Source organism: Dendrobates tinctorius, unplaced genomic scaffold (assembly GCF_039654945.1).
Source record: "Dendrobates tinctorius isolate UK_male_01 unplaced genomic scaffold, ASM3965494v1 ptg000233l, whole genome shotgun sequence".
NCBI classification, from domain to species: Eukaryota; Metazoa; Chordata; class Amphibia; order Anura; family Dendrobatidae; genus Dendrobates; species Dendrobates tinctorius.
In genome coordinates this window covers 5269544-5341632 of record NW_027361900.1, presented here as the reverse complement: position 1 = coordinate 5341632, position 72089 = coordinate 5269544, and the positions used below count along the sequence as shown (strand labels likewise).

General features: G+C 45.0%; 1 protein-coding gene across 1 annotated transcript; it reads left to right on the top strand.

Annotated features, from left to right (window-relative positions):
• Window positions 1-22621: 22621 nt before the first annotated feature.
• On the top strand, window positions 22622-56972 carry LOC141060289 (zinc finger protein 184-like). The gene is made up of 5 exons (XM_073556505.1): window positions 22622-22651; window positions 35902-36025; window positions 36109-36206; window positions 41792-41882; window positions 56069-56972. The coding sequence occupies exons 1-5, from the start codon at window positions 22622-22624 to the stop codon at window positions 56833-56835; spliced, it is 1110 nt and encodes a 369-aa protein (XP_073412606.1). The 3' UTR covers window positions 56836-56972.
• The last annotated feature ends 15117 nt before the right edge of the window (window positions 56973-72089 follow it).

Below are 72089 nucleotides of genomic sequence, written 5' to 3'. Positions count from 1 at the left end.
CAAATTTAAAACACATGATGTGAAAAGAAAAAAAAGGAAACAAAATAACTATAGTACACAAATAATTATATATACATAAAAAACGGAAGGAATTATGAAATCCATATAAAAAGAAAAGGCAGGCATTTATATAAAAAAAGAGAAAAAATGAAAAAAACATATGCATATAGATTACAATTACATTAATACCATCAATAATGGAACATCATTTCTCTTCTGGCATTCCATCCATTGGGAAAACGTGTTCAGATAAAAAATCCAGTATGCTTCTCGTGTTAGAAGACGTTTCTTTAAATTTCCACCTCTTGTGTGTGGCATTATTTTCTCGATACCCATAGCACGAAAAGATTCAGCACTTCTTTGATGTTCATTAATGAGATGTCTGGACGCAGATGAAATAGATCGATTATCACTAGAAGGAGATGAAATATCGGTTATGTGCTCAGATATGCGAGTCTTGAGCATGCGAGGTGTGCAGCCCACATATCTCAGATTACACTTTGAACAGACAAATATATTACGTTCTTACTATTACAATTAATATATTGTTTTATTTTATGTTCATTGCAATTGGTGCTATCAAAAAAAGAGTGGACAATGTCGGAATGTGCACATGTTCTGCATTTAGATGTGCCACAACGATAAAAACCGCAGCAATGCAACCATGTCCGAGACAACATATCCGATAAAGTGTTGGCTTTTTTTGCAACCACTTGACAACCTTTGGGCAAAATATTAGATAAAACGTCATCTTCAAATAGAACGGGTCAATGTTTTAGAATAAGTGTCTTAATGGTATTGAACTGAGAACTGTACTGAACATTATTATGTGCCCTAGGTAACAACATATCATGTCTTTTCTTTTTGTGCACAATTTTCTTTGCTCTATCAAGACACCAATTAGAATAACCTCTTTTTCCCAACTTGTCACAAAATGAATTCATTTCCTTTTTCAAGATATTGTCATCATTACAATTTCTGGTAATTCTAGTAAGCTCCCCCACTGGTATAGATCTAATAGTATGCCTGGGGTGGCTACTAGAAGCATGTAGTATACTATTACCAGAAAGTGGTTTACAGAATGTAGCAGTGCTGATAACAGCACCTGCAACACCCTTCAGTGTGCGGTCCAAGAATGAAATCACATGTGGGTCAGTCACAAATGTAAATTTTAGATTGAAATCATTAGAATTAAAATACTCCACTAATTCTGATATAGCAGACACATCACCACTCTAAATAAGGAGTGTATCATCGATGTATCTGCCATACCAGAAAATGCTGGACAAAAACGGATTGTTGTCAGAATATAGAATTACCTCCTCCCAATGCGACATGACAAGATTAGCCACCGATGGCGAGTGTTTGCCGCCCATTGATACTCCTCTGCATTGCAGAAAAAAGTCCCCATCAAAGAAGAAATAATTATGAAGCATCAGAAAATGAATGACCTGCACAATATAATTACATAATTCATTAGTATAATTACTGTGTTTGTACAAGTGAAATTCTAGTGCTCTAATTGCAATGTCTTGAGGGATAGAGGTGTAAAGGGCAGTGACATCGCAGCCAATCCACTGAAATTCACTGTTCCAAACCACATTTGAAAATTGATGTAGTATGTCTTTTGAGTCTTTCAAGAACACCGGAACTCGTGTAACCAGTGGTTGTAATAAGAATCTGCCCACTGGCTGAGGTGTTCAGTGAGAGACCCAACGCCCGATACAATGGGGCGCATAGGGGGTGGTGATGCACTTTTATGCACTTTAGGTAACCCATATATTGTAGGAATAATAGGGAAATCAACTTTCAAAAAATCTACCTGTGCTTTCGAGTTTAAACACCTTTCTATGAAAATCCTTTGTGGGATCATGAGGCAATTTTCTGTATGTAGAACTGTCACTTAATAAAGCATTCATTTGATCCCTGTATTGGGCGGTATCCATGATCACGATCAGACCACCTTTATCTGCTTTTTCAATTGTTATTTTAGTTGTTTTTTTAATTTCATCAATGGCTCTCTGCTGTTTGTGACTCAAATTACTTTTTTGCCTCTGTGCTTTAATTGTTACGTCCAGCTCTTGAGTTCCCGCTTCATGACATTTTGAAACTTGTCCATGCACTCAGCTCTGGACTGGATGGGATAAAAACTTGGATTTTTTATGCATAAATTTTCTGCTTGAAAAACATCCCTAGAAACAATGGTATTAGTGGAATGTAACTCATTCAAATTCTTTAACCCCTTCATGACCAAGCCTATTTTGACCTTAATGACCAGGGCATTTTTTGCAATTCTGACCAGTGTCCCTTTATGAGGTAATAACTCAGGAACGCTTCAACGGATCCTAGCGATTCTGAGATTGTTTTTTCCTGACATATTGGGCTTCATGTTAGTGGTAAATTTAGGTTGATAATTTTTGCGTTTATTTGTGAAAAAATCATAAATTTGGTGAAAATTTAGAAAATTTTGCAATTTTCAAATTTTGAATTTTTTTTCTGTTAAACCAGAGAGTTATGTGACACAAAGTGGTTACTAAATAACATTTCCCACATGTCTGCTTTACATCAGCACAATTTTGGAAACAAAATATTTTTTTGTCAGGAAGTTATAAGGGTTAAAAGTTGACCAGCGATTTCTCATTTTTACAATAAAATTTACAAAGCCATTTTTATAGGGACCACCTCACATTTGAAGTCACTTTGAGGGGTCTATATGGCAGAAAATACCCAAAGTGACACCATTCTAAAAACTGCACCCCTCAAGGTGCTCAAAACATTCAAGAAGTTTATTAACCCTTCAGGTGTTTCACAGGAACTAAAGCAACGTGGAAAGAAAAAATGGACATTTTAATTTTTCCAACAAAACTTTTCTTTTAGCATCAATTTTTTCATTTTCACATGGGCAACAGGATAAAATGGATCCTAAAATTGTTGGGCAATTTCTCCTGAGTACACTGATACCTCATATGTGGTCATAAACCACTGTTTGGGCGCACGGCAGGGCTCAGAAGGGAAGGAGCACCATTTGACTTTTTGAATGGAAAATATGCTGGAATATTTAGCGGTTGCCATGTCACGTTTGGAGAGCCCCTGTGTGCATAAACATTGGAGCTCCTCCACAAGTGACCCCATTTTGGAAACTAGACCCCCCAAGGAACTTATCTAGATGCATAGTGATCACTTTGAACCCCCAGGTACTTCACAAATTGATCTGTAAAAAAAAAAAGTACTTTTTTTTCACAAAAATTATCTTTTAGCCTCAGTTTTTTCATTTTCACATGGGCAACAGAATAAAATGGATCCTAAAATTTGTTAAAAAATTTCTCCTGAGAACACCGATACCTCATATGTGGTCATAAACCACTGTTTGAGCGCACAGCAGGGTCCGGAAGGGAAGGAGCACCATTTGACTTTTTGAATGGAAAATTAGCTCCAATCGTTATCGGACACCATGTCGCGTTTGGAGAGCCCCTGTGTACCTAAACATTGGAGCTCCCCCACAAGTGACCCCATTTTGGAAACTAGACCCCCTAAGGAACTTATCTAGATGTGTAGTGAGCACTTTGAGCCCCCAAGTGCTTCACAAAAGTTTATAACACAGAGCAGTGAAAATAAAAAATATTTTTTTTCCTCAAAAATGATTTTTAGCACACTATTTTTAATTTTCACAAGGCTAACAGGAGAAATTGGACCACAAAAGTTGTTGTCCAGTTTGTCCTGAGTACGCTGGTACCCCATATGTGGGGGGAACCACTGTTTGGGCACACGGCAGGGCTCAGAAAGGAAGGAGCGCCATTTGACTTTTTGAAATGCAAATTACTTCTAATCGTTAGCGGACACCATATCGTGTTTGGAGAGCCCCTGTGTGCCTAAACATTGGAGCTCCCCCACAAATGACCCCATTTTGGAAACTAGACCCCCCAAGGAACTTATCTAGATGTGCGGTGAGCACCTTGAACCCCCAAGCACGTCACAGAAGTTTATAACGCAGAGCCGTGAAAATAAAAAATATTTTTTTTCCTCAAAAAAAATATTTTTTAGTGCTCAATTTTTTATTTTCACAAGGGTACCAGGATAAATTAGACCCCAAAAGTTGTTTTCCAGTTTGTCCTGAGTACGCTGGTACCCCATATGTGGGTGGGGACCACTGTTTGGGTACACGTCGGGGCTCGGAAGGGAAGTAGTGACATTATGAAATGCTGACTTTGATGGAATGGTCTGCGGGCATCATGTAACATTTGCAGAGCCCCTGATGTACCTAAACTGTGGAACCCCCCCACAAGTGACCCCATTTTGGAAACTAGATCCCCCAAGGAACTTATCTAGATGTGTGGTGAGCACCTTGAACCCCCAAGCGCGTCACAGAAGTTTATAACGCAGAGCTGTGAAAATAAAAAATATTTTTTTTCCTCAAAAAAAATTATTTTTAGCCAGCAATTTTTTTTTCACAAGGGTAGCAGGATAAATTGGACCCCAAAAAGTTGTTGCCCAGTTTGTCCTGAGTACACTGGTACCCCATATGTGGGTGGGGACCACTGTTTGGGTACCCCCCCACAAGTGACCCCATTTTGGAAACTAGATCCCCCAAGGAACTTATCTAGATGTGTGGTGAGCACCTTGAACCCCCAAGCGCGTCACAGAAGTTTATAACGCAGAGCAGTGAAAATAAAAAATAATTTTTTTTCCTCAAAAAAAAGATTTTCAGCCAGCAATTTTTTATTTTCAAAGGGGTAGCAGGATATATTGGACCCCAAAAGTTGTTGTACAGTTTGTCCTGAGTACGCTGGTGCCCCATATATGGGGGGAACCATTGTTTGGGCACACATAAGGACTGGAAGTAGTGACATTTTGAAATGCAGACTTTGATGGAATGGTCTGCGGTCGTCGTTACGTTTGCAGAGCCCCTGATGTGCCTAAACAATAGAAACCCCCCACAAGTGACCCCATTTTGGAAACTAGACCTCCCAAGGAACCTATCTAGATGTCTGGTGAGCAATTTGAACCCCCTAGTGCTTCACAGAAGTTTATAACGCAGAGATGTGAAAATAAAAAATAAAAAAAAAATTCCACAAAAATATTTTTTTAGCCCCCAATTTTTTATTTTCCCAAGGATACCAGGAGAAATTAGACCCCCAAAGATGTTGTGCAATTTTTCCTGAGTACACTGATACCCCATATGTTGGGGTAAACCACTGTTTGGGTACACGTCGGGGCTTGGAAGGGAGGGAGCACCGATTAACTTTTTGAACGCAAAATTGGCTGGAATCAATGGTTGCACCATGTCGCGTTTGGAGACCCCCTGATGTGCCTAAACAGTGGAAACCCCTCAATTCTAACTTCAACCCTAACACCAACACACCCCTAACCACAGCCCTAACCCCAACACATCTCTAACCCTAATCCCAACCCTAACCCCAACACACCCCTAACCCTAATCCCAACCCTAACCACAAGCCTAACCCTAATTCCAACCCTAACCCTCTTTCCAACCCTAACCCTCTTTCCAACCCTAACCCTCTTTCCAACCCTAACCCTCTTCCCAACCCTAACCCTCTTTCCAACCCTAACCCTTTCTCCAACCCTAAACCTCTTTCCAACGCTAACCCTCTTTCCAACCCTAACCCTCTTTTCAACCCTAACCCTCTTTCCAACCCTAACCCTAATGGAAAAATAAAAATAATTTCTTTATTTTATCAGTTGATCCTGCCTATGGGGGTGATAAACAGGGGGTTTATTTACATTTCATTCTATTTAGATCACTGTGAAAGTGATCAAAATGAATGAATGGAAATTGGAGCCGGCGGGCGCACTGCGCATGCGCCCGCCATTTTCCAATATGGCAGCGCCCATGGTCCGGGACCGCGGGACACCGGGAGCCATAACGGCACTCGGTGAGTACCGGGAGGTGGGAGGGGGGGAATCGGAAGCCAGGGGGAGCGGAGGGAAGGCGGTGGGGTAGATGATGACAGCGGCGGCACATCGCCGCTGTCATTCAGTGGCGGGGGGCAGATCGCCCCCGTTAATGGGTGGGGGGGTCGGATCGCTGTCACCAGCCATGTCCGATGCTACAGCAACGTCGGACATGGCTGGATTGTAATATTTCATCAATTTTCATTGATGAAATATTACTATCGCTCTGATTGGCTGTTAAAAGTGAAACAGCCAATCAGAGCGATCGTAGTCACGTGGGGGTGAAGCCACGCCCCCTATGCTGAAGAACAAAGCCCCCTGTATCTGCGGGTCGGGTGACCTTTCAGTGACCTAGGTCACCCGACCCGCAGGGGGGCTTTAAAGTCATGACGCCACATAGGCGTCACTGGTCAGATTTGTATCAGGTTTCATGACGCCTACGTGGCGTCATTGGTTGTGAAGGGGTTAATGCTATCTGCTCAGAGAAATTGAGACCATTATATTCATTATGTGCAGAAATATTCGTAACAATAAGATCCGGTTCTTGTGCAAAGACACAAGAGTAGTCAGTAAACGGGCCATGGTCACAGCAGGAAACAAATACACAAGCCGCAAGCTGAGCACAGAGGACAGAACCAGAGGAGAACAGCGCTGTATCTGGCAGATTCCGGCCATGTGCTTTGCGATTTAGTAGGGTGTGGTGCTTTCCAATTGGCTGAAGTAGGGAGCAGATTACTCCAGCTGGACAGCAGGAACAGATCCCAGATGAGATTGGACACACCATATGCAGAAGCCCTAACATAACTAAATGACAGAAAACCAGAATAGTCGAAATCCCCATAAAGTGATTCCATTTTACAAATTAATTCACTGAGGGTTATAATCCTTAGGAGGAGTGAATATTTTGACTCCACAGCCACTTCCAGAAATTAGCACGCAGTGGATGTTAGAGTGAAAATTACACATTTGCCATTTTATTACCCAGCACATAGTGCCCAGATTGTGCTCCAGGAGACGCCGCAAATTAAGGGGGTTCTTCTCACTATAATATTGTTAAATACAGGGATCCTAAATGTTGTTTGCGCACACTGCAAGACTCCGAAGTGAGAGCGGATTTTGCTGGATTGATTTATAGAAACTCTGTTACTTTTCAACAGCCTTTGAGCCACTAATAGTGTGGGAACCTCTGTTTTTCCATTGACAGATGATGGACCTGAGTGGGGACTTGTTTTTTGTGAGATGAGAATTGGTATTATTTTCGCCTACATAACATTGATTGGTTTCTTTTTATTTGATATTTGGGAGGCAGAATGAACAAACAGTTGAACACCACACACTACTGGCTCATCCAACAAGGTTTTCTATTAGACTGTGAACTGTCATTGTCTTGGGAAATAATTAAAGTTTTTTACATAGCTTGCCATTTTTATGGACAGTTTAAGTAGAAATGTTCAAAATTATAAAACTCAGGGATATTTTATTGATTTTTCTTATCTTAGCAGATAACTGTACCAGGAGATCAGAGGGACAGCTGACATCTTCAATTTTTAAATCTGATGATCTTGAGATCCTACAAGATACAACTGAAGTGATTGCTATTACTCCAGATATAGCATCATCCATTCACAGCAAAGATCTGTCATCTGATCCTATGAAACAGGTCCCATCTTCTGATTCATTACCGACTACTAAGGAAAATCAAAGTCACAAAAGAGGCAATAAAAAACAAACTGCTCCTAAAGCAAAGAAGTCATTTTCATGTTCAGAATGTGGGAAATGTTTTAATCATAACTCAAAATTGGTTAGGCACCAGAGGACTCACACAGAGGAGAAGCCCTTTTCCTGTTCAGAGTGTGAGAAATATTTTACTCAGATATCGGACCTTGTTGCTCACCAGAGAATTCACACAGGAGAGAAGCCTTTTTCATGTTCAGAATGTGGGAAATGTTTTGCACATAAATCACTGCTTGTTATTCACCAGAGAATTCACACAGGGGAAAAGCCTTTTTCATGTTCAGAATGTGGGAAATGTTTTGCACATAAATCACTGCTTGTTATTCACCAGAGAACTCACACGGGGGAGAAGCCTTTTTCATGTTCAGAATGTGGGAAATATTTTAATTGTAACTCAAAATTGTTTAGGCACCAGAGGACTCACACAGGAGAGAAGCCTTTTTCCTGCTCAGAATGTGAGAAATGGTTTAAACAGAAATCAGACCTTGTTATTCACCAGAGAACTCACACAGGGGAGAAGCCTTTTTCATGTTCAGAATGTGAGAAATGGTTTAATCATAACTCAAACTTGGTTAGGCACCAGAGGACTCACACAGGGGAGAAGCCTTTTTCCTGTTCAGAATGTGGGAAATGTTTTAAACAGAAATCAGACCTTGTTATTCACCAGAGAATTCACACAGGGGAGCTTTTTTTATGTTCAGAATGTGGGAAATGTTTTAATCTTAACTCACATTTGATAGGGCACCAGAGAATTCACACAGGGGAGAAGCCTTTTTCATGTTCAGAATGTGGGAAATGTTTTAGGCATAACTCAAATTTGGTTAGGCACAAGAGAACCCACACAGAGGAGAGGCATTTTTCATGTTCAGAATGTGGGAAATGTTTTAACCAGAAAGAGAATCTTGTTAAACATCAGAGCAGTCACACAGAGGAGAAGCCTTTTTCATTTTCTTAATGTGGGAAATATTTTACTTGGAAATCAACTGTTAATAAACATCAGAGATGTCACATAGAGAAGAAGCCTTTTTTTGTTTAGATTGTTGGAATCGTTTTAACCAAAATTGGATCTTCTTAAAGGGGTTATCTCTTGTCATTCCTCTTTGCTGACAAAAGGATAAAACTAAACTTTATTACTTCCAAATGTAAATTGTTAAAAATGCATTTTCTTGTATATTATTCAGGACTTGTTACCAGATGTGACTCTATAAAATATGACAATATCTTATAAAAAATAATGTAGTGGTTTATTTGGATTCTTCCATCAAAGAAAAGATTATTACAGAAAAACATAAAAATAGATGCATGATTATAAAGAGAGATTGTCCATTTGTTCATAGATCCTTCTTTCCTAGAACTCTGAAAAAAGGCATCTGTCTTGTAGTACGCAGCTTCTATGGATGGTGATTAGATTACATACCAGCTGTCCATTCAATGTCGTGTCCGAGCAGAGATGACTCCTCGAGTCTGTGTCTCATGGTGGGGAAGGAGAGAGAGCGAGCACCCTCTAGAGTAAACCCAACATATATATCCGTCTGTTAGAGCACGTGGTCTATATATATATATGGAGTTGACATTTACTATGAGCTAATCTTACATATGTAGTGGAGTTGACATTTCTTTTCACTAAAGAACAGGCTAAATTACAGCACTAAACCCAGGGACATGGTATACTTATTATTATAACAAGGTTCAGATTTCACATGCTGTGGTTTGTCATGTCAAGCCATGCAATAAAGGCACACACAGAACACATTTAAAATGCAGTTAGTTATTTTCTTTTAAGTGTTAAATATATGAAATCATGCAATTATTGCAACTTCCTGTGTAAATAAAGGCATAAATCCTTTTAAGAGAATTTTTCCCGATTAAGTCCTGCTTTGAAATGAAAATTCTAAGGAAAAATAAAAGAGAAGGTTAATATCATATTCATAATTCTAAATATTATTGCTGGAGTAAATTTTAATTTTCACTAAAAAAATACAGATCTACAATCTCTACTTCTACAAACACTCTATATATACTGTATGAATATGTATATCTACAAAGCTATAGAACTACAGAATTATACTCTATATAATAATTACATATAACTGACTAATACATTGTATAACACTTTTACACAACATATAATTACTTTTTTAGCCAATTCCTAAACCCAATCTTATTTCTCTGCAAAAAATATCCTGAAAAGTTCTTGCGATTTTGAAGCTGATGGATTGTCTGAGCAGAGTGTTCAGTTTACAGACCATGATGTCACTCACCACCTGCTTCTGTCTGTCAAATTCCGCCATCTTTTTTACAGAAAGAAGAAGATCAGAACTTTGAATTTTTCTTAACTCAAACTGTGAAGATTTTTCGGTGGTCTGCATCATTCCATAAGGCTTAAAGCAAACGTGATTTTCTTCGTTCTTCATAGATTTGATTACAGGGATAGTTTGATACAGGCTTCTGATAAGATTTTACTCTGCCTGTCTTTACAAAATTAGCATGATTTATTTCCCGTTCACGATTCTCGTGTTTTCTGGCAAAATCAAGGGATTGCGCACATTCAAATAAAGAATCTATTTGTGACGCAATAACACGAGATGCAGGATTTAGAAACCCAAATTTATTTACAAAACTCTTTATCATGGACTGTGTTTTGACATTTTCAATGAGCATTCTGTACAAGCGATCAAATATGGACATAAATGTATAAGTGCATTCCTTCCGACCAATCCTTAATTTTTGAAGAATATCAATATCTGGATAATTTTCATTTGATGCACAAAAGAATCAGAATTTTTAATCTGTCTTTATCATTTAAGTTCACATGTTTATCACCAGATATCTTTAAAGATAACCGCCTGGAAAAGGTTACAGGGATCCACATTTTAAACAACTGATTCTTTCCTCATTAGTCAAATCAAATTTGTCAACACAGCTTTCAAAAACCCCAGAGTTTCTACAAACATGGATTTTGTTATCATATGCAGGAATGATTTTGCATAATTTTAACAAATTTTTCCTAACTTTATTTCGGAGTTGGGCCTGTGAGTCGTCTATTTTTAGTGGTCCATCTTTCCTTGTACGGCATCTATGTCAGTTCTGAAGTCTCCTCCTACTTCTCCATCTTATTCCACGTCTGCAAGGTCACCTTGAATGGCTGCTACCTCTTGTAACTGCTTCTCCACGTTACAGTGAATCTCGGAAACATCACTATTTTCCTTTACACAACAATAATTTTTGGATTTCTCTGATACAAGTTTGTGAAATACATCAATCATTTGTAAAATATTTTTCAATTTCTCTCTTTCTCTATTAAAGGACAACAGCTTAGAATCTAACTTTAGAGTTTCCATTTCACATTCTGCATATAAGCTGAGCCATAATACATCCAAATTAGACTCGTCTACAGACATAAATTTCAGTTTACTCTGCTTAGAAAACGAAGTAATGACATCCATATTTCTTACCTTGAAATATCTCAGCTTGTAGTTCCTTTGATGACAACGCTGGGCTCTTGTCTTCACACGTCTATCTTCAGCACGTCTGGCACTTGTAGTACTTCTCAATCCATCTGGCAATTCTTAGTCCTCACTTCTAGGTTCTGTCTGATTCTTGTGACTTGTACATAGTAGTGGAGTTCCTGATAACTTGCACATCTGACGTTAGCAAAGATCTTTAAAATTCCCCCTCGGGCAAGTTGAGGGAAATCCGCCAAAAAAAAAGGACAAAAATTCAGATATGGCTGGCTCTCCAATGTTAAAAATACATATTCTTGTATATTATTCAGTACTTGTTACCAGATGTGATACTCTAAAATATGACAATGTTCTTATAAAAAATGTAGTGGTTTATTTGGATTCTTCCATCAAAAAAGATTATTACAGAAAAACATAAAATGAGGTGAAATGATTTTAAAGTGATTGTCCATTTGTTCATAGCTAAGCTTGTATCCTTCTTTCCCTGGAACTCCGAATGGTAAATGGCGTCTGTCTCTGTTAAGAGCTTCTCTCGATGTCACACATGGTGATTCAGTTACATACCAGCTGTTCATTCAATGTAGTGTCCAAACAGTGATGTCCCTTCAGATGGTAGTGAAGGAGAGCACCCCCCTAGAGTAAGTCCCAACATATATATCCGTCTGTTAGAGCAAGTGGTCTATATATATATGGAGTTGACATTTACCATGAGCTAAACTTACATATGTAGTGGAGTTGACATTTACCATGAGCTAAACTTACAGAAATAGCATATAGTGTCACCAAAAGCAATGCATTCAGTACAGAACTGAGTGTAATAAAAAATTAACAACCGATTAATATTTAACAGCAGGTCACAGGAAATGGGCCAACCAATATTCAGGAAGCTTAGACATGCTAATTAGCTCAAAAAGCGCTCCAGACATTCAGGAAGTATGCCTCCATGGAGCATCATGGCACCCTACTACCTCAATGTGGAGATGCTAATTGTGTTAATGCAGGAGTGGCCGGAAATCTGGGACCAACGTGATGCCCATTATGCCAACCAGGCAAGAAAGTAGGCGTCATGGAGGCGCATATGTCACCAGATGTTCCACGATTTTGGTGATCGGCCACGTGAGGAGCAGCAGCAAATGAGTAAGTACAACCAAAACAAGTGTTTCAAATTACCTCACATCAAAACAGCCATTTGGAATAAGGCCCCCCTCTTTCCTGTGCTTGGCCTTTTAGCCTCTTGAGGTGTGTAGATTTTTATTTGATCCATTGTTTTACCCTGACATAATTGGTCCCTGTCCACAAGCTCCTCATCCTCCTAGGCAAACAATTTATGAGTAGTTACTTGACCCCTGAGCTATTGTGACCTTGTGTATCTGGCCTGGATGCCCCAATTATATATGCCACCCTGGGTATAAAGCTTACCCTCAAAGGCCACATGACTATGCAACTTTTAGCAAATTTTATCTTGCAAATATGTGAAATTTAAATTATTTCCTGTCACATTGAAGTTGAAGATTTGATGAGACGCTGGCACAGCATCCGCGACCAGTACAGGCGGGAACGTCAGCAGCGGGCCAGGAGTGGTGATACGGGCCCCCCACAAAGCTCAAATATGTGTATTATGATCGCCTCTCCTTCCTCGCTCCAATTCTGGATCTGAGACCGTAAGTAGATACCTCACACCACATTACACAGATACTTTACAGGGCCAAAACTAATGTTTTGAATTTTGGCTATGTTATATTTCATAACAGAACTCAATCAAACCTTAAGGAAAAGGAAACTGGCTCAGATACAGAGCCCATCATCAATTCTGTGGCTGTAGGGGAAGATGTGGCTGACCCATCTTCTCCCCCTCCAAGAATCATGGGTCAAGTTTCTTCATCTGATAACCCAGCGCCTGCCCTTGCATGTGGACCTGCACCACAAACCCCACCACCAGGACCACATCCACAAGCAGGACCATCTGCTGCAGTACCATCTGCCATACAGGATGAGCAGGGCAACATCAGCAGCAGCCCAACTGCCCAGCTACAGGACCCCCCACAGCCTGCTGGACCATCCTGGCGAGGAAGAAGAAGGCGCCAGATCCCTGCCCAAGATACCTGTACCAATGTTGACACAGGGGTACTGAACTATCTTTCTCAAGTTAATAATGATTATGGGGAGTAGGCGTACTCACGCAGCCTGGCCCGGTATCTTAGGCCCCTTCCCCGTGAGGTGAGGCTACGTATTCGAGGATGTTTTCAGATCCTGCTTGACGCAAGCACACACCCAAATACCCCATATGAGTTATTTGAATATCTGGAGAGGTGGCAGCTTTCCTTAAGGAATCTGATGCGCCTTAGACCCCCCACACATGTTTGCTCAATCAGGCTCTGAGGATCCTCCAACATGTGGGCCAACACCTCAACCCCTTCCTCTCCCTACCCAACCTTGACATATGTCTGCCTCGAGCCAACCTCACCAATAGTTCCCACCCAGTGTTGGAGGCTGGTCCCAACCTGGTTGGGGACAACATGGCTATTTTGGTGGGTATGAGCCACGGGCCTATCATCCCCAACAAGAGGCCTCTCTCCAGTTTCAGTCAGCCCATTACCCACTACAATCACAGTAGGCAGTACACTACCCACATCATGGGCAACAGTATGCCCCCACACAAGGCGATGGGCAAGTTGGGCAAAATAGCCAGCAGCAAACACAGGCTGGTCTTCCACCTTCTCCCCCGACCTACCACCATTTGTAATGTTGGAATATTGTTTTTGCATAATGTTGTGTTTTTGTTTTATTGGGTTCAGCAAATGTCTTGGTTGTAACTTTGCAAATCAGCAAAAAGGCCACTTTGGGCCATTGCCACATTTACCATATGGCAATAATATGGGTTGAAAAAACCAAAAAGACAAAAGTAAAAATTTGTCTACACAATTTTATGTCTGTGTCTCAATTTTGAAAAAATTTCATAACATACGCTTAGGCTAGTTTCACACTTGCTTTTTTTTGCAGCGCGTTTTTCCCGCAAAAAAACGCATTAAAAAAACGCATACAAATGCATACAAACGCTGCGTTTTTTTCAAGCATTTTAATGCGCATGCAGGAAAAAAACGCAGCGTTTTTGCGCATTTGTATGCGTTTTTTGTGCGTTTGCGTTTTTTTACAGATTTTGGAAAAACCCCACAAAAAAGAAAAAACAACCATTCAACAACACACAAGACCAATGGGACTTCATTGTGGGTGTGGTATGTTAATATATATAGACCCTGTCTACAGTATTCTTCACATTTGCTTGATTCTTCTCGTGACCATGGATCTGCGCTGGAAGAGTTTTCACTTCAACTTGGATTTGGACATCGCGATGGCTCAGGCGTATGCAGTTGCTTGCCATGAACAAAGGAAGAGAGAGAGGCAGCGAAGACGGCGGCGTATGTGGATACATCCGATTGTTGAACTCCGGGAGAGCCGTGGGGCATACCACACCCTCTACAGCGAGCTCCAGTCAAACCCGGGGAAATTTACTGATTATATCCGGATGTCCCACGAAAGTTTCATGGATTTGCTTGCTCGTGTCCAACAATCCATCCGGAGACAGGACACACAGCTCCGTCGTGCGATTCCTCCTGAGGAACGGCTACTGGTGACATTACGGTATGTTTTAAAAACAAAGGGGTGTGGTCTGATGTTTTTTTTTGTAAATTTAGTATTCAAAACCTTGGGTAATTAGTTTTCGTGAATGTACTAATATTTTTTTTTATAGTTTTTAAAAATAATATACATAAATATTAATTTTACTTCTTTGTCTGTTCACAGATTCCTGGCGACTGGAGAAACCCTATCCTCACTACACTTCCAGTACCGTATTGGAATCTCTACCTTGTCTGGAATTGTTGCTGACACCTGCCGGGCTCTCTGGAATGTTCTTTGCCCAGAATTTATGCCCCTGCCCACCGCTGAAAAGTGGATGGAAATTGCTGACAAATTCTGGACAGTATGCAATTTTCCCAACTGTTTGGGAGCTGTTGATGGGAAACACATACGGATCATCAAACCCCAAAGAACGGGATCTGAGTACTATAATTACAAAAAGTACTTTTCAATAGTACTCATTGCAATTGCGGATGCCGGATGTATGTTTGTAGCAGTGGACATTGGAGCATTTGGCCGTGGTAATGACTCGCAGGCTTTTAAAAACTCAGACATGGGCCGGAGGTTGTATGGCAACCAATTTAATTTCCCTATGCCACGGCCTCTTCCTCACACCGAAGCTCCGCCACTGCCCTTTGTAATGGTTGGCGATGAGGCTTTTCAAATGTGCGGAAACTTACTGAAACCCTACTCCAGCCGGGACTTGGACCACACCAAAAAAATTTTTAATTACAGGCTGACCAGGGCCAGAAGAACTGTCGAGTGTGCTTTTGGGATTCTTGTTTCCAGATGGCGAATTCTGGGCACGGCCATTAATCTTAAACTTGAAACAGTCGATGAGGTGGTGAAGGCCTGTGTGGTTCTACATAACTTTGTGATGGCTAAAGAGCACCCGACCTTTGAACTGGACGATGATGCTCCTAACCCATTGCCTGAATTCACTCAGCACACTCTCAGGTCATCCGTTGAAGTTGGCCAAATGAGGGACAAATTTGCGGCCTACTTTATTTCTGATGTAGGACGGGTGCACTGGCAAGATGAAATGGTGTAATGTTGTTGTTTATGGTAATAAAAATCCTTATTTGATACCATTACTGAGTGCACTATATTTTTTAAACTCCAATTAATTAAAAAACTTCCCATGTATAACTGAATTTTGTTATGTTCACACACCTGGGCAGGTAAATACACATACGAGTTAAAATGCAGCATTGCTAGTCTGCGTGAAATATATTGGAATGAGCAAAGCTGCAGGCCATGAATCAGGAAACCATTTTTTTTCAAGAGAAAATTGTGCAACTAGTTTAAAACAAAGTATGTGATTTTCTCAAAACACAACCCTCAAAACCCAACCCCAATGAAAGTCCATGGGGAATACAAGTCAGCATTGAGTGGATGAATGTAATCTGCTCATGTAATCTGCTCCATTACAAGTTATTACACTAGGCCTTGGAATGACTATACTAGGCCGTGGTATTTCAAATATGAGTATAGTAGGCCTTGGGGCTAGTAGTATAGTAATATGTGAAATACCACGGCCTAGTATAGTCATAACAAGGCCTACTGTAATAACTCGAATTTTACCAACTAGCATCTTGTTTCACAAAAAACAAACTGGTGAAACTAGAAAGAAACTTATTTTTTAGAAAAGTTTCAACAGTTTGTTTTTCATGAAACCAGATTCTATTTGGTAAAACTAGAGTTATTACACTAGGCCTTGGAATGACTATACTAGGCCGTGGTATTTCAAATATGAGTATAGTAGGCCTTGGGGCTAGTAGTATAGTAATATGTGAAATACCACGGCCTAGTATAGTCATACCAAGGCCTACTGTAATAACTCGATTTTTAACAACTAGCATCTTGTTTCACAAAAAACAAACTGGTGAAACTAGAAAGAAACTTATTTTTTAGAAAAGTTTCAACAGTTTGTTTTTCATGAAACCAGATTCTATTTGGTAAAACTAGAGTTATTACACTAGGCCTTGGAATGACTATACTAGGCCGTGGTATTTCACATATGACTATACTAGCCCTTGGGTTGGTTTTTAACATGTATTTACCCATCAGTGTGTGTGAGCGGCGCAAACAACATTAATGAAACTTAGTAATGGTGAACCACAAATGTAAATTTATTTTTTATCACAAAAAAAAAAATAAAAATTATTTTTTACGGCGTTTGGGGGCAGATGGTTTCAATTTGGGGGTGTGCAGGGAATATGTAACACTTGCAGTTGAAGACGGTGTTTGAGGGGAAGGGGCAACAAAACTTGTGGGGGAAGGTAGTCCAGTTAAGGGAATTAAACTTGGAACACTTGTAGGAGAGGAAATCTGTTCAGGTACATTAGTTGTAATGGCATGTCGCCGTAGGCTTGTGTGCCTGGACCGACTTTGGCCCAATGCCCGCCTTGATTGATTTCGCCTTGAAGTAGGGGCAAATATGGAATGTAGGTCCCCCGTCTGCTGGTATGGCTGCTGCTGCTGAGGTCGCGGCTGCTGCTGCAGAGGTGGCGGCTGCTGCTGAGGTGGCGGCTGCTGCTGAGGTGGCGGCTGCTGCTGAGGTGGCTGCTGCTGCTGAGGTGGTTGCTGCTGCTGCTGAGGTGGCGGCTGCTGCTGAGGTGGCGGCTGCTGCTGAGGTGGCGGCTGCTGCTGAGGTGGCTGCTGCTGCTGAGGTGGCTGCTGCTGCTGAGGTGGCTGCTGCTGCTCTTCGTTGTCAGTGCTCGTCCTTGCAGGAGGACTGGTGGCGGCAGTGATGGCCCAGGTTTGCAGAGTGGTGGTGGCAGGGCTACTACATGTTGTTGTAGCGGCAGGGCTGTTCCATGTTTGCCTAGTGGTGGCTGAGCTCCACGCATGCATGGGATTGGCGGTGGTGCTCCAGACAGGAGCAGCGCTTGCCATGGTGGTGTCGGTGAAGTGACCAGCTGCACTCAGACTTGTGGTGGTGTAACGGTGGGTGTCCTGGCTTTGAATAGAGGTGTCCGTGCAGTGGTATGCAGCACAAGTCGGTAGTGAGGTGAAGCGAGTCAATGGTGGCACAGGTGGAAAGGACACCACTGACTGCTGACCATACCGATTATGCTGCATAGCCTGCAAGAAAGCATTGTTGCAGGCCTGCAGCACATTCAGCTGTTGATCAGGACTAAGGTGTTCCGCCATGCCCTTTTCAATCTTACTAAAAAAATGGTGTGCTGGTCTGTTGAGGTCGGCCTCCAGACGGTCAAGGCGCTGTTCTACAGAATTGAAGCGGTGTTCAAAGTGGTTAAAACCACGTTCCATGAGTGCAAAACCGCTTTCAACTCTGTCGGACAGTGACTTGAGGCTGGAATTAAATGTCTCGCTCAAATGCATAAACTCGGGCAAGACATTCCTGTCCAAGGCCCTCTGCCGCTGGCGGGTAGTGCCCGCATAACCAGTGGCAGAGACCTGGGACAGGGGAACACCTGATGGCCCAGCTTCCTGGTCACCAGCTGTGTGTGTGGTTGACCTGCAAGGTGCTTCCTGGCTGTCGGATGGCTGGGACGGGTCAGAGGACGTCCGAGGAAGGACCGCTCCAGGGCCAGGTTGCAGGGTGCTGCTCCAGGTGCTGTGGAAGAAAGGAAAATCATTACTACCATGCCTTTACAAGAAGCATCAGCTGTGGATTAGAAAAACACAGATTAATAAAAATAAAAACCCAAAATGTATAATACTTACGATCTTGTGGCAAGGACCGGTCTTAGGAACTGCAACGCGTGATAGTGACGGTATCTAGTTCTGGTCCTTGACGCAGATCCACTGCGAACCTGGCCCTCAGCACGAACATCACTGTTGAAGCGGTCCTTGATCGAACGCCAACGTGTTCGGACTTTGTCCACTGTTGATAAAAAAAAAACAGTGCCGTCAAGGACAACAGTCACTGCGGCACAATGTAGCAATACAATACTCAAAGCAGTCACTGTAGACCCCGATGACACTGTTGGGTTTCCTGCTAGAATACGCCTAGCACGAAACCCAACAGTGCCGTCAAGGACAACAGTCACTGCGGCACAATGTAGCAATACAATACTCAAAGCAGTCACTGTAGACCCCGATGACACTGTTGGGTTTCCTGCTAGAATACGCCTAGCACGAAACCTAACAGTGCCGTCAAGGACAACCGTCACTGCGGCACAATGTAGCAATACAATACTCAAAGCAGTCACTGTAGACCCCGATGACACTGTTGGGTTTCCTGCTAGAATACGCCTAGCACGAAACCCAACAGTGCCGTCAAGGACAACAGTCACTGCGGCACAATGTAGCAATACAATACTCAAAGCAGTCACTGTAGACCCCGATGACACTGTTGGGTTTCCTGCTAGAATACGCCTAGCACGAAACCCAACAGTGCCGTCAAGGACAACAGTCACTGCGGCACAATGTAGCAATACAATACTCAAAGCAGTCACTGTAGACCCCGATGACACTGTTGGGTTTCCTGCTAGAATACGCCTAGCACGAAACCCAACAGTGCCGTCAAGGACAACAGTCACTGCGGCACAATACAGAGCAGGGAAATACTCACTAAACGCCTTTTTGGAGGATGCTGTGGCGCTGTCCCAGCCATCCATCAACGCTGCGGCCACCTCATTCCATAGCCGCCGGGTCACCACATTGTCCTTGTACAGCCGGTCACGGCTGTCCCACAACGGCGAACGCTCCTGGACCAGGCTGATGAGCTGCTCATTATCCAGGTAGACGTCTTCATCCCGTTGTGGAACCTAGACAAAACACATTCATTAGAATAATCAAATTTAAATTGAATAAAAAGTTACAAAAAAAGAAACAAAAAAAAGAGTAAAAATAGAAGATAAAAAATAAAGAACATTACAAATCATTTGATACTTACATTCCGTATCACCACTGGGACTTGGCTTCGCTGCTCCTGCTCTTCGCCCTCACTAGTGCCGTCCGCAGATGATGATGACGATGTCTTGAGAAAGTTGAAAAAAACGTAAGAGATTTGGAGAAGCAGCAGATATACTTACCAGATGCACGAAAATAATCACCTCACGGTCTGCTTGCGCCAATTCCTGCCGCGATGGGGAATACTCCGATTCTGAAGACATACTGCATGTAAAAATAATAAAAATCATTAGTACATACATAATTTAAAAGGACAGGCATATAATGTAATATACTCACATTCTTCGCTGATATAATGGGTTCTTGGTTGACTGTCTGCTCTTCAATCTGTCAGTGTAGTAGTGGCAGAGTTTTGGCAGGCACCTCCTTTATATAGACTTTTTTTTTTTGACTTTAGAAGATTCTAACTAGGATAAAAAGTGGACACCACCCAAAAAACGCAGCGCTAAAAAATCGCATACCTGCGCATGCCAGTGCGCACGTATGCGCATCCATAGGCTATAATGGCCATTTTTAGCGCAAAACGTGCGCATACGTGCGCATGCGCTTTTTTCCAGGGCCAAAAAATGCAACATGCAGCGTCTGGAAAATACCAACGCACACCCCAAAAAAACGCAGCGCATGAAAATCGCATACATGCGCTTACAAGCGCGCATGTATGCGCACCCATGTTAAATATAGGGGAAAAATCGCATGCGCACGTATGCGTTTTTTTCCAGCGCTAAAAAATGCAAATGTGAAACCAGCCTTACCAAGGCAATTACACAGTGAGCGAACCATAAGGGTTTGAAATATATATATTTACACAGACAAAAAGCACAAAATTATAACATAGACACAGCATGCTCTTGCCAAGAAGTTTCCCCCTCAGGTGACATAAAATAATTTGTGAAAATATCTCGCACTTTGAGAGCAGAGAGCGGTCTACGTTGAGGGTTGACATGTGGTCTTGCCCTACGCACAATGTCCGACCCACGCACAACACCAGCAGAGGAGGAACAATCATGTATCCTGGTGAAGTTATGAAGAACGACACAGGCTTTTATAGCTTCATTAACATTTTGTTCACTCAGCTGAATGGCAGACTGGAGGACCCACCCTTTGGCACAAAGAATGCCAAAGGACATAAGGGACTGATTCTTGAGTTGAGCCTGGTAGCTGGCGTGGTGGGGGTAGATCTAACTGGTTAGTGCGTAACCGCCGACCCATAATGGAAGTATTGAAGACTCTTGAGTCTCCCGTCCTTCCATAGGCCCCGTTGTCGACAATTATAAACTTGTATTGAGGGTCGGCCAGAGCCAACAATACAACAGAAAAGTATTGTTTATAATTGAAGAATTGGGAGCCAGAGTTCGGCTGCTTACACACCCGGATATGTTTCCCATCAAGGGCCCCAATACAATTAGGAAACTGGCATTCCTCCTCAAAGTCCCTTGAGATCCTCAACCAGTCTTCCATCCTGGGCTCGGGCATGACGACTTGATGTAGTCTTTACCAGATTTCACTACATGTTGGCCTGACTATGCCAGAAATGGTAGATCTTCCAATGAGAAACTCATGGTGGAGGGCGGCATAAGACAGGCCAGTGGACAGGAAGCTGAAGAACAGCAGAAATGTGACATTTAGAACCAAAAAATGAGAAAAACAGCAGCTACATACATAACCAAAATGTTGGGGTTTCATATCTACTAACACACATATTTTTTCAAGGATAATGACTACGTGATATTCAGTACATATTACACATAACATTCTGGTGTGTAAGTTTAAATATATCTGGACTAAGATGAGGCCAAAACAAACCAAACAAATCCGAAAAGACACATACTTTGGCCAACACCTCATGAACATAGAGAAGGTGGTTGTATAGTACATACCGTAATGTGAGTAGAAGTCGCTCCTCTGCAGTCTAGCTTTGCGCATCCTTGTGTTCTGAAAGGTTATCCCAGGGCGCACTGTCTCCAAGAGTAGATCAAATGTTGCAAGGCTCATGCGACAGTATTGGTAGAATTTAGCTGGATGCTCCCACAGAGAAGAATAGAGGCGGTGAAAATGACCTCTTGTGAGTCGTTGCCTCAAAAGTGGATGGACCCACATGCGTCTCCTCCTCCGCGGATCCACTATCACTGGGTATGGCTATCCAAAGCAGCGTGACAAAAGCCAGTTGAAGAGAACCTGCTCAGTTGTGTTGAAACTCAGACTGTCATGTTGGCCATACAACACCAACACACCTAGACAAGGCAAGGTCAAAAATGGACAGAATGGAGGCAGCCACCTGTTACAGAGGCAATAAATAGGGTGCAGGCTAATGATTTCAATAGTTTGCAGACCTCAAAACCGTTACATGTCCATTTTGCAAGCCTGTGAGAAAATCTCCGCATACGGATGCCATACGGATTACATACGGATGCAGACATGCGCAAAATACGCGACCACACCTTGAGTACGGATGACATACGGAGCACTATTTAGGGGTCATTCATCCGTATTACGCATGTAAACTACGGACCGTATTTTGCGTCGGTTAGTGTGACCCCGGCCTATGGGTCAAAATAGTGTATAAGCCGACCTAACTCCTGTTCAGGGAGATCTCTTATATCTTGAGAATCTCCAGCACGGACCGCATCATGCCTCAAGACCACATGTAAGAACCAATGAATGCTTGTTTTCTCTTCTTTTAATCTAATACTTATTTCTGTGTGCTATGAACTTACTTTTCTTCATTTTTGTAATCACTTTTTGAATGAACATTAACAAGATTTGTTTTATCCACACAATTCAGTATTGTTTCCCTTTCTATCCTCACCGTGCTCTTACTTAAAAAGTAGGAAAGTGTTATTTTTTCTACACATAGTTGTGTCAATATAACTGTAATGACCCGCAGAACACAGCGATCAGATTATTTACAGGAATCGGTAAATTACGGGAAAAACAAAATGGCGTAATTGATATTTTTCTCTATAAAACCCATAAAATAATGTGATAAAGCTGTGATGCGGACGGAGGACGTGTTCACACGTAGCGTAAATGCTGCGTTCTTTCTTCTGTAAATGTCTGACCCAGATGACGTAGTGACAATCCTCCCTGATTATAGCGCGTTTGCTGCGTTTCTTCTTTTTTGCATTTTCCCCCATATTTGATGTTATTTGGCAGATATGAAGCCGCGTTTAACACTTTTTTAATAGTACAGAAAAGCTTTGATTCTGCGCTTATAAATGTGACGGCGGTTTTCTCTTCATACATTTTTTTTCTTAATACGTTTTTTTCAGAAGAAGCCTATAAAGGGAAAACGCATCAAAACCCAGAGGTCCGCAGGGTCTTCAGACCACAGAGAGCGCAGATTTCATGAGAACTGTGGCGCTATCAGACTCCAACACTCAGTATCTTCCATGATGTAACAGTCAGGATTCCTCTAGATTCTCGTCTCTCCGCCTGGTTACAGCTGTTCTTCCTTTCTCCCCTTTTTCTTTCCTCGCCTTTCCCATTCCTTCTCTTCCCCTCCCGCCTCTTAAATGTTTTATATATAAGGTATTACATGTGTCCCGTAACCCCTTTCCCGGCCTATCCGGTGCAGACCAATCTTTTTCATTTCCTTTTGATCCCTTTCCCTTTTCCCCATGTTCCTTAACCCATTCATGACCATACTAGTACGGCGCAGGTAACTTCTCTCCCTTTGATGTCGGCTCCGGCGGTGAGCCTGCATCTTTCCCAGCACACGTCAGCTCAAGTGAGGTATTCTGCTACATACAGGTGATCTGATCATCGCAGAGCCGATCGAGTTATGGCAGCTTCTAGTCTCCCATGGAAACTAATGAAGCAGGCCAAAAGTAAAAAAAATGTTTTTAAAAATATAAAAAAATAAAAAATATAAAAGTTCAAATCACCCCCCTTTCACCCCATTCAAAATAAAATAGAAAAATCAAACATACACAAATTTGGTATCGCCGCGTTCAGAATCGCCCGATCTATCAATAAAACAAGGAACAACCCGATCACTACACGGTGTAGTGAGAAAAAGAGTCAAAATGCCAGAATTAAGGTGTTTTGATCGCCGCAACATTGAATTAAAATGCCATAACGGATGATCAAAAGATCGTATCTGCACCAATATGGGATCATTAAAAACATCAGCTCAGCGCGCAAACAATAAGCCCTCACCCAACCCAAGATCATGAAAAATGGAGACGCTACGGGTCTTGGAAAATGGCACACTTTTTTTTTCCAACAAATTATGTATTTTTTTGACCACTTAAATACAAAAGAACTGAGACCTGTTTGGTGTCTATGACCTTGTAATGACCTGGAGAATCATAATGGCAGGGCAGTCTTAGCATTTGGTGAATATGGTAGAAAGAAAATCCAAAAAAAGTTGTGGAGTTACACTTTTTTGCAATTTCACCGCACTTGGAAATTTTTTCCCATTTTTGAGTACACGATATGGTGAAACCAATGATGTCGTTCCAAAGCACAACTTGTCCCGCAACAAACAAGCCCTAAGGCTGGTTTCACATTTGCGTTTTTTAGCGCTGGAAAAAAACGCATACGTGCGCATGCGATTTTTCCCCTATATTTAACATGGGTGCGCATACCTGCGCGCTGGCATGCGCACGTATGCGATTTTCATGCGCTGCGTTTTTTTGGGGTGTGCGTTGGTATTTTCCAGACGCAGCATGTTGCATTTTTTGGCCCTGGAAAAAAGCGCATGCGCACGTATGCGCACGTTTTGCGCTAAAAATGGCCATTATAGCCTATGGATGCGCATACGTGCGCACTGGCATGCGCATGTATGCTTTTTTTTAGCGCTGCGTTTTTTTGGTGGTGTCCACTTGTTGTCCTAGTTATAATCTTCTAAAGTCAAAAAAAAAGTCTATATAAAGGAGGTGCCTGCCAAAACTCTGCCACTACTACACTGACAGATTGAAGAGCAGACAGTCAACCAAGAACCCATTATATCAGCGAAGAATGTGAGTATATTACATTATATGCCTGTCCTTTTAAATTATGTATGTACTAATGATTTTTATTATTTTTACATGCAGTATGTCTTCAGAATCCGAGTATTCCCCATCGCGGCAGGAATTGGCGCAAGCAGACCGTGAGGTGATTATTTTCGTGCATCTGGTAAGTATATCTGCTGCTTCTCCAAATCTCTTACGTTTTTTTCAACTTTTTTAAGACATCGTCATCATCATCTGCGGACGGGACTAGTGAGGGCGAAGAGCAGGAGCAGCGAAGCCAAGTCCTGGTGGTGATACGGAATGTAAGTATCAAATGATTTGTAATGTTCTTTATTTTTTATCTTCTATTTTTACTCTTTTTTATGTTTCTTTTTTTGTAACTTTTTATTCAATTTAAATTTGATTATTCTAATGAATGTGTTTTGTCTAGGTTCCACAACGGGATGAAGACGTCTACCTGGATAATGAGCAGCTCATCAGCCTGGTCCAGGAGCGTTCGCCGTTGTGGGACAGCCGTGACCGGCTGCACAAGGACATTGTGGTGACCCGGCGGCTATGGAATGAGGTGGCCGCAGCGTTGATTGATGGCTGGGACAGCGCCACAGCATCCTCCAAAAAGGCGTTTAGTGAGTATTTCCCTGCTCTGTATTGTGCCGCAGTGACTGTTGTCCTTGACGGCACTGTTGGGTTTCGTGCTAGGCATATTCTAGCAGGAAACCCAACAGTGTCATCGGGGTCTACAGTGACTGCTTTGAGTATTGTATTGCTACATTGTGCCGCAGTGACTGTTGTCCTTGACGGCACTGTTGGGTTTCGTGCTAGGTGTATTCTAGCAGGAAACCCAACAGTGTCATCGGGGTCTACAGTGACTGCTTTGAGTATTGTATTGCTACATTGTGCCGCAGTGACTGTTGTCCTTGACGGCACTGTTGGGTTTCGTGCTAGGTGTATTCTAGCAGGAAACCCAACAGTGTCATCGGGGTCTACAGTGACTGCTTTGAGTATTGTATTGCTACATTGTGCCGCAGTGACTGTTGTCCTTTACGGCACTGTTGGGTTTCGTGCTAGGCATATTCTAGCAGGAAACCCAACAGTGTCATCGGGGTCTACAGTGACTGCTTTGAGTATTGTATTGCTACATTGTGCCGCAGTGACTGTTGTCCTTGACGGCACTGTTGGGTTTCGTGCTAGGCATATTCTAGCAGGAAACCCAACAGTGTCATCGGGGTCTACAGTGACTGCTTTGAGTATTGTATTGCTACATTGTGCCGCAGTGACTGTTGTCCTTGACGGCACTGTTTTTTTTTTATCAACAGTGGACAAAGTCCGAACACGTTGGCGTTCGATCAAGGACCGCTTCAACAGTGATGTTCGTGCTGAGGGCCAGGTTCGCAGTGGATCTGCGTCAAGGACCAGAACTAGATACCGTCACTATCACGCGTTGCAGTTCCTAAGACCGGTCCTTGCCACGAGATCGTAAGTATTATAAATTTTGGGTTTTTATTTTTATTAATCTGTGTTTTTCTAATCCACAGCTGATGCTTCTTGTACAGGCATGGTAGTAATGATTTTCCTTTCTTCCACAGCACCTGGAGCAGCACCCTGCAACCTAGCCCTGGAGCGGTCCTTCCTCGGACGTCCTCTGACCCGTCCCAGCCATCCGACAGCCAGGAAGCACCTTGCAGGTCAACCACACACACAGCTGGTGACCAGGAAGCTGGGCCATCATGTGTTCCCCTGTCCCAGGTCTCTGCCACTGGTTATGCGGGCACTACCCGCCAGCGGCAGAGGGCCTTGGACAGGAATGTCTTGCCCGAGTTTATGCATTTGAGCGAGACATTTAATTCCAGCCTCAAGTCACTGTCCGACAGAGTTGAAAGCGGTTTTGCACTCATGGAACATGGTTTTAACCACTTTGAACACCGCTTCAATTCTGTAGAACAGCGCCTTGACCGTCTGGAGGCCGACCTCAACAGACCAGCACACCATTTTTTTAGTAAGATTGAAAAGGGCATGGCGGAACACCTTAGTCCTGATCAACAGCTGAATGTGCTGCAGGCCTGCAACAATGCTTTCTTGCAGGCTATGCAGCATAATCGGTACGGTCAGCAGTCAGTGGTGTCCTTTCCACCTGTGCCACCATTGACTCGCTTCACCTCACTACCGACTTGTGCTGCATACCACTGCACGGACACCTCTATTCAAAGCCAGGACACCCACCGTTACACCACCACAAGTCTGAGTGCAGCTGGTCACTTCACCGACACCACCATGGCAAGCGCTGCTCCTGTCTGGAGCACCACCGCCACTCCCATGCATGCGTGGAGCTCAGCCACCACTAGGCAAACATGGAACAGCCCTGCCGCTACAACAACATGTAGTAGCCCTGCCACCACCACTCTGCAAACCTGGACCATCACTGCTGCCACCAGTCCTCCTGCAAGGACGAGCACTGACAACGAAGAGCAGCAGCAGCAGCCACCTCAGCAGCAGCAGCCACCTCAGCAGCAGCCACCTCAGCAGCAGCAGCAGCCACCTCAGCAGCAGCAGCAGCCACCTCAGCAGCAGCAGCAACCACCTCAGCAGCAGCAACCACCTCAGCAGCAGCAGCCACCTCAGCAGCAGCCGCCACCTCAGCAGCAGCCGCCACCTCAGCAGCAGCAGCCGCCACCTCAGCAGCAGCAGCAGCCATACCAGCAGACGGGGGACCTACATTCCATATTTGCCCCTAGTTCAAGGCGAAATCTATCAAGGCGGGCATTGGGCCAAAGTCGGTCCAGGCACACAAGCCTACGGCGACATGCCATTACAACTAATGTACCTGAACAGATTTCCTCTCCTCCAAGTGTTCCTAGTTTAATTCCCTTAACTGGACTACCTTCCCCCACAAGTTTTGTTGCCCCTTCCCCTCAAACACCGTCTTCAACTGCAAGTGTTGCATATTCCCTGCACACCCCCAAATTGAAACCATCTGCCCCCAAACGCCGGAAAAAATAATTTTTTGGTTTATTTTTGTGATAAAAAATAAATTTACATTTGTGGTTCACCATTACTAAGTTTCATTAATGTTGTTTGCGCCGCTAACACACACTGATGGGTAAATACATGTTAAAAACCAACCCAAGGCCTAGTATAGTCATATGTGAAATAACACGGACTAGTATAGTCATACCAAGGCCTTGTGTAATAACTCGAGTTTTACCAACTTGGATCTGGTTTCATGAAAAACAAACTGTTGAAACTTGTCTTAAAAATAAGTTTCTTTCTAGTTTCACCAGTTTGTTTTTTGTGAAACAAGATGCTAGTTGTTAAAAATCGAGTTATTACAGTAGGCCTTGGTATGACTATACTAGGCCGTGGTATTTCACATATTACTATACTACTAGCCCCAAGGCCTACTATACTCATATTTGAAATACCACGGCCTAGTATAGTCATTCCAAGGCCTAGTGTAATAACTCTAGTTTTACCAACTAGAATCTGGTTTCATGAAAAACAAACTGTTGAAACTTGTCAAGTTTCACCCGTTTGTTTTTCGTGAAACAAGATCCTAGTTGGCAAAAATCGAGTAGGCCTTGTTATGACTATACTAGGCCGTGGTATTTCACATATGACTATACTAGTAGGCCCAAGGCCTACTATACTCATATTTGAAATACCACGGCCTAGTATAGTCATTCCAAGGCCTAGTGTAATAACTTGTAATGGAGCAGATTACATGAGCAGATTACATTCATCCACTCAATGCTGACTTGTATTCCCCATGGACTTTCATTGGGGTTGGGTTTTGAGGGTTGTGTTTTGAGAAAATCACATACTTTGTTTTAAACTAGTTGCACAATTTTCTCTTGAAAAAAAATGGTTTCCTGATTCATGGCCTGCAGCTTTGCTCGTTCCAATATATTTCACGCAGACTAGCAATGCTGCATTTTAACTCATATGTGTATTTACCTGCCCAGGTGTGTGAACATAAAAAAATTCAGTTATACATGGGAAGTTTTTTATTTAATTGGAGTTTAAAAAATATAGTGCACTCAGTAATGGTATCAAATAAGGATTTTTATTACCATAAACAACAACATTACACCATTTCATCTTGCCAGTGCACCCGTCCTACATCAGAAATAAAGTAGGCCGCAAATTGGTCCCTCATTTGGCCAACTTCAACGGATGACCTGAGAGTGTGCTGAGTGAATTCAGGCAATGGGTTAGGAGCATCATCGTCCAGTTCAAAGGTCGGGTGCTCTTTAGCCATCACAAAGTTATGTAGAACCACACAGGCCTTCACCACCTCATCGACTGTTTCAAGTTTAAGATTAATGGCCGTGCCCAGAATTCGCCATCTGGAAACAAGAATCCCAAAAGCACACTCGACAGTTCTTCTGGCCCTGGTCAGCCTGTAATTAAATATTTTTTTGGTGTGGTCCAAGTCCCGGCTGGAGTAGGGTTTCAGTAAGTTTCCGCACATTTGAAAAGCCTCATCGCCAACCATTACAAAGGGCAGTGGCGGAGCTTCGGTGTGAGGAAGAGGCCGTGGCATAGGGAAATTAAATTGGTTGCCATACAACCTCCGGCCCATGTCTGAGTTTTTAAAAGCCTGTGAGTCATTACCACGGCCAAATGCTCCAATGTCCACTGCTACAAACATACATCCGGCATCCGCAATCGCAATGAGTACTATTGAAAAGTACTTTTTGTAATTATAGTACTCAGATCCCGTTCTTTGGGGTTTGATGATCCGTATGTGTTTCCAATCAACAGCTCCCAAACAGTTGGGAAAATTGCATACTGTCCAGAATTTGTCAGCAATTTCCATCCACTTTTCAGCGGTGGGCAGGGGCATAAATTCTGGGCAAAGAACATTCCAGAGAGCCCGGCAGGTGTCAGCAACAATTCCAGACAAGGTAGAGATTCCAATACGGTACTGGAAGTGTAGTGAAGATAGGGTTTCTCCAGTCGCCAGGAATCTGTGAACAGACAAAGAAGTAAAATTAATATTTATGAATATTATTTTAAAAAACTATAAAATAAAATATTAGTACATTCACGAAAACTAATTACCCAAGGTTTTGAATACTAAATTTAAAAAAAAAACATCAGACCGCACCCCTTGGTTTTTAAAACATACCGTAATGTCACCAGTAGCCGTTCCTCAGGAGGAATCGCACGACGGAGCTGTGTGTCCTGTCTCCGGATGGATTGTTGGACACGAGCAAGCAAATCCATGAAACTTTCGTGGGACATCCTGATATAATCTGTAAATTTCTCCGGGTTTGCCTGTAGCTCGCTGTAGAGGGTGTGGTATGCCCCACGGCTCTCCCGGAGTTCAACAATCGGATGTATCCACATACGCCGCCGTCTTCGCTGCCTCTCTCTCTTCCTTTGTTCATGGCAAGCAACTGCATACGCCTGAGCCATCGCGATGTCCAAATCCAAGTTGAAGTGAAAACTCTTCCAGCGCAGATCCATGGTCACGAGAAGAATCAAGCAAATGTGAAGAATACTGTAGACAGGGTCTATATATTAACATACCACACCCACAATGAAGTCCCATTGGTCTTGTGTGTTGTTGAATGGTTGTTTTTTCATTTTTGTGGGGTTTTTCCAAAATCTGTAAAAAAAACGCTAACGCACAAAAAACGCATACAAACGCGCAAAAACGCTGCGTTTTTTTCCTGCATGCGCATAAAAATGCTTGAAAAAAACGCAGCGTTTGTATGCATTTGTATGCGTTTTTTTAATGCGTTTTTTTGCGGGAAAAACGCGCTGCAAAAAAAAGCAAGTGTGAAACTAGCCTAACATGGCCATACTGACGGAAACATAAAAAAGTTATGGCTGTGGGAAGAAGGGGGGGCGAAAAACAGAAATGCAAAAATGAAAAAGGGTAAGGTCTCGAAGGGGTTAAAAATCCTATTTTTCCTTCCCCGTTCTCCTCCTTAACCCTTTCTCCCCTTTATTCTGCCTCTATCTTTCATGACTTTACATTTCTCTTTATTGCTGTTGTTTTGTTCTCGTCTGTATTACTGAGTATTTATAATCGGTCTCTCCCCTTTTTCTTTACCTCATTTATGTAAATAAATCCTTAATAAAAACTACTTTACCATAAAAGGCGCCCGCTGTGCGCCCGAGGACGCGGCTGATCTGTGCGGATTTGGGGCTTTTCTCTCTAATAAAATCGCGGGTAAAAAACTGCAGAAACTTTATTAAGTGCAGAATCAAAGCTTTTCTGTCCTCTAAAAAGCGCATTAAAACCGCGGCTTCACATCTGCACCAAGAACGCATCAAATAAGGGGGAGAAGATCGTTATTGTAGATGGTGCGGATCCTGCAGAAAACAAAAAACACCGTATTTCTGCAGTGTGTGAACACGGCCTTACAGACACAAATAAGCTGGATGTCGTATAGTGACGCTACATAAAGAGGAGAACGTTCTGGAGGCTCCGACTGTGAATGACGGCACAAAAAATAATCCCCAGGTCCCACGCACGCTGGACCAGAGACCTATGAATCCATCTGCTCATCTCTAGTCCCAACTGTCCCGGATACAGCGGACAGTCCCGGATTTGGGTCTACACCCTGCAGTCTCAGGCGTCTGCTGAATTTCCCTCACTACCAGCGCCCCTCTGACAACCCCTCCTGCCGGGGGAGAAAGCAGTGCTAAATGGCCATGGATTAGGGTGAGGCCAAAGTTTGCTGCTATGCGCGTCGCATGCTCTGTGCCTCTTTCTGTGCTTCAAAAGTTGTGAGGTGTGCACAGTTACTTGGTGTAACACTGGTGGATGTGGACCCACTGCACCATCGGCCACGCTTACCTACACACACAGCTTCGCTCCGTACACCACGTACACACACGGCTCTGCTCTGTACACCTCGTACACACGGCTCCGGTCCGCACACCTCGTACACACAGTGCTCCGCTCCGTACACCTCGTACACACACAGCTCCGCTCCGTACACCTCGTACACACAGGGCTCCGTTCCGTACACCTCGTACATACAGGGCTCCGCTCCGTACAGCTCATACACACACGGCTCCGCTGCGTACACCCCGTACACACACGGCTCCTCTCCGTACACCTCGTACACACACGGCTCTGCTCCTTACACCTCGTACACACACGGCTCCGCTCCGTACACCTCGTACACACAGGGCTCCGCTCCGTACACCATGTATACACACGGCTCTGCTCCGTACACCTCGTACACACACGGCTCTGCTCCTTACACCTCGTACACACACGGCTCCGCTCCGTACACCTCGTACACACACGGCTCCGCTCCGTACACCTCGTACACACACGGCTCCGCTCCGTACACCTCGTACACACAGGGCTCCACTCCGTACACCCTGTATACACACGGCTCTGCTCCGTACACCTCGTACACACACGGCTCTGCTCCTTACACCTCGTACACACGCGGCTCTGCTCCGTACACCTCGTACACACACGGCTCCGCTCCATACACCTCGTACACACAGGGCTCCGCTCCGTACACCCTGTATACACACGGCTCTGCTCCGAACACCTCGTACACACACGGCTCCGCTCCGTACACCTCGTACACTCGCGGCTCCGCTCCGTACACCCCGTACACACGCGGCTCCGCTCCGTACACCTCGTACACACGCGGCTCCGCTCCGTACACCTCGTACACACGCGGCTCCGCTCCGTACACCTCGTACACACGCGGCTCCGCTCCGTACACCTCGTACACACGCGGCTCCGCTCCGTACACCTCGTACACACGCGGCTCCGCTCCGTACACCTCGTACACACGCGGCTCCGCTCCGTACACCTCGTACACACGCGGCTCAGCTCCGTACACCCCGTACACACGCGGCTCAGCTCCGTACACCCCGTACACACGCGGCTCAGCTCCGTACACCCCGTACACACGCGGCTCCGCTCCGTACACCCCGTACACACGCGGCTCCGCTCCGTACACCCCGTACACACGCGGCTCCGCTCCGTACACCTCGTACACACGCGGCTCAGCTCCGTACACCCCGTACACACGCGGCTCAGCTCCGTACACCCCGTACACACGCGGCTCCGCTCCGTACACCCCGTACACACGCGGCTCCGCTCCGTACACCTCGTACATACGCGGCTCCGCTCCGTACACCTCGTACACACGCGGCTCCGCTCCGCACACCTCGTACACACGCGGCTCCGCTCCGTACACCTCGTACACACGCGGCTCCGCTCCGTACACCTCGTACACACGCGGCTCCGCTCCGTACACCTCGTACACACACGGCTCCGCTCCGTACACCTCGTACACACACGGCTCCGCTCCGTACACCTCGTACACACACGGCTCCGCTCCGCACACCTCGTACACACACGGCTCCGCTCCGTACACCTCGTACACACGCGGCTCCGCTCCGTACACCTCGTACACACGGCTCCGCTCAGTACACCTCGTACACACACGGCTCCGCTCCGTACACCTCGTACACACGGCTCCGCTCCGTACACCTCGTACACACACGGCTCCGCTCCGTACACCTCGTACACGCGGCTCCGCTCCGTACACCTCGCACACACGCGGCTCCGCTCCGTACACCTCGCACACACACGGCTCCGCTCCGCACACCTCGTACACACACGGCTCCGCTCCGTACACCTCGTACACACGCGGCTCCGCTCCGTACACCTCGTACACGCGGCTCCGCTCCGTACACCTCGTACACACACGGCTCTGCTCCGTACACCCCGTACACACGCGGCTCCTCTCCGTACACCTCGTACACACGCGGCTCCGCTCCGTACACCTCGTACACACACGGCTCCGCTCCGTACACCTCGTACACACGTGGCTCCGCTCCGTACACCTCGTACACACACGGCTCCGCTCCGTACACCTCGTACACACACGGCTCCGCTCCGTACACCTCGTACACACGTGGCTCCGCTCTGTACACCTCGTACACACACGGCTCCGCTCCGTACACCTCGTACACACACGGCTCCGCTCCGTACACCTCGTACACACACGGCTCTGCTACATCCACCCTGTAAACCCCTCCTGACCCCACACAGAAACTTCCCCTCATCCAGCACCATGACAACCAGCACAGCAGAGTCCTGCACACACTGAGGCGCCTGATCATGTGACCCCTGACTCCTCCCCTCCTGTGACCTCATCACAGGTCCTGTGCACAGAGCAGTCATATATGTGGCAGACACTCCTGGATCTTCTGCTTTCTGGGCCGGTTCCTCCTGTGAGTCCTGTTAACCCTTTCGCCCCCTGTCGTCTCCTTTCTGACAGGACAATCTCTGAATTCGGACAGTGTGACAGGAATTTCAGCAATGTGGAAGGAAAAAATGACAATTTTACTGTTTTCCTCACAGAAATGTGACTTTCCCCCAATGTATCATTGTCCTACAGGTGACAGGAGCGCTGAGGCCGCACAGTGCACCGTGTCTCCTGAGGGCCGATACCCCACAGGCTCGGGAGGGAAGGGGCGCCATTGTGGCTGGGATAGACGGCGGACGCCGTGTGACGTGTGAAGAGCGCTGACAACAGAACAGCAGAGACCCCACAAGTGGCCCCATGTTACCCCCTCCACCTCTGGGGGGCTCATCTAGGGGGCAGGGAGGATTATTAACCCTCAGGGGGTCACAGAATTGTGTAACATTGAGCGGAGGAATGAAATGTTCCCACTAAAATGTCGCTCCGTCCCCAAGTCTGTAATTATCACACGGGAGAAGAGGAGAAAACAGAAACCACTTGTTCCACAATTTCCCCTGAGTGCCGATACCCCATAAGGGGCCGGACACTCCTCAGGAGGGAAGGAGCGCCGTCTGACAGGGCAGAGTCTGCTCTTATGGTGTTAGGGGCCATGTCACATTATCAGAGCCCCCAATAAGAGGCGCCATGTTACACCCGCCACCTCTCAATTACTCATCTTTCTCCCAGAATTTTATACCATTGGGCGATGAGGAAAAAATAATTACATTTTACCACAAAAAATAGTTTTATCTTCAGAGCAGCCATAGAAGCTGTCAGTGCTGAGAGAGACCGGATTGTTACAGCTGCCTGAAGAAGGAGCCGCTGTGCTCTGCAAGCTGCAAACATACTATTATCTGGTTATAAAGGCGTCACTCCGAGAATAGTTATATCATCATTGGGCAGAAAAGTCTTCACATCCATCTTGTAATATGGGAAAGTCTAAGGCCAGAAATAATCCCCATAAATCACTGTACATGGAGACTTTGGGATCAGATCATTTCTGTCCGTTGTGTTTGTAGAAACAAAAAATCTTTTCTAAAAGCCTCAAACTTCTGTGTGTGACTCAGAGCTGAGATCTAACGTGATAGAAGATTCCAGTGCGGGGAAGACGGGAAACCTTCATATAGACGGCCGGTGGGGATGGAGGCAGTGACCGACTCTGGCCAAATCTGTCTCTAGAGCCGCAGTAGAAGATGAAGATGTCGTCCTCATCATGAAGGAGTTATTTCTCATGTCGCGTGTAATGAATCTCTCCTGCAGTATTGCTAATGCCGATTCCAGTGTCGGTAATGAGACGAGAATTAGCGTTATGGAAGATGAGTCTATGAGGAACGTGTTCAGCTGCCGACTCCGAGGAGGAAACTGCTTGTTGTCTGTGGCCTAAATATATAGGTTTTATTAGTAGATGTCAGGGGAGAAAACTAAACCCTGTAAGATAATAAATCTCCTCCTATGTTTCCCTTATTATCTCCAGTAATTGTATTATTACACAGGATTCTTATGGTGTTACATCGGATCATCTTCCTCTCATTCAGGTCTCTACAATATCGGATCCTCTCAGTGAAGATCTTCTACAGAAGAGAATTTTCCTGATTTACCCATCAAGGATGGATATGGACAGAGACAAGATGGCGGAGAGGATGTTGCACCTCACCCTAGAGATCCTCTTCCGTCTCACTGGAGAGGTGAGAGATTCTGATGACGTCACATTACATCATTGTTATCTATGGGAATAACAGATGGACAGAACTGGAGAGGTGAGGACTCTGGAAATGTCTGTAGTGAGATTTATTAATGTGTCCCTCCCTTACCAGGATTACACAGTGGTAAAGAAGACCTCTAGTGATCGCTGTCAGGACCCTGTGTCTGAAGGATGTGGAAGACCCCTGAGCCCAATCACGGGGCCTCCACCTCACCCCCTGATCCCTGAGGACATCAATGACCAGAAGATCCTAGACCTCATCTACAAGATGATTGAGCTGCTGACTGGAGAGGTGACACTGCTGGGAATGCTGGGACATTATACAGTAACACTATGAAGGGATCGGGGGATGACGGTATCATTGTATGTGTCAGGTTCCTATAAGGTGTCAGGATGTCGCTGTCTATTTCTCCATGGAGGAGTGGGAGTATTTAGAAGGACACAGAGATCTGTACAAGAACGTCATAATGGAGGTTCCCCAGCTCCTCACATCTCCAGGTAATAGACAGGACTAAATACACACGGCCTATAATTATCTGTATGTAGAGAATGAATTCAGTCCCTGTATGTGTTTCCTCCAGATCTATCCAGTAAGAGGACAACACCAGAGAGATGTCCCCGTCCTCTTCTTCCACAGGACTGTAAACAAGAAGATCCCAGAGCTCCTCAGGATCATCAGGTAGATGGAGAGAAGGTGTCAGGAGATCTCCCCTATTGTCATGTCGGACACTGTTCACACCAGGGTGTCCGGCAGACAGCGGTAATACCCTGTTGGGTATTCTGTTCCAGTCGGGATAGGGTTAACCAGGTTGTCATGCTGGCTGAGGGCTGGGCCACGCCCTTGGTCTTTAAATAGTTCGTCCTGACTATGGGCGTCGCCGACTATAGCTTTTGCCTAGTGCTAGCAATACCGGTCAGCAGTGGTGGTGTTGGAGCGTCTGATATCTGGTGCAGTATATCCCTCAGTGGTTCTTTCTCCAATCTGTTATATATATATATGGTTGCCCTTGCACATTATTGTATTCCCTTGTGTATTAACTGTGTGGTGTTTCTTTTACCCCTGTCCATACGTATTTGTGGGGTCTGGTGTCTGGTCCCCTCACTGGGTGGAGGGAGGTGGGTTCAGCTTAGGGCTGGACAGGAGACAGGGACAGGGTGGAGGCTCAGGCAGGCACACCTTCAGTGTAAACCCTGGGTAGAGGGACAGACAGGGTTCCCCTAGTCTGAGGGACATCGCAGGGGTCCCGGGGTTTTTGCCTAAAGTAACCTAGGCATACCTTGACATTATAGTCGGCCCAAATAATAAAGTGAGAGAAAAAAAAAAAAAAAAAAAAAAAAAGGTATAGATAGGGAATATAGGGGTTACTTACTATGGATCCTATACTTTCCCTAACCAAGCAGCTGGAGGCTCTATCCATACAGGTCACTGAACTCAGGGGGGCGGTCCAGCAACAAGGCCTGTCAGCTCCTGCAGTACCTGCTGAGGCTGCAGCCAGGGCAGCTGAGCCCAAGTTTCCCCTTCCTGAACGATTTGCTGGTGATCGTGGTAAGTTCACGGTGTTTCGTGAATCATGCAAATTGTATTTCCGTATGCGTCCACATTCCTCAGGTAATGAGGCTCAACGCGTGGGCTTGGTGATTTCTTTGCTGAGTGGTGACCCACAGGCCTGGGCCTTTTCACTCCCTTCAGACTCACCGGCATTTGAATCTGTAGATTTTTTTTTCTCTGCTCTGGGTTTGATCTATGACGATCCGGATAGATTAAACTTAGCAGAGTCTAAGATACGCTCACTGCTACAGGGTGATCGACCAGCTGAGGATTACTGCACGGAATTCCGGCGCTGGGCGGTGGACACGCAGTGGAATGACCCTGCGCTTAGAAGTCAATTTTTGCATGGGGTTTCTGGAAGGGTTAAACAGACTCTCCTAATGTACGAGACTCCCGCCTCTCTGGAGGCTGCGATGGCACTTGTAGTACGCATAGACCGACGTCTCCGTCAGGGGGCGCTGGTTTCGTTGCCTCCGGGAGGTGGGGGAGTGGTCGGTGAGGTTGCCGCGGGTGAATCCGTGGAACCCATGCAGATCGCTGGTATAGCACAGTCACCGAGTAACAAGCCTAAACGTCCTTGGCACAGAAGGCAGGGGCTCTGTTTTTTTTGTGGCAAAGGAGGACATTTTATTAACGCTTGCCTTCTGGTACCTAAGAAGGGCGCGCCGGCGGAAAACTGATAGGCTCAGAGGGTTTGGAGGAGTCTTGTCTGAGCCTTTGTGTATCCTCCGTCATGGTTTCCCAGTGTATGCTCCCTGCTAGGGTGGTACTTGGGGGGGCAAATGCTCTCTATTACAGTATTTATTGATAGTGGCTCAGCTGCCAATCTCATTGATGAGAGGTTCGCGCATACAGCGGGATTTCCGGTGGAGAAATTGCCGAACCCCATCCGGGTGGTTACCATCAATGCTTCCCCGTTGTCTCAAGGGGAGATCACAGAGTGTGTGTTGGATATACAACTCCACATCGGAGTATTATACTCAGAGCAGGTAACTTGTAAGGTGCTTAATAACTTACCGGCTCAGATGGTTCTGGGCTTTCCATGGTTGTCAATGCATAATCCTGTTATTGATTGGAAGACCCAGGACATAATTCAGTGGAGCAGGGAGTGTCAGGAGAGGTGCCTGGCTACATGTATTTCCGCTTTGACCCCCAATATTCCGGAGCCGTTGCTGGATTATGCGGATGTATTTTCTGAGAAGGGTTGTTCGGAACTACCACCGCATCGCCCCTATGACTGTGCTATTAGGTTGAAACCAGGGGCCAAGTTACCTAAAGCTAGAATGTTTAATATCTCAGGTCCCGAGAGGCTAGCTCTCAAGGAATATATTGCGGATAGCCTGAGCAAGGGTCATATTAGACCTTCCTCTTCTCCTCTGGCTGCTGGCTTCTTTGTTAAAAAGAAGGATGGCGGTTTACGCCCGTGTCTGGATTTCAGAGAACTCAACCAGATTACGGTCCGTGATCCTTACCCTATGCCACTTATACCCGATTTATTCAACCAAGTGGTTGGTGCCAGGTGGTTCTCCAAACTGGACCTCAGGGGGGCGTACAATCTTATAAGAGTCCGTCAGGGGGATGAGTGGAAGACAGCATTCAATACTTTGAGAGTTTGGTAATGCCGTTTGGGTTGACTATGGCACCGGCGGTCTTTCAACACTTCATTAATGATGTCTTCTCTCAGTTGTTGGGGAGGTTCGTTATAATTTATCTTGACGACATCCTCATTTCATCTCGCGACCATGATACACATATAGAGCATGTTAGACAGGTTCTGCAGTTGCTCAGAGAGAACAGGCTCTATGTCAAGCTTGAAAAATGTGTGTTTTTCGTACAGGAGCTACCGTTCTTGGGTTATATAATCTCCGCCTCAGGTTTTAAGATGGACACCGCAAAGGTGCAGGCGGTACTACATTGGGATCGGCCTGATAATCTTAACGCGCTTCAGCGATTTCTTGGCTTCTCCAATTACTATAGGAAATTTATTAAGAACTTCTCTATGATTGCCAAACCACTAACTGACATGACTAAGAAGGGTACCGACTTTTCTGACTGGTCTGAGCCTGCGGTACAGGCGTTTGAATTCCTCAAGAATAGTTTTGCCTCAGCGCCCATTCTGGTGCAGCCCGATGTCTCCTTACCATTTGTCGTGGAGGTGGATGCGTCGGAGGTTGGAGTGGGGGCTGTACTGTCTCAGGGCCCTTCTTGGGCCAAGTTGCATCCGTGTGCCTTCTTCTCCAAGAAGCTGTCGCCTGCGGAGCGTAATTATGATATTGGCAACAGGGAACTATTGGCCATCAAATTGGCATTTGAGGAGTGGCGACACTTCTTGGAGGGGGCTGTTCATCAGATTACTGTGATAACCGACCATAAGAATTTGCTTTATTTAGAATCTGCTAAGCGCCTGTCCTCCAGACAGGCTCGCTGGGCATTATTCTTCACCCGGTTCAACTTCATTGTTACCTATCGACCTGGGTCGAAGAATGTTAAGGCAGACGCTTTATCGAGGTGTTTTCCTGGTGGAGAGTTATGTGAAGAGCCGGTGCCTATTCTCCAAAAGGGTGTGGTGGTATCTGCCATCACGACAGAGATTGAGGCAGAGATTGCGGAGGCTCAGGAGGTGGTACCGCCGGGGTTGCCTGCTAATACATCTTTTGTGCCGCTACATCTACGCTCTAGAGTGTTGGGCGAACATCACGACACTGTACTGGCAGGTCATCCAGGGGTTAAGAGCACTCTGGAACTGGTATCGCGTCGTTTTTGGTGGCCTAAAATCCGGCAGGATGTGGCCTCATATGTGGCTGCCTGTACCACGTGCGCACGGGCCAAGACTCCTCGTTCCCGTCCCGCTGGTAACTTGCAGCCTCTCGGGGTGCCCAGTAAGCCATGGACTGAGATTTCCATGGATTTTATTACTGACTTGCCCGCCTCGGCAGGGAACTCGGTCATTTTGGTAATTGTTGATAGGTTCTCCAAAATGTCACATTTCGTTGCTTTACCGTCTTTGCCCAATGCTAAGACTCTTGCTCAGATATTAATTCGCGAGGTGGTCAGACTTCATGGTGTCCCGTCTGACATTGTGTCTGATTGAGGTACGCAGTTCGTGGCAAAGTTTTGGAGAGCTTTTTGTTCTCGCCTTGGAATCAAATTATCTCATTCATCGGCTTTCCACCCTCAGTCGAATGGACAGACTGAGTGGATGAACCAAAACCTGGAGCAATACTTGCGCTGCTTTATTTCCGACAATCAGGAAGAGTGGTCAGCGTTTCTTCCTCTGGCAGAATTCGCAATAAACAACCATTGCCAGGAATCGTCTGGGGAATCTCCTTTTTTTTGTGTGTATGGTCAACATCCTCAATTTTGCACCTTGCGTCAGGGGTGCTCAGTTGGCGTCCCTGAGGAGGACCAGTTGGGAGCTCAATTGTCGTCTGTTTGGAGGAGAGTCAAGCAGCGCTTGTTGAAGGTGGGTTCCAGGTACAAACGGGTGGCTGACTGCAGACGTGTGCCAGGTCTGGACCTGTGTGTGGGTGATTGGGTGTGGTTATCTACTAGGAACATTAAGCTCAAGATACCGTCACTTAAGTTGGGTCCCAGGTTCATTGGCCCATTTAGAATCTCCGCAGTGATCAACCCCGTGGCATTTCGTTTGGAGTTGCCGGCTGTGTATAAGATTCATAATGTATTTCACAAAGCATTGCTAAAGAAGGTCGTGGGTTTGGTGGATGGTTCCCCCGGGCCACCACCTCCTGTCTTGGTGGATGGCGAGTTGGAATTTGAGGTGTCCAAAGTGGTGGACTCTAGGGTTGTGCGTCGCACTCTACAGTACCTGGTCCACTGGCGTGGCTATGGTCCTGAGGAGAGGACATGGGTGCCGGCCTCTGACATTCATGCTGATCGACTGGTTACTATGTTCCATCGTCGCCATCCAGACAAGCCAGGTCCTCGACATGGTGAGGTTCTGGAGGTCCCTCGTAGAAGGCGGGGTACTGTCATGTCGGACACTCTTCACACCAGGGTGTCCGGCAGACAGCGGTAATACCCTGTTGGGTATTCTGTTCCAGTCGGGATAGGGTTAACCAGGTTGTCATGCTGGCTGAGGGCTGGGCCACGCCCTTGGTCTTTAAATAGTTCGTCCTGACTATGGGCGTCGCCGACTATAGCTTTTGCCTAGTGCTAGCAATACCGGTCAGCAGTGGTGGTGTTGGAGCGTCTGATATCTGGTGCAGTATATCCCTCAGTGGTTCTTTCTCCAATCTGTTATATATATATATATATGGTTGCCCTTGCACATTATTGTATTAACTGTGTGGTGTTTCTTTTACCCCTGTCCATACGTATTTGTGGGGTCTGGTGTCTGGTCCCCTCACTGGGTGGAGGGAGGTGGGTTCAGCTTAGGGCTGGACAGGAGACAGGGACAGGGTGGAGGCTCAGACAGGCACCCCTTCAGTGTAAACCCTGGGTAGAGGGACAGACAGGGTTCCCCTAGTCTGAGGGACATCGCAGGGGTCCCGGGGTTTTTGCCTAAAGTAACCTAGGCATACCTTGACACCTATGATGTGTAGACGACTGTGAAGGTCTTGTGCTCAGTCTTGTTTTATCCCCCAGTATTATATGTTTTATACTTGTGTAATAAGAACGGTGGGGATGGCAGGATTAGAGCTGATCATAGATGGGACTTCTCCATCTGTCTGTGACTCTTACAATATTTGTTTCAGGGTGAAGATCTGACTCATATTAATACTACAGAGACATATGTGAGGGGTGATGAGTGGTGTAAAGAGGAGATTCCTACATATGACTACCCAGGTGAGTAGTAACCACTGAATGCAGAGAAGTCGCAGATTCCTCTCAGTCACCTGCTGTGGCTACTATATCGGTGGTGTAGGCCGGCCGTATTACCATGATCACCATTTTGCCTCTAGACCACAACATTTTCCTCCACCCAAAACTGTTCAAATGACTTTGGGTATTGAAAGCCCTTTTCTATAGAACTTACAACCTGGTAGATCCACCTACTCCCTGGAAGTCAAATGACAGCGTACGTAGAATGTGCTGACAAGATACAAAATCACTTGAAGAAAAATATCATGATGGCCCATAAGAGAAAGCGGAGGGTAATGATGCTGTTGGCTTCCTAGATCCCTGAGATCTTATCGGATGAATCTTCTCTCCCTTCTGTGCTGCTGAATGTCTCATGGTCCCTTCAAGACCAGGTCCAGTCTTTCTAGTCAAACTTTGCTTTTATCAGCGACAACATTAAATTTGCAGTGAGGCCAAGTGTGAATTTCTGTATAATAACTAATTTCCCTTTATCCTCACGTTTCAATTAAACTACCGTAATTTTCGGACTATAAGATGCTTGAAGAAAATGGGAGGTGTGTCTTATTATCCGGATGTACCGGCTCTGGCTGTGGTGGCGAGGCGGGGGAACGGTATCGGCGGAGCAGCGGATCACAGGAAGCTAGAGCAGGTGGCTGTGGCTAACTCCTGTTCCCGCTGCTAAAGAGAAATGAATATTCACTGCATTCCACGCCAATGGGCTTTAAGGGCAATGAATATTAATTGCTCTTTAATAATAGTATCTTGATCTGATTACCCCCCAACCCCGGTCTTGGTATGCAAGGCCCCATCCTTATAATTGGCCCACACCCCCATCCCCATCCTGGTATGCATGGCCCCATCAGAAAACATTAAAAAAACAAATCATTACACTTACCTACCCCGCGCTCCCTCGCAGCATCCTGCTCCGGTGCCAGCAACTGCTATATGCTTGTAATCAGCGCATGGCAGGGACGTCACGCGCTGCTCATAAGCAGAGCACAGATGCCAGGACTGTGCACTCAAAGGGAAGTGAGTATTCATTGTTCTTCAGTGTCAGCCGCCAGCTTCCTGCTGCTACTGGCGGTCACGTGTGCCGCTACTTAAGAGAAATATTCATGAATACTCACTGTTCTCAGCGCTGCTTACAAGCATAAAGCATTTGCTGGCACTGGAGCAGGACGCTGCGAGGGAGCGCGGGGTAGGTAAGTGTAATGGTTTGTTTTTTTAATGTTTTCTGATGGGGCCATGCATACCAGGATAGGAATGGGGGTGGGGGCCACTTATAAGTATGGGGCCCTGCATACCAGGACGAGATGGGGCTGTAGGTTACCAGCAGGTGCGTTGGATGCAGTGACGAGCAGGAGGCAGAGCAAGTGTTAACGGGTGTCTTTATATAACCAAAGAAAAAGATAACAAGGCTTTCTCCACGCAGGGAGTTAATATATACAAGATGCACAGAAGTATTGCGTGGACAAATACGTAGGGTTCAACTTATCAGACTCATCTGGAAGGAGGTGGTTGGAAGATCCCACGATGGCGCCGCAGACAGCGCGTCACATTGAGGAAGCGGTCCTGGATGTACCGGAGGCACTGTCTTTTAGCGGTGAAGAAGAGTCTGGGACTTTTTGGTGGGCTGCTGTAGGTCCGGGTACCGGTGGCTGTTGTTTCAACGGATGAGGCGGAGAGTTCCGGTATCAAGGCAGCAGCCGCGGCTGTAAAGTCAAAGTCTCCGACGGGAGCCGTGCACTGTCAGCTGTCAAGCGTTGCACAGTACGTTCAGCGCTTCCTGCCTGTGGTCGCGTAGGGTCAACGTCCCGCAGCAGTAAGCGGTCACTGGTGCTGTTGATGGATGTTGGGGGTGCGCACTCAAGCGCAGTCTGCCGTCAGTAGTGTTACCCACAGGTAGGGAGCAAACCTTCCCTGCACCTCCTGTCTTCCGGCTAGAGACCCCAGGTTCCCGCGCACCCCCCTTTTTATATCAGACCCGCCCTTTGCAGCAAAGGTCACAGGTCTGTCCCGCTCAGGTTCTCTGTCCCCCTTCAACACTAGTGGCAATCCCAATGGTACCGGCCCAGAGACACTGTTGCCTTTATTGTTCCGGTCCTTCCTCCTACATCCCCCCACTCTTTTTGCTCGCCATTCTACGGGTGAAGATTTGTGGAGAGCGTTAGAAAACTTTTACCTTCTCTGGATTCGCTTCTGCCATACGAATTGGTCTTGCTCATAACGTTCGGGGGGGTTTGCCAGCTGTTGACCATTCGGAGCGTCGTAAGCTGGGAAGAGTAGTGGAGCTCTCTGGAGAGGTGGAATCTGGCTGTATGATGGGGGATCCAGAGATGTACTCTTCTGGAGGGCCGTCGCTTGGTGTGAGGACGTTCTCTTCCTCTTTTTCTTCTAGAACTGCTGGAGTCGGCTCCAGGGCCTCGGGAATCTCCTCTGGTCAAATTGGGTCTCTAGACTTCGTAAACAGGGTCTCTGGATTTCGTAAACAGTTCCCTCAGAACTGACTCGTCACTTCCGATAAGGTTCCTTCTCCCAACGGTGTTCCAGTTTGTTTTGAGGACGTTTCTCTCTCACCAGTACTCGATCTCCTACTTGAAGCTCAGCTGCCTGGCAAGGGGCCTGACTGAGTGTTCTAGCTCTTGTTTGCACCAGCCGATGCAGTGTCTGTAAACAATGCCGGTGATCTAGGACCAAGAAGAGACCCCCTCTCCTGGGCTGGATATTTTTCTTCAGGATCCAGTTCCAGCTCGCTGATCTCTTTTCCTTCACGACTGAACAGCAGGGTGTAGCCAGTAACTCGATGTACACAATTATTGTACACTCAAACCAGTTCGGAGACATATTCAGGCCAACAGGCTTTTCGGTCTTCCTCTAGGGTTCGAAGCATTTGAATCAGAGTCCGATTGAATCTCTCACAAGCTGCGGGTGGTACGGAGTGGTCTGAGACATGTCGATGCCATACAGGTGATGCAACTGCTCCATTACCTTCCCCAAGAAGCAGACACCTCGATCCGAATGAATCCGTTTGTGACAGCCGTAGATCTGAATAAAATTCTTACGGATGGAGTAAGCGGCGGACTCTGCGGTTTGGTCACGAGTGGGAGTCACCACAGCAAACTGTGTGAAGTGGTCACCCTGGTGAACTGGGCCAATGGTGTGATAATCTATCATCAGGAGTTCCAGGGGGCGGATGTCGCTATGGTTTGGACGGGAGCCCTTTGCTCAGGCGGCTTCGCCAGTTCACACTGCCGGCATTTCCTGCAGGCCTTCTCAACCTCTGTCTGCAGTCGAGGGTGGTAGATGAATCATTGTAACCACCGGAAAGTTTTCTCCGGGCCAAAATGTGTTCCTCCTTCATGTGCTTCACGGGCAATTTCAGGAAGTAGGGTTTCAGGTGTTACTGCTTGCCATGTGGCAGCCAGCTCCGTCTGGAGCTGTATCTTCCGATATAATAGTATCAGGATCCTGTCAGCGCCGGCGGACTGCTGCGGCTGAACAGGATAACTCACCCAGACTACGGGGGGACCCGGGGTCCAATACTGCAGGGAAAATTCTGACACCAGGACCTGCGACACTGAAAGTAGTTTAGCAGCACCAGGACCTACGATCATGTGACCACAGGGGGCGTGGCTTAGCGTCCTGCTGCTGGAGATGGCAATAGAGTTCTATAACAGGAATCCTGGAGTACAGGCTAGGGAAACTCAGATCAGACAAACGGAGGGTCATTCACAGAGGGGGCGGCGTGGTACCAGGGGGACAAGCAGAGAATAGTCAAAACGTAAGCAATGAATCATGCACAGAGATGGCAACGCAGTACAAGGGGGGAGTCAGAAAATAGTCAGGTCCAAAGCAAAAGAGTCATACACGGGAATATCAGAGCAGTACAAAAGGAACAGGCAGAACTCGTAACAGGGACAGAACCGGATCAAAACCAAGCAAGCACAAAGTATCACAGTCACAAAGCACACTAGGGTCACACACTCAGCCAAGGGTCTGAGTATAAGCGACAAGGAGTGAGCCCACAATGAGGCTATAAAAAGCCTCCCAGAGTCTGAGTGAGGCTGTCCAGATTAACCTCTGAACTACCTGATCACACAAACAGCAGATCATGACAAATAGCCCATTCTTCATCTGTGGGCACTCCCACTGGCGAAGGATCCAGAGGGTTCCGGGGGACAGAGCGCCCCTCTGGGCCGTACTGGGAAATCTTCCTTGAGTTACACACCGTCGCAGTAGGGTGAGCTCCGTATTTTTCTGCTGTAACTGAACCCATTCATCCCTAGATTGACCCAAAATGCCTTCCGTTGTCTTTGCTCACAGCTGTTCCTGCGTCGCCACTACAGTCTTGGCGGGCTCCATGAAACATGGAATCTCTTCATTTTCCAACTCCTCATCTCTGCTCAGTCCGAGGGCAGCATGGCGGATCCTGGAAAGAAAGTCGGCATGGCTGTTCTCCACTCCTCTCTTGTAGGCGATTTTATACCTAAATTGGCCATTCTGGCCACCCATCACTGTTCTCATGCCCATAATTTGGCATTTTCTAGATGTGCCAACGGGTTGAAGTCCATGCGTACTATGACTTAGACAAATATTCCGCAAACCTCTCCATCATAGCCCACACCAACGCGAGCAGCTCCAACTTAAAGGAGCTGTAGTTGTCAGGATTATGTTCAGAATCGTGAAGGGACCGACTAGCGTATGCGATCACCCTCTCTCTTCCGCCCTGCGCCTGAGACACAGCTCCCTGTCCGTGCAAACTCCCGTCAGTGTGGAGAATAAACGGTTGAGTAAAATCCGCGTAAGCCAAGACAGGGGCCTTGGTTAATGCCTTCTTGAGATCTTGAAAGTCTTCTCTTGCGGTTCTTGCCAGTGGATCTTCCAACTCTTTGCACTGGACAGCGCCCCTTTCAATAAATCCAGCAGTGGCTGGGCTCAGTGGGCAAAGTTCTTCACAAATCGACGGTAGTATTCTGTCAAGCCAAAGAATGCATGAACATCCTTCACCATTTCTGGAGTAGGCCAGTCCTGTATGACTGCGATCTTTTCCCGTGATGGCCTCACGCCTTCTGCTGAGACTACATGCCCCAAGTACTCAATCTGGGTACGAAATAGATGGCATTTCTGCGGCTTTACTTTTAATCCGTGTTTCTGGAGACGACTGAGTATCTGCTCTCTGCGTCATAGATGCTCTTCAAATGAAGCCGCATACACAATGATGTCGTCCAGGTAGATCAAGGTGGCTTCAAAGTTCAGGTCGCCCAGGCATCTCTTCATCAGCCGTTGGAAAGTCCCGGGGGCATTGGCCAAGCCGAAGGGCATCCGATTGAACTGAAATAACCCCATGGGTAGTATGAAAGCTGTCTTCGCCCGATCCTGATCTGGCATGGGCACCTGCCAGTATCCGCTGGCCAGGTCGAGCGTGGAGAATTACTTTGCTCTTCCTAGAGCAGACAGGGACTCTTTAATGCAGGGAAGCGGATACGAATCCCTTATGGTACAGGCATTAAGCTTCCGATAATCCACACAGAAATGCAGAGTGCTGTCCTTTTTCCTCACCAGAAAGATTGGAGCTGCCCATGAGCTTTGACTCTCTCGGTTGACAACCTTTTGCAACATCTGTCCCAACATCGTCTTCACCTCCTGATACAGTTGTGGGGGAATTTGCTGGTAACGTTCCCCAATGGGTGCGGAGTCTCCAGTTGGAATTTCGTGAGTAATGGCCATGGTACAACCGAAATCATCCTCATGACGGGCAAACACCTCTCTATATCGTCCCAAGAAGTTTTTTACTTGCTGCACCTGAGACGGAGTGAGCTCTGAGAGCTCGGCCCGCATCTGCTCCAGGATTACTTGCCCCTCTAGGGTAGGTTCCGGCTCTGTAGCCATGGTTGAAATCACTGTCACTGTCCAGGAGTCCCCCCAACAAGCTTCCAGTTGCAGTATCTGGGAGAGCAGAATGTCTTTAGGCAAACCCATTTCCTTGGCCACTTCACTTCGGGGCCACAAGGTGATATCTCGATCTTCTAGGTTTACACACCGAATGGGAACAGCCCCGCCTTTTACTGTAGCCAAAGAGCAGGCTAACAAGAATCCCGAGGGTAACTGCTCCGAGAAAGAAGGCTCGATCTGTATCTCCACCCCTTCCAAGGGAATGCGACCCCGGACAGGCAGAGAGATTAATGTTTGTCTGGGTAGTAACACGAGCTTCACTGACGAGGGTGCAATCACTTTCCCCAGCACTTCTCCCTCTCGGCACGACTTCTGGGCTTGGGCTACCCGCACCAGCTGTTGGATGATTTTCCTCTGAGGGGGGTGTGGGAGCTCCATTGCTTCAGGATTTTTTGGGAGGGCTCATTGAAAAGGAGACTTCCGAACTCTTTTAGCACATTCATCCCTAACGTGACTGTATGTTCATGGCTCTCCTCCCCTTGAGTCAGCACCACACCCCTCCATCCTAGGTCTTTGCCACAGAGAGAAACCTGCATCCAAGCTACCCCTGCAACCGGGATTGGCAACTGATTGGCAACCATCAATTTTATCACGGTTCCCCATTCAGGTCTCATAGCTTCAGGGAAGTGTTGCCGGAAATAGGCCTCAGGCATGGTGGTCACTTGGGACCCTGTATCCACCAAACATTGCACAGCACGCCCCTCGAATTCTGCCCAGATCAACGGGCACGTAGACACTAAATTTGTGGGACTTCCACTACTCCCCCGTATCTGTTCTGGCTCCAAGCGGAGTCCCCCCGGCTCAGAGCCCTCTAGTTTAACGGGCGGCGAGGTTGGTTTCTTCCTCGCCTTGGACATTTGTCCTGTTTCCCCATATTCATAACAGGTGAGGGGTCGCTGTTGTTGGTACATTCTGGAATCATGGCAGGGCTCTGCCCCAGAGCGAGTCACAGCAGCTTCAGCCTTTTTCTTAACTTCCGCCAACTCTCCTTTTATGTCCTGCAGTTCTTTTCTCATCTCTTCAACCCATTGGGGCTTGGCCACCGCACTCACAGATGTTTTAGTGCACTGAGCCTTCCCCACTGGGACTGCCACCCCTGCTTCTGCTCCCGTGTGCACGCCTCACTCCCTATTTTGGAAAACGTCTGGCGAAGATTCACCCGTACGCGCTCCCACAAGGCCTGCTTCGTCAGGGTATCCCGCAGTCCAGTCACTAAGAGGTCTCGCAAAGTTACGTCTATGGGGCCCACTCCCACACTGTTCTTTCTAACAGTGGCGGTATTAAGTTCTTGCAGAGCATTCATATGTTGGGTCACTGTTTCACCTTCCCTCTGCATACGGCTGAATAGGTGAGTCCTCAGTTCCTCTACATCAGTCGGGTCCCCATGAGTCTCCTCTAGGAGCTGCAGAACTTTGCCGAAGGTATCGTGTTACCTAGGGGTCCGTAACATTACCGAGTTTCGGGCTTCCCCATCTAAGGTCATAATGGCCACCTCAGCCTCTAAAGCAGGGGTCATCGGGTGCATTCTCATCATGGCCCGTATCCGCTTGGTCCAGCTCCGCAGCATGGTGTTACTACCGGTGTACTTTGGCAGATTATTCAGTATGGCCACCAATGATATGCTAGACCTTGGGCTGTCCCCAACTCCTTGGTCTGCCACCACCATGCTGATAGACTGCATCCTGCCAACTACACCAATTGTAGGTTACTAGCAGGTGCGTTGGATGCAGTGACTAGCAGGGGGCAGAGCAAGTGTTAACGGGTGTCTTTTTATAACCAGAGAAAAAGATAACGCTTTCTCCATGCAGGGAGTTAATATATACAAGATGCACAGAAGTATTGCGCAGACAAATATGTGGAAGTTCAATATTATGCAGTGACAGCTTGACTTCAGCTGTCAACAATGATAACAACAAAAAAAGAATTGCTAACGGCGGGAAAGGAAAAAACGTAGGGTTCAACTTATCAGACTCTGTCATCCGAAGGGAGGTGGTTGGAAGATTCCACGATGGCCCCGCAGATGGCGCGTTACTTTGAGGAAGCGATCCTGGATGTACCGGAGGCACTGTCTCTTAGCGGTGAAGAAGAGTCCGGGACCTTTTGGTGGGCTGCTCTATGTCCGGGTATCGGTGGCTGTTGTTTCAGCGGATGAGGCGGAAGGTTCTGGTATTAAGGCCGTAGCCGTGGATGTAAAGTCAAAGTCTCCGACGGGAGCCATGCACTCTACACTGTTTGCTGTCAAGCGTTGCAGAGTACGGTCAGCCCTTCCTGCCTGCGGTTGCGTAGGGTCGGTGTCCGGCAGCGGTAAGCAGTCACTGGTGCTGTTGCTGGATGGTGGGGGGGTGCGCACTCAAGCGCAGTCTGTCGTCAGTAGTGTTACCCGCAGGGAGGGAGCAAATCTTCCTCTGCTGCACCTCCTGTCTTCCCGCCAGAAGCCCCAGGTTCCGGCGCACCCCACTTTTTATATCAGACTCGACCTTTGAAACAGAGGTCACAGGTCTGTCCCGGTCAGGTTCTCCGTCCCCCTGCCACACCAGTGGCATACCCAATGGTTACGGCCCAGAGACACTTGCCTTCATTGTTCCGTTCCTTCCTCCTACAGGGCCATGCATACCAGGACAACATGGGACCATGCATACTAGGATAAGGATGGGGCCATGCTTACCAGGATAGGGATGATGGTACCATGCATACTAGGATGAGATAGGGGATCCTGCATACCAGGATAGGGATGGGACCATGCATACTAGGACAAGATGGGGATCCTGCATACCAGGATAGGGATGGGACCATGCATACTAGGACAAGATGGGGCCCTGCATACCAGGATAGAGATGGGACCATGCATACTAGGACGAGATGGGGCCCTACATACCAGGATAGGGATGATGGGGCCATGCATACTAGGACAAGATGGGGGCCAGGCATACCAGGATAGATATGAGGTGGAATGCATACTAGGACGAGATGGGGCCCTGCATACCAGGACAAGATGGGGCCCTGCATACCAGGATAGGGATGATGGGGCCATGCATGCCAGGATGGGGGCCAATCATACGAGGATGGGGATGGGGCCATGCATACCAGGATAGTGATGGGGCCATGCATACCAAGATAGGGATGAGGGATCCATGCATGCCAGGATAGGGATGAGGTTGCCATGCATACCAGGGTAGGGATGAGGGGGACATTTGTATCAGGATGGGGGTGAAGGGACCATATATACCAGGATAGGGGATATTAAGTACAGAATTGACCACATTTTTTGCTTCAATTTGTTTTTCCTAATTTCCTCCTCTAAAACCTAGGTGTGTCTTATGGTCCAAAAAATATGGCAAGTGTGAGTTTCCCTTTAGCCTGAAATTTCAATTTCTTTTAAAACCAACTATTGCTATTTTAGAATTTTGGATAACTAGAGGAGGAAGACCTGTGAAGACTCAGACGTCAAGGTTAGATTTCAGAAAGGTAGATTTTAAGGGATTCAGAAAGAGAATTGGAGGGATCCAAGGGCTGGATATCCTTAAAGACAAAAATGTCCAGGAAGGATGGGAAATCTTGAAAAATGAATTTCTCAAAGCACAATTGTTAACAATTCCGAAAAGAGGGAAGAATAGGAAGCATTTAAGGAAACCAGGATGGATGAACACAGAACTTAAGCACATGCTAAAAAGGAAGAAAAAAATGTTTATAAAATGGAAAGAGGGAGGCATATCTAAAGAAGAATATAATGCTGTCTGCAGAACCTGCAGGGCACAAATCAGATTAGCTAAAGCTGACAATGAATTGAGGCTTGCAAGAGATGTCAAAAGCAATAATAAAGGATTTTGGGGATATCAAAAATAAACAGATTGACCTGCGCTATAGGACTAAAGAAAATAAGCAATGATAAAAACCAAATAGAAAAACACCTGCTCTAAAACATACATGGATAAACTAATGGCATGTACAATATATATAACAGATCACTCACCAATAGAAGGCAGACCAATAGATGTGATGCACATTGGTGGCTGTGACTGCTGCTTTTTGATAGAGGTGAGAAAATGCACGATTCTATGATTCTAACTAACTTCAAGGAGGATTGTGATAATCTACAGGACAAACATTCCACCTGTGCCATGATATATCTCTAAACTGTGCGTGGCTGATGGCTGTAATATACATTTATTCACGCCTGCAGGAGATGTGTTGGCATGGCTCCAGCCCTGGTTTCATGGATTCACTCCACGTCATAAATTACATTATGTTTTCCAACCTAAGAAATTCAGATTACTGCACAATGTCTCCTGAAATGGAGGCACTAATACTTTCTCTAATCTTCTGGTCAGGACTCATAGTGGCTCCAATGGTCCACTATAAATGAGTGCAACTCCAGTTTAGTGTTCTCTCCTCATACATACGTTGTTGTTGGGGATGTAGCATATTTTTTTATTCTGTCTTTTTTTTTAACCTGTTCCTTCTGTATGATAGTTTGATTGTGGTGGGATCGGCCTTCCTGCCTAATGTGAGTCTATAACTTCTTGATAGTCTTGGAAAAAAATCTCTCCATTGCCTCTTCCAAATGCCTAAGATCTAAATATAAAAGGGATCCTGTCAGCAGGATTGTGTTCAGTAACCTACAGACACTATCAGGTCGGCGCCGTTATACTGATTACAATGATACCTGGTGATGAAATCCGTCTTGTGGTTGTTGTTTAATCTGTATTTGTAGTTTTCAGTTAATAAGATTCTCGTGCTCTGGGGCGGGGCTGTGGTGGCCCATGGGCGGGGCTTTATGTGGTGCGCTGATTACATATTCATCTGTATTGGCTTATGACAGGTCGCTGATCCCTCACTGACCTGCCCCCCATTTTTACATAATGCATATAATAGTATTGATATTATTGTTGATAATGCCTATAATATTGTGGCTATTGTGAGGCTTAGAAAAAAAAAATTACACATGACACTGACGGCGCCTGTCCAGTAGCCTCTATCTCTTACTTATAGATGGTACTGCGCTGACATTTTTCTGTATGTAATTTTTTTATGTAAAATAGGGGGCAGGTCACTGAAGGATCAATGTCATAAGCAAATACAGATTAATATGTACGCAGAGCACCACATAAGGCCCCACCCACAACGCAACCCACAGCCCCGCCCCAGAGCATGAGAATCTCATTAACTGAAAACTACAACTACAGATTAAACAATAGCCAGCCCGCAGCTGCCCAGAAAAGGCACATCTATTAGATGCTCCAATTTCGATGCTTTGCCCGGCTCTTCTCACTTGCCCTGTAGTGGTGGCACGTGGAGTTCATATTTGTAGGGTTGATGTCACCTTTGTATTGTCAGGTGACATCAAGCCCATGGCTTAGTAATGGAAAGGTGTCTATTCATTACTAACCCCATAGTTACATGGTAAATAAACACACAGTCAGAATAAAGTATTTTATTAGAAATAAAACAAAACAGTTTTCCTTTTTCAAAAATAACAAACACAGTTATACTCAACTAACACCTAAGTGGTAAGAGCCGGGCAAAGCGCCCAGAATTGGCGCATCTAATAGATGTGCCTTTTCTGGGCAGCTGTGGGCTGCTATTTTTAGGCTGGGGGGGTCAGTATCCATGGCCCCTTACAAGCCTGAGAATACCAGCCCCCCAGTTGTCAGCTGTAGCATGGCTGGTTTTCAAAAATGGGGGACTCCACTCCGTTTTTTTAAATTATTTATTTAAATATTAAAAAAACAGTGTGAGGACCCCTCTGTTCTTGATAACCAGCCTTGCAGAAGTTGACAGCTGAGGGTTGCAGCCCCCAGTTGTGAGTTTTGCCAGACAGGTTATAGAAAATAAGGGGAACCCACGCCGTTTTTTTCATTCATTTATTTAGTTATAGTGCAGACGACGGGTGAGGAATACTCCAATCATCCGCTCCTGCTGTCACTGTTCTTAGCAGCAGGTGTAGGTTGATGGGAGTAATAGTCCCAAAAGCCCCCACCTGCTGTCATCATTCTGACTTTAATATAACGCTCATCATTCTCCCTGCCGGCAGATCAGGGGAGAATGATGAGAGCGTTTTCAGCACCCGCCGCAGGGGAACAGCACTTACTGTAGCGCTTCTTCCCTGCCGGCCGTCCATGTGGTACTGATGCTGCACAGGGTTGTCACACATGTGCCACAAGTATTATGCACATGGATCAGAAAAAACGGTACCGGAAATATCAGGACGTGTGAAACCGGCCTAATACACAGTTCTCTTTAAATGCCTAATATTTCTTCTTGAAACTTATCTGACAGAAAATATTGAAGCTTAGGCTAGTATAGATTGTGAAGTCTCCGAGCCCCATACTCTAATTACCCCAGAGAGGTTTCACCACTAGTTACTCATTTATTACTGATGGAGACTGTGGAGTTTGATCATTTCAGTAGTTCCTAATCAGGCCCCATTATTATTATCTGATGTGTGTCACTTTATGTGGTGGTAAGTTTGGAATTCTTCACAAAGGGTAATAGAAAACAAATGGATCTTACAAATTATTTTCCAGCTTCGCACTATACCCTACATACGGTTGTACACTACTGTCTGGGCACATGGCAGTGTTCAGAAGGGAAGGAGCGCCATTTAGCTATTTGAATGCAGATCTAGCTGGAATAGTTTGCAGACACAATGTATTGGGAGTATAATGAAAAAACAGTAACCAGCTCACCTGTCCCGGCTAATAGTGGTGCATGGAAGCTCGGATTTCAGTCAAGCCAAACGTGAGATACATCCAAAGAAAAAAAAGGGGGGTTTCCAGCTTCCAAATGTACAAAAAATGTATTAAAGGCATAAGAACAGAGATGAACGGACATGCCCCATAATGGCAGAAAGCAGAGCAACGCATTTCAAACAATGTTCTTTTTCAAGCGCAAAAAGAACATATTGTTTGAAACGCGTTGCTCTGCTTTCCGCCATTATGGGGCATGTCCGTTCATCTCTGTTCTTATGCCTTTAATAAACTTTTTGTACATTTGGAAGCTGGAAACCCCCCTTTTTTTTCTTTGAATGTATTGGGAGCACTGTTCATGGTCACCTGGCAGCTCAAAAGATGTCCACCATGAACATTCTCTGCTTTCCATATCCCAAGGATTGCCTTGCTCATCTAACACCATTACATGGATCTGGACTTACACTGGGACCCCTAGGCTTGGACCATAATGTTACCTGCTAGTCTGTGGTGTTCGATGGCAAGAAGAATAGTCAGGTAGCTGGGTCAGAACCAGAAGGACAGAATACAGAATCAGAAGACACAAGAGTAGTCAGTAAACGGGCCACGGTCACAACAGGAAGCAAATGCGCAAGCTGAGCACAGAGGACTGAACCAGAGGAGAACAGCGCTGTATTTGGCAGATTCCGGCCATGTGCTTTGCGCTTTAGTAGGGTGTGGTACTTTCCAATTGGCTGAAGTAGGGAGCAGATTACTCCAGCTGGACAGCAGGAACAGATCCCAGATGAGATTGGACACACCATATGCAGAAGCCCTAATATAACTAAATCACAGAAAACCAGAAGAGTAGAAATCCCCATAAAGTGATTCCATGTTATTAATTCACTGAGGGTTATAATCCTTAGGAGGAGTGAATATTTTGACTCCACAGCCACTTTCCGGAAATTAACACGCAGTGGATGTTGGAGAGTGAAAATTACACATTTGCCATTTTATTACCCAGCACATAGTGCCCAGATTGTGCTCCAGGAGACACACACCGCAAATTAAGTGGATTCTTCTCACTATAATATTGCTAAATACAGGGATCCTAAATGTTGTTTGCGCACACTGCAAGACTCCGAAGTGAGAGCGGATTTTGCTGGATTGGTTTATAGAAACTCTGTTGCTTTTCAACAGCCTTTGAGCCACTAATAGTGTGGGAACCTCTGTATTTCCATTGACAGATGATGGACCTGAGTGGGGACTTGTTTTTTGTGAGATGAGAATAGGTATTATTTTCATCTACATAACATTGATTGGTTTCTTTTTATTTGATATTTGGGAGGCAGAATGAACAAACAGTTGAACACCACACACTACTGGTTCATCCAACAAGGTTTTCTATTAGACTGTGAACTGTCATTGTCTTGGTAAATAATTAAAGTTTTTTTTACATAGCTTGCCATTTTTATGGACAGTTTAAATAGAGACATTCAAAAATATAAAGCTCAAGGATATTTTATAAAAAAAATTGTTTTTTTGTCTTAGCAGATGACTGTACCAGGAGATCAGAGGGACAGCTGACATCTTCAACTTTTAAATCTGATGATCTTGAGATTCTACAAGATACAACTGAAGTGATTGCCATTACACCAGATATATCATCATCCATTCACAGCAAAGATCTGTCATCTGATCCTTTGAAACAGGTCCCATCTTCTGATTCATTACTGACTACTAAGGAAAATCAATGTCACCAAAGAGACATTAAAAAACAAACTGCTCCTAAAGCAAAGAAGCCATTTTCATGTTCAGAATGTGGGAAGTATTTTACATGGAAATCACATTTTGTTAACCACCAGAGAACTCACACAGGGGAGAAGCCTTTTTCCTGTTCAGAATGTGGGAAATGTTTTACATGGAAATCACATTTTGTTAACCACCAGAGAACCCACACAGAGGACAAGCCTTTTTCCTGTTCAGAATGTGGGAAGTATTTTACATGGAAATCGCGTTTTGTTACTCACCAGAGAACTCACACAGGGGAAAAGCCTTTTTCCTGTTCAGAATGTGGGAAATGTTTTGCACAGAAATCACATTTTGTTATCCACCAAAGAACTCACACAGGGGAGAAGCCTTTTTCCTGTTCAGAATGTGGGAAATGTTTTAACAATAAAACAGATTGCGTTAAGCACCAGAGAACTCACACAGGGGAGAAACCTTTTTCATGTTCAGAATGTGGGAAATGTTTTAGCAAGACATCAAATTGTGTTAAGCACCAGAGAACTCACACAGAGGAGAAGCCTTTTACATGTTAATGTGGGAAATGTTTTAACTAGAAAGCACTTCTTGATCACCATCAGAGCAGTCACACAGAGGAGAAACCTTTTTCATTTTCTTAATATGGGAAATATTTTACTTGGAAATCAGCTGTTAATAAACATCAGAGATGTCACATAGGGGAGAAGCCTTTTTTATGTTCATAGTGTTGGAATAGTTTTACCCAAAATTGAATTTTCTTAAATGGGTTGTCTCTTGTCATTCCTCATGTTTGCTGACAAAAGGATAAAACTAAACTTTATTAATTCCAAATGTAAAACTATACCCATAATTCACCCCCTGAAGCTTAGTCAGAAGATGACTAATAGAAAAAACATACCCCACTTCTCAGTATATCGGGTGAGGTGACATATACACACTCATTCTCCAAGCCTCTCATTTCTACGGGTTTCATCGTCCTCACCAAAGTCGACTCATCAGGAGACTATTTAATATTGACCTATATTCGAACGAGACAAAAGGAAAAAAACCCTAAAATCATGTATTATCCGAAACAGTCAGAAAACTAGCCATATATTGGCAGATCCCAGACCTCAAACTATATACTTCGTAAGTTTATAAGCCCCTCCAGTGTCAGGAATAGATAGTATGAATTTGAATTTACCAATCGGCTGCAATGAAACAAACAGTGAAAAATATAAAGGGGTCTGAATACTTTCCATACCCGCTGTATCAGTAAAAATAATTCCTCTTTATTAGGTAAAGTATAAAAGAATTGCACCATTTTCCGATACCCGTCGTGTCTCCATTTTTTCATGATCTCAGTTTGGGTGAGGGCTTATTTTTTGCGGGCCGAGCTGACGTTATTAATGGATACCATTTTGGTGCAGCTACGATTTTTTTTGTCATCCTTTATTGCATTTTAATGAAAGAAGTCATTCTGGCGTTTTGACATTTTTTCTAATTGCACCATTTAGCGACCGGGTTAATTCTTTTTTATAGTGATAGATCGGGCGATTCTGAACATGGCTATAACAAATATGTGTATGTTTGATTTTTTTTATTGTTTTATTTTAAAAGGGGCGAAAGGGGGGTGATTTGAACTTTTATATTTTTTTTATATTTTTAAAAACTTTTTTTACTTTTGGCATTGTGAAGACATACAGCATTGTATCTTTTTTTTTTTTTTTTTGAAGCATCATTTTTATTGATTTTGTAATGAAGTTGCATATTACAAGTTATAAACGTTGCATTGAATTGTTACAAGGAACATATTTAAACCTGCTAACAGGGCTGTGGAGTCGGTAAACCAAACCTGCGACTCCAACTCCTCAATTTCCCTTACACTGACTCCATCTCCCACATATATTGCTTATATTTAGGTGAAAAATTTATTGTAGTACAATGTGAACATCAGACAATCAGACATTTAATCATTTCTATGATCCAATAATCAAGATATTTAGAAAGAACATAATATCTATTTATTGGAATACAACTTTAGAACACAAAAAACTGTAATAAATTGTAAATATGTCATACACTGTATAATATCGATTACATATATACAGTACAGACCAAAGTTTGAACACACCTTCTCATTCAAAGAGTTTTCTATATTTTCATGACTATGAAAATTGTAGATTCACTCTAAAGGCATCAAAACTATGAATTACCACATGTGGAATTATATAATTAACAAAAAAGTGTGAAACAACTGAAAATATGTCTTATATTCTAGATTCTTCAAAGTAGCCACCTTTTACTTTGATTACTGCTTTGCACACTCTTGGCATTCTCTTGATGAGCTTCAAGAGGTAGTCACTGGAAATGGTCTTCCAACAGTCTTGAACGAGTTCCCAGAAATGCTTAGCACTTGTTGGCCCTTTTGCCTTCTCTCTGCGGTCCAGCTCACCCCAAACCATCTCGATTGGGTTCAGGTCTGGTGACTGCGGAGGCCAGGTCATCTGGCGTAGCACCCCATCACTCTCCTTCATCAAATAGCCCTTACACAGCCTGGAGGTGTGTTTGAGGTCATTGTCCTGTTGAAAAATAAACGATGGTCCAACTAAACACAAACCGGATGGAATAGCATGCCGCTGCAAGATGCTGTGGTAGCCACCAGCAAAGCTGTGTCACCAGCAAAGCACCCCCACACATCCTCCTCCATGCTTCACAGTGGGAACCAGGCACGTAGAGTCCATCCGTTCACCTTTTCTTCGTCGCACAAAAACACGGTGGTTGGATCCAAAGATCTCAAATTTGGACTCATCAGACCAAAGCACAGATTTCCACTGGTCTAATGTCCATTCCTTGTGTTTTTTAGCCCAAACAAGTCTCTTCTGCTTGTTGCCTGTCCTTAGTAGTGGTTTCCTAGCAGCTATTTTACCATGAAGGCCTGCTGCACAAAGTCTCCTCTTAACAGTTGTTGTAGAGATGTGTCTGCTGCTAGAACTCTGTGTGGCATTGACCTGTCTCTAATCTGAGCTGCTGTTAACCTGCGATTTCTGAGGCTGGTGACTCGGATGAACTTATCCTCCGCAGCAGAGGTGACTCTTGGTCTTCCTTTCCTGGGGCGGTCCTCATGTGAGCCAGTTTCTTTGTAGCGCTTGATGGTTTTTGCCAATGCACTTGGGGACACTTTCAAATTTTTCCCAATTTTTCGGACTGACTGACCTTCATTTCTTAAAGTAATGATGGCCACTCGTTTTTCTTTACTCAGCTTTTTTTTTTCTTGCCATAATACAAATACTAACAGTCTATTCAGTAGGACTATCATCTATATATCCACCAGTCTTCTGCACAACACAACTGATGGTCCCAACCTCATTTATAAGGCAAGAAATCCCACTTATTAAACCTGACAGGGCACACCTGTGAAGTGAAAACCATTTCCGGTGACTACCTCTTGAAGCTCATCAAGAGAATGCCAAGAGTGTGCAAAGCAGAAATCAAAGCAAAAGGTGGCTACTTTGAAGAACCTAGAATATAAGACATATTTTCAGTTGTTTCACACTTTTTTGTTAATTATATAATTCCACATGTGTCAATTCATAGTTTTGATGCCTTCAGAGTGAATCTACAATCTACAAACTTTTGGTCTGTACTGTATGTGTATATATATATATATATATATATATATATATATATATATATATACACACACACTATGACTTATCTCAGCTAAGATAAAGCCTAGATCCTCAAGCTACATTCACACTATGGGCGTAGCCAGGATCAAACCTGGGGGGGCAGAACCTCATACTGTTCCGCAGAATTTCATACTGCACACCTCAGCTGCTGCAGGACCTCATACTTCACACCCCTACACTTGAAAATAAAGCCTGCACCTTAAACAGAGTCAGCATGGGTTTGTAACTAATAAGTCATGTCAGACTAACTTAATTTCCTTCTATGACAGAATCACTGATTGGGTGGATCAAGGAAATGCTGTAGATATAGTATATCTTGACTTCAGCAAAGCATTTGACAAAGTCTCTCATACAATCCTTACTGAAAAAATAACTAAGTATGGAATGGACAAGGCAACTGTTAGGTGGATTCTTAACTGGCTTAGTGATCGGACCCAAAGAGTGGTCGTAAATGGCTGCACATCCAGTTGGAAGAATGTCTCAAGTGGGGTACCACAGGGCTCTGTCCTGGGCCCTGTATTGTTCAACATCATTATCAATGATTTAGATGAAGGAATTGAGGGTAAACTGATTAAATTTGCTGATGACACAAAGCTAGGAGGGATAGCTAATACTAGAGAAGAGAGAGAGGATTCAAAAAGATATAAATAAACTGGAGAAGTGGGCAGCAACTAACACAATGGTTTTTAACAGGGAGAAATGCAAAGTACTACATCTGGGCAATAAAAATGAAAAAAGCATATACAGAATGGGAGGAATAGGGCTAAGCAACAGCACATGTGAAAAAGACTTGGGTATACTAATAGATCACAGACTGAATATGAGTCAACAGTGTGATGCAGCAGCAAAAAAGGCAAATGCAATTCTAGGATGTATTAACAGAAGCATACAGTCTAGATCACGTGAAGTCATTATTGCCCACTACTCCTCTTTGGTCAGACCTCATCTGGAATATTGTGTCCAGTTTTGGGCACCACATTTTAAAAAAGACATCAACAAACTGGAGCAAGTTCAGAAAAGAGCGACCAGAATGGTGACTGGTCTGCAAACCCTGTCTTATGAGGAAAGGTTGCAGGATTTCGGAATGTTTAGTTTGCAAAAGAGAAGACCGAGAGGAGACTTATTAGCTGTCTACAAATATCTAAAGGGCTGTCACATTGTAGAAGGATCAACTTTATTCTCATTTGCACAAGGAAAGACTAGAAGCAATGGGATGAAACTGAATGGGAGGAGACAGATTAGATATTAGAAAAAACTTTTTGACAGAGTGATCAATGAGTGGAGCAAGCTGCCATGAGAAGTGGTGAGTTCTCCTTCAATGGAAGTCATCAAACAACCAACACAATGGATCTACTTCTACCCATATCCCACAGGTCTTCAGATACATATCCTGGACTTTTACCCAGAGTTCTTGTGTCCTGGGACATGACCACAATCCATGTTCTGTGTCTATTTGGCCATTGTACATTTTGGGCAGCTTGTCTGCCTATCAGGATTCTGCGGAGTCGGAGGTATATTGAAGCCACCTATTGTTTTATGCATTATTCTGAACTGACTATCTCTCCATTGTTCATTGATGATATGCTTTCTTACCAATTCCCAGCCCAGCAGAATCTTATGCTCAAGTTCTTCATTCCCATTTGTGAAATATTTTGCCCTTCCCTGAAGGGCGTACTATGTCCCTCAGCATCCCATATAGTGAGGTGATAGATATTTCTAAATGTCTTTGGTAACCAAGTCCTACCATATTTCTGAATCGATTTCCTTCCTCACATCCTGAAGGAGGTCTAATACATAATGCTTTAATTGACTATATAGCATCAAATGAAATCTCGGCAGCTCAAATTTGTCTATCACTTCCAATCCCATCAACCAGCGGCCTTCTTGTAGATGTAGTAAGTCCCCTAACGTCTCTATTCCTTTCCCCAACCACTGTGTATAATTATTTTCTCTTCCTAATCTAAAGGCAGGAGATGCCCAAGGGTTCAGGTGTTTCGACACTCTCCACGACATTTTTAGTTTTTTTCTTACTGCCTTCCATGTAGCAATGGTATCTTTACATATTACCGTATATTTAATGTTTGGCGGTATGTGTGACAGCGGCGTATGTAGCAGCGCCATCAGGTCCCACAAGCCACAAAATTCCGTTTCCAATTTGTAGTCAGTATATCGCCCCGTTTTTTTAATCTATTCTATTACATTCCTCATTAAACACGATAAATTATATCCCCTAATATTTGGCAATCCCGCGCCCCCTCCCTCCTTTGTGTGCATTAGAGTTCCTGTAGCCAATCTCGCCCTTTTACCCCTCCAGATGAATTTAGAAAAGGCCCTGTTTAATCTGAGAACATCTGCGTGACGAATTAACATTGGGATAGTTTGCACTGGGTACAGTAATCTCGCAGAGCTTGTCATCTTGATTAGGTGGCAGCGATCTAGCAGCGAGAGGGGTAGATTTCCCCACCTCTCCAACGCCTTCTCTGTTTTGTCTATGATAGGCTTATAATTGAGATCATAAATTTGTTTTGGTGTTCTCCCCAAGTAAATTCCCAAGTACTTTATAGATGTTGTTGCTTTCTGGATACCCATTATATTACTCTCCTGGCCACGTTTTACCTCACTCCTCATGAACAGAATCTCAACATTTAGACTTGTTTAACCCCTTCATGACCAAGCCTATTTTGACCTTAATGACCAGGCCATTTTTTGCAATTCTGACCAGTGTCCCTTTATGAGGTAATAACTCAGGAACGCTTCAATGGATCCTAGCGATTCTGAGATTGTTTTTTCGTGACATATTGGGCTTCATGTTAGTGGTAAATTTAGGTTGATAATTTTTGCGTTTATTTGTCAAAAAAATCAGAAATTTGGTGAAAATTTAGAAAATTTTGCAATTTTCAAATTTTGAATTTTTATTCTGTTAAACCAGAGAGTGATGTGACACAAAATAGTTAATAAATAACTTTTCCCATATGTCTACTTTACATCAGCACAATTTTGGAAACAAAATATTTTTTTGTTAGGAAGTTATAAGGGTTAAAAGTTGACCAGCGATTTCTCATTTTTACAATAAAATTTACAAAACCATTTTTTTAGGGACCACCTCACATTTGAAGTCACTTTGAGGGGTCTATATGGCAGAAAATACCCAAAAGTTACACCATTCTAAAAACTGCACCCCTCAAGCTACTCAAAACTACATTCAAGAAGATTATTAACCCTTCAGGTGTTTCACAGGAACTAAAGCAATGTGGAAAGAAAAAATGGACATTTTAATTTTTCCAACAAAAATTTTCTTTTAGCATCAATTTTTTCATTTTCACATGGGAAACAGGATAAAATGGATGCTAAAATTTGTTGGGCAATTTCTCCGGAGTACAACGATACCTCATATGTGGTCATAAACCACTGTTTGGGCGCACGGCACGGCTCAGAAGGGAAGGAGCGCCATTTGACTTTTTGAATGGAAAATATGCTGGAATATTTAGCGGTTGCCATGTCGTGTTTGGAGAGCCCCTGTGTGCATAAACATTGGAGCTCCTCCACAAGTGACCCCATTTTGGAAACTAGACCCCCCAAGGAACTTATCTAGATGCATAGTGATCACTTTGAACCCCCAGGTACTTCACAAATTGATCTGTAAAAAAAAACAAACACTTTTTTTTCACAAAAATTTTCTTTTAGCCTCAGTTTTTTCATTTTCACATGGGCAACAGGATAAAATGGATCCTAAAATTTGTTGAGCAATTTCTCCTGAGTGCACAGATACCTCATATGTGGTCATAAACCACTGTTTGGGTGCACGGCATGGCCCGGAAGGCAAGGAGCGCCATTTGACTTTTTGAATGGAAAATTAGCTCCAATCGTTATCGGACACCATGTCGCATTTGGAGAGCCCCTGTGCACCTAAACATTGGAGCTCCCCCACAAGTGACCCCATTTTGGAAACTAGACCCCCTAAGGAACTTATCTAGACGTGTAGGGAGCACTTTGAACCCCCAAGTGCTTCACAAAAGTTTATAACACAGAGCAGTGAAAATAAAAAATAATTTTTTTTCCTCAAAAATGATTTTTAGCACACTATTTTTAATTTTCACAAGGCTAACAGGAGAAATTGGACCACAAATCTTGTTGTCCAGTTTGTCCTGAGTACGCTGGTACCCCATATGTGGGGGGGAACCACTGTTTGGGCACACGGCAGGGCTCAGAAGGGAAGGAGCGCCATTTGACTTTTTAAAATGCAAATTACTTCCAATCGTTAGCGGACACCATGTTGTGTTTGGAGAGCCACTGTGTGCCTAAACATTGGAGCTCCCCCACAAATGACCCCATTTTGGAAACTAGACCCCCTAAGGAACTTATCTAGATGTGTAGTGAGCACTTTGAACCCTCAAGTGCTTCACAAAAGTTTATGACGCAGAGCCGTGAAAATAAAAAAAAATTTTTTTCCCTCAAAAAATTATTTTTTAGTGCGCAATTTTTTATTTTCACAAGGGTACCAGGATAAATTAGACCCCAAAATTTGTTGTCCAGTTTGTCCTGAGTACGCTGGTACCCCACATGTGGGGGGGAACCACTGTTTGGGCACACGTCGGGGCTCGGAAGGGAAGTAGTGACATTTTGAAATGCTGACTTTGATGGAATGGTCTGCGGGTGTCATGTTACATTTGCAGAGCCCCTGATGTACCTAAACTGTGGAACCCCCCCACAAGTGACCCAATTTTGGAGACTAGACCCCCCAAGGAACTTATCTAGATGTGTGGTGAGCACCTTGAACCCCCAAGCGCTTCACAGAAGTTTATAACGCAGAGCCGTGAAAATAAAAAATATTTTTTTTTCCACAAAAAAAAAATGATTTTTAGCCAGCAGTTTTTTTTTCACAGGGGTAGCAGGATAAATTGGCCCCAAAAGTTGTTGTCCAGTTTGTTCTGAGTACGCTGATACCTCATATGTGGGTGGGGACCACTGTTTGGGTACACGTCGGGTCTCGGAAGGGAAGTAGTGACATTATGAAATGCTGACTTTGATGGAATGGTCTGCGGGCATCATGTTACATTTGCAGAACCCCTGATGTACCTAAACTGTGGAACCCCCCACAAGTGACCCCATTTTGGAAACTAGACCCCCCAAGGAACTTATCTAGATGTGTGGTGAGCACCTTGAACCCCCAAGTGCTTCACAGAAGTTTATAACGCAGAGCAGTGAAAATAAAAAATTTTTTTTTTTCCTCAAAAAAAATGATTTTTAGCTAGCAATTTTTTTTTTCACAAGGGTAGCAGGATAAATTGGACCCCAAAAGTTGTTGTCCAGTTTGTCCTGAGTACGCTGATACCCCATATGTGGGGGATGACCACTGTTTGGGTACACGTCGGGGCTCGGAAGGGAAGTAGTGACATTATGAAATGCTGACTTTGATGGAATGGTCTGCGGGCATCATGTTACATTTGCAGAACCCCTGATGTACCTAAACTGTGGAACCCCCCCACAAGTGACCCCATTTTGGAAACTAGACCCCCTAAGGAACTTATCTAGATGTGTGGTAAGCACCTTGAACCCCCAAGTGCTTCACAGAAGTTTAGAACGCAGAGACGTGAAAATAAAAAATATTTTTTTTTCCTCAAAAAAAATGATTTTTAGCCAGCAATTTTTTTTTTCACAAGGGTAGCAGGATAAATTGGACCCCAAAAGTTGTTGTACAGTTTGTCCTGAGTACGCTGGTGCCCCATATATGGGGGGGAACTATTGTTTGGGCACACGTAAGGGCTCGGAATGGAAGTAGTGGCGTTTTGAAATGCAGACTTTGATGGAATAGTCTGCGGTCGTCATTACGTTTGCAGAGCCCCTGATGTGCCTAAACAATAGAAACCCCCCACAAGTGACCCCATTTTGGAAACTAGACCTCCCAAGTAACTTATCTAGATGCCTGGTGAGCACTTTGGACCCCCAAGTGCTTCACAGAAGTTTATAACGCAGAGACGTGAAAATTATAAAAAAAATTTTTTCCACAAAAATATTTTTTTAGCCCCCAATTTTTTATTTTCCCAAGGGTACCAGGAGAAATTAGACCCCCAAAGTTGTTGTGCAATTTTTCCTGAGTACGCTGATACCCCATATGTTGGGGTAAACCACTGTTTGGGCACACGTCGGGGCTTGGAAGGGAGGAAGCACCGTTTAACTTTTTGAACGCAAAATTGGCTGGAATCAATGGTTGCACCATGTCGCGTTTGGTGACCCCCTGATGTGCCTAAACAGTGGAAACCCCTCAATTCTAACTCCAGCCCTAACCCCAACACACCCCTAACCACAGCCCTAACCCCAACACATCCCTAACCCTAATTCCAACCCTAACCATAACCCTAACCCCAACAGACCCTGAACCCTAATCCCAACCCTAACCATAACCCTAACCACAAGCCTAACCCTAATTCCAACCCTAACCCTAATTCCAACCCTAACCCTAATTCCAACCCTAACCCTCTTTCCAACTCTAACCCTTTCCAACCCTAACCCTCTTTCCAACCCTAACCCTCTTTCCAACCCTAACCCTCTTTCCAATCCTAACCCTAACCCTCTTTCCAACCCTAACCCTCTTTTCAACCCTAACCCTAACCCTCTTTTCAACCCTAACCCTCTTTTCAACCCTAACCCTCTTTTTAACCCTAACCCTCTTTTCAACCCTAACCCTAACCCTAACCCTCTTTTCAACCCTAACCCTAACCCTAATGGAAAAAAAAAAAAAAAAATATTATCTTTATTTTATTAGTTCTGCCTACCTATGGGGGTGATAATCGGGGGGTTTATTTACTTTTTCTTTCATTTTGATCACTGTGAGAGTGATCAAAATGAAAGAATGGAATCTGCAGCCGGCAGATTCGGGCGGGCGCACTGCGCATGCGCCCGCCATTTTCAAAGATGGCGGCGCCCATCATCCGGACCCGAGGGACACCGGAGGTACCGGGGGGGTGAGGGGGGGATCGGAGGCTGGCGGGGAGCAGAGGGAATGGGAGGGGGGCAGATGATGACAGCGGCGGCAGATCGCCGCTGTCATTCAGTTGCGGGGGGGCGATCGCCGGTGGGGGGGGGTGGAATCGGTGTCTCCAGCCATGTCCGATGCTACAGCAGCATCGGACATGGCTGGATTGTAATATTTCATCAATTTTTATTGATGAAATATTACTATCGCTCTGATTGGCTGTTTCACTTTTAACAGCCAATCAGAGCGATCGTAGCCACGTGGGGGCGAAGGCACGCCCCCTGTGGTGAATTACAAAGCCCCCTGTATCTGCGGGTCGGGTGACCTTTCAGTGACCCCGGTCACCCGACCCGCAGGGGGGCTTTGAAGTCATGACGCCACATAGGCGTCACTGGTCAGATTTGAACCAGGTTTCATGACGCCTATGTGGCGTCATTGGTCGTGAAGGGGTTAAACGAAAGCCGAGAATTTTCCAAACTTCAAGCAGCAACATAGGGAGATCTTCCTCTGGGTTGTTCATGAACAGAATTATGTCATCTGCAAATAGGGCATTTTTGACTGTCTCATTTCTGATGTAGTACCGCCAAAAATTGTCTAAACGGACCCACCAGATTTATTTTATCCAACACTTGACCCAGCCATGGCCACCTCACATTATCGAACACTTTTTCTGCGTCCAGTGTGACCATAGCTGGATCCTCTCCATTATCCACATGTTTCCCTCTAATCTTGTCTAGCAGTAACATGGGGTGACAGGACAATTGTGTACAAGATAATTGTGTACGGACTATTGTGTACAGACAATTGTGTACAGGCCAATTGTGTACAATGACAATTGTGTACAAGGCAATTGTGTACAAGGCGATTGTGTACAAGGCAATTGTGTACAAGGCAATTGTGTACAAGGCGATTGTGTACAAGGCGATTGTGTACAAGGCGATTGTGTACAAGGCAATTGTGTACAAGGCAATTGTGTACGGGCAATTGTGTACAAGGCAATTGTGTACAAGGCAATTGTGTACGGGCAATTGTGTACAAGGCAATTGTGTACGGGCAATTGTGTACGGACAATTGTGTACAAGGCAATTGTGTACGGACAATTGTGTACAAGGTCATGGAACCGTGTACAAGAGGCAATTGTGTACGGACAATTGTGTACAAGGCAATTATTTGTGTACAGGCCACTTGTACAGGCCACTTTCACACTGACGCTTACTTTCGGTTTCAGTACTCACCCCTTGCAACTTTCACCATGACTTTTACTTGTTGTGTACAGGCCACTTGTACAGGCCACTTTCACAATGACGCTTACTTTCACTTTCATTACTCACCCCTTGCAACTTTCACCATGACTTTTACTATGAGCAAGTCTGAAAAAGACAAAGATAATTGTACAGGCCACTTTCACACTGACGCTTACTTTCGGTTTCATTACTCACCCCTTGCAACTTTCACCATGACTTTTACTATGAGCAAGTCTGAAAAAGACAAAGATGTCCTTAGGCTTGGGGGACACGAGTATATCCTGCACAGGACACGTGATGACAGCATCAAAGAATGGCGGTGCAGGCAAGTCAACAAATTCAAGTGTCCCACACGCATGCACACATCTGGAGCCGCGATTGTTAAACAGCCGACTGAGCACAGTCACTCTGCAGATCCAGTTCAAGCTGAAGCCAGAGCTACAATGGCTGCTCTGAGGCAAGAAGCAATCAGCTCTCAAGCATCTACTAGAAGCATTGTTGGACAGGTTCTTCGAGACAGGTCTGATGACGTGTTGTCTCGAATGCCCAAGCGAAGTGACGTTGAGCGAAATACACGTCGGGTCAGGCAGCGAGCAAACACCATGCTGGCTCCTCCTCAAAGCATCAATTTTGCTATCCCCCAGGAATACAGCGACATCATTTTATATGACTCTGCAAGAGATGACCCCCAAAGGATTCTTGTCATTGGTAGCAATGAACTGTTGCCTTATTTCGAAAGAGGAGACACATGGTTTGGCGATGGAACGTTCAAGGTGGTGCCAACCATGTTCTTTCAGCTGTATTCTCTCCATGCAAAAGTCGGCAACTCCTATCCTCCCCTGATCTACTGCCTGCTGCCAAACAAGACTGGTCCAACCTATCGTCGAATGATCACGGCGCTCAAAGGGTTGATGCCAGGTGCAAATCCCCAGAAAATTCTTCTTGACTTTGAGATGGCAGCAATGTCAGCTTTCCAAGATGAGTTTCCAGCTGCAGCGATTTCTGGCTGCTTCTTTCATCTGAGCCAGTCCATTATTCGAAAGGTCAATGAGCTGGGCCTAAAGGCTGAATTTGAGGCTGAGGATGGAGAGTTCAATCTCAAGGTAAAATCTTTGGCCTCCTTGGCGTTTGTCCCACCAGCCGAAGTAAGTGCAAGGTATGACGAACTAGCCCAAATCTTCCCTGATGATGATGCTACCAATCAGCTCCTCTCCTACTTTGAGCATACCTACGTTAGGGGGCCAGGAGTAGATGGACGCTTTCGAAACACAAGGTTTACTCCAGAGGTCTGGAATCATTATGCTGACGCTTTGGCCTCTGCCCCCAAGACCACGAATTGCTGCGAGGGGTTTCATAACGCCTTACAAGCACTCTTTCTTTGTGCTCATCCTACCGTGTGGAAACTGTTCAACGGACTCATTAGTGACATGGCAATTCATAGACTTACAGCCCAGAATGCTGAGGTACTGAATGTTGAGCATCCACGAAGCAAGTATGTCCAGCTAGCTGAACGACTGCGTGTGAAAGTGGCTGATTATCACAATCAAGGAGACAAGCTGCGGTATCTACGAGCGATCAGCAACATGCAGGCACGATAGACAAGACCAGCAATATTTGTAGAATAAGAATAGAAGAAGCTTTGAAACTGTTATTCAATAAGCAATCTTACGTTAAAATCAATGATGAATATAGTATTTTCTTTTTTTGGACGTTTAATTTTTTGTTTTCCCTATACTTGTCTGTAAATAATCGTCCGTACAGAATTGTCCGTACACAATTGTCCTTGTACACAATTGTCCTTGTACACAATTGCCCTGTACACAATTGTCTGTACACAATTGTCCTTGTACACAATTGCCCTGTACACAATTGTCCGTACACAATTGTCCTTGGACACAATTGCCCTGTACACAATTGTCCTTGTACACAATTGTCCTTGGACACAATTGCCCTGTACACAATTGTCCTTGTACACAATTGTCCTTGTACACAATTGCCCTGTACACAATTGTCCTTGTACACAATTGTCCTTGTACACAATTGCCCTGTACACAATTGTCTGTACACAATTGTCCTTGTACACAATTGCCCTGTACACAATTGTCCTTGTACACAATTGTCCTTGGACACAATTGGCCTGTACACAATTTTCTGTACACAATTGTCCGTACACCATTATCTTGTACACAATTGTCATGGAACCGCACATGATAAAATAACACCCTTATGCTACTTTCACACTTGCGTTTTTTTGCGCTGCGTGCGCACGACCATGCGCACGTCAGAGCACCCATAGACTATAATGTGTTTTTGGGTGAATTTTGTGCGCATTGCGAGTGCATGCATTTTTTTGAGACAGGTCGGACGCACAAAAAATGCCACAGGATGCATTTTGTGTGCCCGGGCGCACACTACAAAAAAACGCATGCGCATACAAATGCGTACGAACGCATGACTATGCGCACCCATGTTAAGTATAGGGGAAAAACCGCATGCGCAAAAACGCAGCGCAAAAAAACGCAAGTGTGAAACCAGCCTTACAAAGTGACTTACAAGAGGGAATTTATCATGAGATAAACTTTCCCCAGTCCCGCATGCTCAATGCCTTGGGGTGATCCTCAACTCTGCCCTCTCTTTCAAGCCACATATCCAAGCCCTTGCCTCCTCCTGCTGACACAAACGCAAAAATATTTCCCGGATCCGTACATTCCTTGACTACGAAGACACAAAAGCACTAGCGCATGCCCTTACCATCTCCCACCTTGACTACTGCTACCTCCTACTCTCTGACCTCCCCTCTAGCACTCTTGCACCACTCTAATCCATCCTACACTCTGCTGCCAAACTAATCCATCTATCTCCCTGTTATTCTTTAGCCTCTCCTCTATGCCAAGCCCTTCACTGGTTTCCTATTGTCGAGGCTCCAGTTCAAAACCCTAACTATGACATACAAAGCCATCCACAACCTGTCTCCTCCATACATCTGTGACATGGTCTCCCGGTACTTACCCACACGCAACCTTCGATCCTCTCAAGATCTCCTTCTCTACTCTCCTCTTATCTCTTCTACACACAACCGCATACAAGACTTCTCCTGTGCTTCCCCCATACTCTGGAACTCTCTACCTCAACACATCAGACTTTCCCCTACCACAGAAACCTTCAAAAAGAACCTGAAGACCAACCTCTTCCGACAAGCCTACAACCTGCGGTGATCCTTAGTCTAGTGAACCGCCACACGACTAGCTCTACCCTCTCCTAGTGTACCCTCACCCGTGTCCTGTAGACGGGGAGCCCTTGCCGGCAGGGTCCTCTTGCCTTCTGTACTTGTGTGTACCTTGTTTTGCTCATGTTGATTGTACTTGTCCATATTTGTAAAGTGACATGGAATAAATCGTGCTATAAAAATGTATAATAATAATAATATTAATGAGATGAATTGAAGCTTGAAGTCAGGTTTTTTTTGGGCTGCATTATTGTTCTTTGCACCAAATTTTAAGTGCTGCACGAAACGGTACAATCTTGGTGATTTTTTTATGTGCGAAAAATGGAACAAAAGCCTCAATAAATCTCCAATGTTTCCTGTAAATTCTAGCTATGTGTAACTATAAAACTGCTCTTCAATGTGAACCTGCATTGGAGTTCAGGCTGTGTTATCATCACGTTTGATGTATACGCATTGGTATACTTTCTTTTAACCTGTACAGAAAAGCAATGGAGACGCATAGCAACTAGACTTTTATTTTTCCCCAATAGAAGTCTAGTATGCTGTAAAGTTTCTATTGGTTGACAATGGTCATTTCTACCTTCACTACTTCTAACAACTGGATGACCCACTAGAGACAATGCAGAAGATCCACCTGACCTCGCAGCAATCTACCGTCCATCTATAAACAGTCTTTAGCTTCACATTTTCCACAGGA

Excerpts from the sequence above, each read along its gene's own strand:
- LOC141060289 (XM_073556505.1), top strand. The coding sequence starts at position 22,622 with ATGCGGACGGAGGACGTGTTCACACGTAGC. Across the intron at positions 36,026-36,108 it reads CCAGCTCCTCACATCTCCAG|ATCTATCCAGTAAGAGGACA; the intron begins GTAATAGACAGG and ends TGTTTCCTCCAG. Across the intron at positions 36,207-41,791 it reads GAGCTCCTCAGGATCATCAG|GGTGAAGATCTGACTCATAT; the intron begins GTAGATGGAGAG and ends TATTTGTTTCAG.